Source organism: Pygocentrus nattereri, chromosome 9, assembly GCF_015220715.1.
Source record: "Pygocentrus nattereri isolate fPygNat1 chromosome 9, fPygNat1.pri, whole genome shotgun sequence".
Lineage (NCBI taxonomy): Eukaryota > Metazoa > Chordata > Actinopteri > Characiformes > Serrasalmidae > Pygocentrus > Pygocentrus nattereri.
The window spans coordinates 16,423,663-16,492,553 of record NC_051219.1 but is presented as its reverse complement, the minus strand read 5'-3'; the positions used below and the strand labels follow the sequence as shown (position 1 = coordinate 16,492,553).

The 68,891-nt window shown below is 40.7% G+C and overlaps 2 protein-coding genes across 6 annotated transcripts; both read right to left on the bottom strand.

Moving 5' to 3' along the window:
- Positions 1 to 10,481: 10,481 nt before the first annotated feature.
- LOC119264056 lies at positions 10,482 to 11,842 on the bottom strand. The gene is made up of 2 exons (XM_037541282.1): positions 11,763 to 11,842; positions 10,482 to 11,420 (listed from the first exon to the last, which is right to left on the bottom strand). The coding sequence occupies exons 1-2, from the start codon at positions 11,763 to 11,765 to the stop codon at positions 10,482 to 10,484; spliced, it is 942 nt and encodes a 313-aa protein (XP_037397179.1). The 5' UTR covers positions 11,766 to 11,842.
- Positions 11,843 to 28,165: 16,323 nt separating this feature from the next.
- LOC108425581 (complement receptor type 1-like) lies at positions 28,166 to 57,982 on the bottom strand. Of its 5 annotated transcripts, none has more exons than XM_037540962.1 (16): positions 57,901 to 57,982; positions 57,237 to 57,360; positions 55,593 to 55,781; positions 55,295 to 55,394; positions 55,025 to 55,098; positions 54,682 to 54,864; positions 51,323 to 51,499; positions 48,443 to 48,625; positions 46,515 to 46,697; positions 45,299 to 45,481; positions 42,454 to 42,636; positions 39,840 to 40,010; positions 38,732 to 38,782; positions 35,965 to 36,001; positions 35,520 to 35,593; positions 28,166 to 30,821 (listed from the first exon to the last, which is right to left on the bottom strand). In XM_037540962.1, the coding sequence occupies exons 2-15, from the start codon at positions 57,307 to 57,309 to the stop codon at positions 35,536 to 35,538; spliced, it is 1,845 nt and encodes a 614-aa protein (XP_037396859.1). In that variant the 5' UTR covers positions 57,310 to 57,360; positions 57,901 to 57,982; the 3' UTR covers positions 28,166 to 30,821; positions 35,520 to 35,535. The 5 variants fall into 5 exon arrangements, with proteins under 5 accessions (XP_037396859.1, XP_037396860.1, XP_037396861.1 ...); XM_037540963.1 differs by lacking the exon at positions 57,901 to 57,982 and adding an exon at positions 57,548 to 57,852; XM_037540964.1 differs by lacking the exon at positions 57,901 to 57,982 and adding an exon at positions 57,552 to 57,852.
- Positions 57,983 to 68,891: the final 10,909 nt, after the last annotated feature.

Below are 68,891 nucleotides of genomic sequence, written 5' to 3'. Positions count from 1 at the left end.
AGATACTTAAACTCCTCCACTTGAGGCAAGAGCTCATCCCCGACCCAGAGAGGGCTCTCCACCCTTTCCCGCGTGAGAACCATGGCCTCGGATTTGGAGGTACTGATCCTCATCCCGGCCGCTTCACACTCGGCTGCAAACCGATCCAGTGAAAGCTGAAGTTCACGGTCTGATGTCCCCAATAGGACCATATCATCTGCAAACAGCAGCGATGTGACCCTGAGGTCACCAAACCGGACACCCTCCATCCCCTGACTGCGCCTAGAAATTCTATCCATAAAAATTATGAATAGAATCGGTGACAAAGGGCAGCCCTGACGGAGTCCAACTCTCACTGGGAAAAAGTCTGACTTACTGCCGGCCATGCAAACCAAGCTCCTGCTTTGTTTGTACAGGGCCTTAATGGCTCGTAGCAAAGAGCCATGTACCCCGTACTCCCGAAGCACCTCCCACAGAATACCCCGGGGAACACATTCGAATGCCTTCTCCAAATCCACAAAGCACATGTGGACTGGTTGGGCAAACTCCCATGAACCCTCCAGAATCCTGGAGAGGGTAAAGAGTTGGTCCAGTGTTCCACGACCAGGGCGGAACCCGCACTGCTCCTCCTGAATCCGAGGTTCGACTATAAGCCGGACTCTCTTCTCCAGTACCCTTGCATAGACCTTACCAGGGAGGCTGAGGAGTGTGATTCCCCTGTAGTTGGAACACACCCTCCGGTCCCCCTTTTTAAAAAGAGGCACCACCACCCCAGTCTGCCAATCAAGTGGCACCACCCCCGATGTCCACGCAATGTTGAAAAGGCGTGTCAGCCAAGACAGCCCCACAACATCCAGAGCCTTGAGGAACTCGGGATGGATCTCATCCACCCCTGCAGCCCTGCCGCCAAGGAACTTTTTAACTACCTTAGCGACTTCGGCCTCAGTAATGGACAAGCCTATTCCCGTGTCCCCAGACTCTGCCTCCTCACTGGAGAACGTGTTGGTGGGATTGAGAAGGTCCTCAAAGTATTCCTTCCACCGCCCAATGACGTCTTCAGTCGAAGTCAGCAGCACACCATCTCCACTATATACAGTGCTAGTGGCACACTGCTTTCCCCTTCTGAGTCGCCTGACGGTTTGCCAGAATCTTTTCGGAGCCGACTTAAAGTCACTTTCCAAGGCCTCACCGAACTCTTCCCACACCCGGGTTTTTGCCTTGGCAATGACTGAAGCCGCAGATCGCTTGGCCTGTCGATACCTGCCAGCTGCCTCTGGTGTCCTACAGGCCAACCATGTCCGGTAGGACTCCTTCTTCAGCTTGACGGCATCTCTCACCTGGGGTGTCCACCACCGGGTTCGAGGATTACCGCCCCGACAGGCACCAACTACCTTGCGACCACAGCTACAGTCAGCCGCTTCAACAATGGAGGAGCGGAACATGGCCCATTCTGAGTCAATGAACACCACTCGGGTTCAGATCAGAGAGGCCATTCCTCCCAATCACACCCCTCCAGGTCTTACTGTCGTTGCCCACGTGAGCGTTGAAGTCCCCCAGTAGGACAATCGAGTCTCCAGGAGGAGCACTTTCAAGCACCCCTTCCAAGGACTCTATGAAGGCTGGGTATTCTGAACTGCTGTTCGGTGCATAAGCACAGACAACAGTCAGGACCTGTTCCCCAACCCGAAGGCGTAGGGAAGCTACCCTCTCGTCCACCGGGAAAACCCCAACATACAGGCGCCGAGTCGAGGGGCTATGAGAAAGCCCACACCTGCCCGCCGCCTCTCACCATGGGCAACTCCAGAAAAGAAAAAAGTCCAGCCCCTCTCAAGGAGATTGGACCCAGAGCCCAAGATGTGTGTTGAGGTGAGCCCGACTATATCTAGCCGGTATCTCTCAACCTCGCGCACCAACTCAGGCTCTTTCCCCGCCAGTGAGGTAACGTTCCAAGTTCCAAAAGCCAGTTTCAGCAACCGAGGATCAGAACGCCAAGGCCCACGCCTTCGGACACTGCCCGATCCACAATGCACCGCACCCCTACTACTGCCCCTCCCATCGGTGGTGGGTCGATGGGAGGGGGGAACTCATGTAGCTCCTTTGGGCTGGGCCCGGCCGGGCACCATGAGAGAATGCCCGGCCACCAGACGCTCGCTGGCGAGCCCCTCCCCCAGGCCTGGCTCTAGGGTGGGGCCCCAGTAACCCTGATCCGGGCAGGGTACACAAGTCCTGCTTTGTTGTCCTCATAGGGGTGGTTATGGATCACACTTTGTCTGGCCTGTCACCTAGGACCAGTTTGCCATGGGAGACCCTACCAGGAGATTTGCTCCAGACAACATAGCTCCTAGGGTCCTTCAAGCACACAAACCTCTCCACCACGATAAGGTGGTGATTCATGGAGAGATCTGTACAGAGAAACTACAATTAGATTATTTTATTAATTAAAAGAAAGTAGATGTATTATGGGAAACACACAAGTCAAGTTATAACAAAAGAAGGAATAACAACTTCAGTTTAATGTTAGCTAATGTCATTAAGGCTTAGCAGCATTTGCATATGAAAAGGCAACTTCCATTACTATGGGTCATAAGCTTGATCTATTCACAAATCATGCCTTACATACCTTGTTATCATCTAACTTTTTTTGTTGACCAATGCTAGGAGAACAGGATCTGACATCATTCTTTCAGCCTCTGAACTGACAATAAAAAAGTATTCCAAAGTAAATCCAGCTGAGAGATTGGCTACACCTGATGATGGAGAGCCACATGACTGTGAATGCGAACTACCAATTTCTTAAAACCCAGACAAGATTTATATAGTGAGCCATTGTTCGACAACTACAAGCAGACACAGAATCAGATTGCAACAAAGGAAGGTGTGCTGGAGCCCAGCTGAGGTGGGACAAGTGCTGATTGGGCGTGCCCACACTCCGAGCACCAAAAAGCTTCAAGAAGGGTAAAAGCTCACCTCCGGCTGCTGCTACATTTTGCACATAGACTTCTGGCTCTAGACATGTAAAAATGTCTCTCTTATTCTTACTTTTGAATAACATGGACTTGAAATACTGTAATGAAATACTGTATTAATGAAATAGTGACTTTGACTATTACAGAAGGACAGACGACCACCTTTACTTTCGATTTCTGTGACATAGCTTTCGGTCCTGGCCCATCTCACGCTAAAGGCTAACTTCCTGCCTATAAATGGCATTTCCAGTGGTTACTAGATGCAGATAAATTTATGTGCATTAGCTTTACTTACCAAGGTAGCCCTACTACTGTATGTAAAAACTGTGATGAAGTATGGTGGAACACTGGTGTTAACGGTTATACAGCTTCAGGATAGCATTACTCTCATACAGGGTCAATCTTATCCACAACCATGTCGCACAGGTTACATTCCACTTTACTTGACCTTTAAAAATGGCACACTATTAATGCAAGGCACTTACGGCTTAGGAGCACACATTTCTGGTACTGATCCTAACTTAACATCACCTGCCCAATCTACCCCTAAAATTAAACCTTCAATAAAACTGTTTCATTCAGAGATTCAGATGACGTGATAGCTGTAGAAACTGGATTTACTGATACAAATAGATGGATCGATTGGATACATTACACAGCTCACACATTACGAGCACATGACTGTTATGCATGTTCCACAGCTAAACCTGTTTAGACAACAGCACCATTTCCAGCTTTGTTAAATCACCAAAGCCGTGTTACTTGTCTTCTCACCATACTTTCTCACAGGTCGATTTCTAATGATTCAGACTGTGCTCATATGCACCGGAAATTTCCACCACTTAGGAAGATTAGACACACACCACCCATTTTTAAACCTGAAAAGGGTAATTTTATGTGTTTTACTCGACATATTGCTAATGGACGCTTTGTGGGCGACTTCCTTCATTGCGCTGAAACTTACCAAGTGACTGACTTTCCATTACTTAACTTTTCGACTATTTTAGTAGCTAGAGCAGATATTTGGTGGTATTGTTTACCCACCACCTTAAGACCAACTTTATCTAGGACTTGGACAGGCACGTGTGCCATTACTGTTCTTACAATGCCAATAGCCATAATCGCTGAACATGACAATACATCGCCCCACAGAACAAAGAGATCAACATCTGTTCCTGGTAGTTTTGACAGCACCATCTATTTTGATGCCATGGGGGTCCCGGGAGGGGTCCCTGATAAGTTCAAGACAAGAGATCAAATAGCAGCAGGGTTTGAATCATTCCTTTTCTGGTGGTCCACCAACAATAAAAATGTTGATTGGATTAATTACATCTATGACAATCAATAACGTTTTATTAATTTCAACAGAGATGCTATAGGAGGACTTTCTGAACAGCTTGACGCCACTAGTTTAATCTTCTTCTTCTTCTTCTTCTTCTTCTTTCGGCTGCTCCCTTTAGGGGTCGCCACAGCGGATCATCTGCCTCTATCTTGCCCTATCCACTGCCTCCTCTACTTTCACACCAACCATCTCCATGTACACCTTCACTACATCCATAAACCTTCACTGAGGTCTACCTCTTCTCCTTCTGCCCAGCAGCTCCATCTCCAACATTCTTTGACCAATATATCCACTATTCCTCGTCAACACATGTCCAAACCATCTCAACCTGGCCTCTCTGGCTTTATATCCAAACTGCTCCACCTTCACTGTCCCTCTGATCTGCTCATTTCTAATCTTGTCCATCCTTGTCACTCCCAACGGAAATCTCAGCATCTTCATCTCCGCCACCTCCAGCTCACCCTCCTGTCTTTTAGACAGAGCCACAGTCTCCAAACCATACATCATAGCAGGACGCACTACTGTCTTGTAAAACTTCCCTTTCACTCTTGCTGCTATCCTTCTCTCACACATCAGCCCTGAAACCCATCTCCACCCACTCCATCCTGCCTGCACCCTCTTCTTTACCTCTTTTCTACACTGTCCATTGCTCTGGATAGTTGACCCAAGATATTTGAAGTCATCCACCTTTACGACCTCTACTCCTTGCATCTTCACCTTTCCACTAGTTTAATGACATTGCAAAATAGACTTGCTCTTGACATGCTTTTGGTGGAGAAAGGAGGGGTTTGTATTATGATTGGCACCACCTGTTGCATTTATTCCAAACAATACTGCCCCTGATGGTTCAGTCACTAAGGCCTTGAAAGGTTTAACTGCTTTAGCTGACAAACTCACTGAGAATTCCAGCATAGATAATCCATTCTCCACGATGATGGAATCCTGGTTCGGGAAATGGTCCGGTTTGGCTAAATCACTACTTGACAACAGCTGTAGGACCTCTGGCAGTGTGCGGTTGCTGTTTTGTTCCATGTGCTCGAGGACTGATGGAGAGGCTGATTGAAATGGCCCTAACAAGGAAGGACTCTAGACATGTGAACCAGATGATGACTACTGATCTAGATGGTGACGAACTGTATGAAAATCTGACCCGTATGACAATCTTCCAGATCTTCTTAATGATACTTCTCACATCTAACTCCAATGCTCGATCAGGCAGAACTGATGTATTAATGACCTCTCGTTTTCACCTGCAACTAGCCCTTCTACTTGCTGCAAAGTCAATAGCGCAGAACATGACACTCCACATTGTCTATTAAACTCTGTAATCCTTTGTTTGTCTTGTCTGTTACAAGTTAATTGTATGCACAGATATCTTGTTTGTCTTTCACTTATTAGTTTTAGTTATTAGTATTTAGGTTATTTTTTTCCCTAGTACTGTTTAGTTTGTTTATCCTTTATCAATATTTCGTCTCACATTCACCTTGTTTTCACACTTGTAATCATTTAGCCTTACACAGGTTTTAATCCTTTACACGGCTTTTTCATTGCTTTGCTTACTGTCTTGTCTATCATGTATCACCTGGTCACACATTTATCTTGTGCTTATTTGTTTTTCTCACATTTACTTTGTTGCTTTTTCACTTCTTAGGTTTAGTATCACACACCATTTTTTGTTTTACACAATAATTGCAATGTACCTTTTTATATTTTTTTACGTCTTCTATTTTTTGCCTTTTTACGTTTTTTTATATTTTTGCATTTTTCATTTTTACCCTTTAACTTTACTTTTTAAGTTTTTGGCCTTGCCTTACCTTTTGCTTGGACTTCACTGCTTTGTGTTTATGGACTCACACCCACCTCTATTGCATAATTTAAATTATTTTCATATGTATGAGTCTGATTTGCTTTTCCAGTTAAGCACACGTTGCCCAATTACAAGGAGTTGTGGTTGGTCACTGTTACATGCCGAGGGCTTGAGTTAGGACCGGGAAGGGTCCCGGGGCTAGAAGGATCCTTCTTGGGCTATATGGCTATTTGGGATACCTGTTATGTATATAATGAAGTTGCGAGTCACTATGATGACCTCGTTTGACTCTATAAGCAGAGTGGACCATTTATGCTATGCCCATCACATCTGACTGTTTCTTGTCCACATTTAATGGTTTATCAGACTCCTAGTTTGACTTTATTCTATATTATTATGATATTATGGCAATGGTTTCATTGTTATTAATTTTTACTTTCAATTTTAATTTTTTAAACATTTTAATTTTTAAATTTCTTGATTTTAAGATTTTAGTTTTAAAACCACTTTTGTTTTACACTTTTGACACACATAATCAATTATGCACCCTTTTGGGACATAACATCTGTAACACCTTTTACTTTTATAACTTTTGAAGTTTTATTTGATTTAATTCTTATTTGATATTTTAACTTTAAACACATACATTAACATTGTTTATCATTCAGTTTGATATACTTAATCTCACTTTACTAACCAGGTTTAATGTTAGTATGATTTATATTCACAAGTACTTTCACAAACTTTGTATTTTGTCACTTGTAACCATTACACTTGTAATCTATGTAAATGAGCTGATAGGCATGGAATCTCATGATTAGTTTCTTATGAGATAGGAGGGAAATGGGGTTTTTGAAGAAAATGTCACTGAACCCTAATTAATAAAAGTTTTGTAACAATCATTAGCTTGGAAAATATTAAAAACAGAGTTAGAAACACTAAACTGAGACAGACAGGCCTATAAGCATTTAACTGAGGCAGGCAGACAGGGACCAGAAAAAGCAGGCCCAATAATTCCATATATGGCATAATGTTAACTCTACTCTAGACACAAAGCAGGGTATTGTAATGAAAGTAGCCTTTGTGGTAGGGAGACAGCTGCAGAGTCAGAAAGAGTGAGAAACACTACTTTTACAGTAGAAGTTAGCTGGGAATAGGAAGGCTGCCTGATAAGGGTTGGTAGGAACCAGTCTTTGAGCCAAATTAATAAGAAAGTGTCACAAACAACAGACACTGGGAGGATGGGGAGGTCTGATAAAACAAGGCAGAGAAAATTAATTAAAAAAAAAACATCTTGATTTGGGTAAGAAATAAGGGTTACCAGACTTCTCAGGAAAATGAGACACATTGAGAATTAGAACTTGGGTCCAGGGACATTAAAAAAAGAGGGGCGAAGAAAAATGCCCTGGGAGGGGTGATAAGGTTGCTCAGTTTTGGGTATAAGATGTAATGTGTTTGCATTGTCTGCACATTTTGGCTTTCGGGCACCATTTTGTCACATTGGAACTAATAAAGAGGGCCTTTTCTTCCTTTGAACTGAACCTGCGGCTGAAGTTTATTTTTTTCAACTGACATCTTTACTTTTCTTTAACTTTTGCAAGAATGCTTTTTCAATTCTTTTAATTTTTTTCTCTTTTTAAATTAGAAAACAGATTAAATTAAAAGTAAAACTTTGATTTAACTTGAATTAATTAGTAACGTTTTTTCACATCGTCTGGGACTTTGGGGCAGAGGACGGGGAGCTCTGGTCGACATTAGTCTACCAATGACGGGGAGCCCGACATTGGTCTACCAATTTTTTTCAACTCCTGTTTTAGAAACTTCCAGGGTTTTTTTTTTGCCTCTTTATTAATACTAAAAGAAATATTTAGTTTAACTGTCATGAGAACATTTGTGGTACTCGTAAGTATAACTAGTGTTGAGCAAAGCTCTTTGAGGTTGTACTTTTATTTCTTTAACAAAAAACTACAAATATTCATTGGAAATCAGTACTAAGATTATTAAGTTCAATCATTTAACTTAAAGAACACAGTTAGTGTTCAGCTCTACGGTCAAACCATGAGCAATCAATGAGCTGCCACAGTGCTAAGAAAATAATACATTAAGCCACTATGTACTGTATCACACACACACATACACACATACACACACATACACAATTTTTAAACCGCTGATCCTTCTGGGTCGCAGGGGGTGCCTATCCCAGCTGTCATCAGGCGGAAGGCAGGATATACCCTGGACAGGTCACCAGTCCATTGCAGGGCAAACAGAGAGACGTGTACTGTATCATGTGTTGTAAATGTAACAATTCTTAAAGCTCACCTGTGTTCACCAGTATGTGGACATGAACTGATTACACCAGAAAGCATTTGCAAGCAACCGTTTTAATTGACTGAACAACATATACAGAACTTACAATTCAGACAAAATGAAGGGAAAAACAATTGCGTAAAGAGACACTGAATTGCGTAAGGTGGTACTGAAATCCGTATCCGATCCGCAGCAATGCGGCACAGTCTGAACAGCCGGATCAGAATTCATGCGACTTTTACATCAGTTCATCTCGACATTCGTCATCATTTCACGCTGCTGAGACTCAGAAACATTTAGTCTGATGTTTCTTTTAAAAAAAATAGAGAGATTGCAGCCGCTCCGAGTTTGAAGAGGTTTTGAACGAAACGGAGGCTACAGCGTCAAAGAACAGTCTAAACAATCCGAGGACACGAACCGAAGAAGTGGCAGTGGCCGAATAACGTGCCCTTTTTACGGCGAACTCAAACACACTGTGGGTGTCAACCTGTCAACCACTGGAACTTCATAATCGCTCCTGCAATGCTGGTGAAGACGAAACTGAGAGCGACTAGTGTTCGCTAGTCGCCATGCCTGTTTACCTCTGGATGAGCCACGTGAAGTATTGTTCTTTTCCGCATGCGGGTTGGTTTAGATAGATAGATAGATAGATAGATAGATAGATAGATAGATAGATAGATAGATAGATAGATAGATAGATAGATAGATAGATAGATAGATAGATTCAAGATTCAAGGAGATTTTATTGTCATTCGCATCACATGGTACATGAGGTGGAACGAAATTAAGATCTCATGGTCCAGTTTACACCCAAGAGCTGTTATTAAATAGGTAAATAAATAGAAAGTACACAAGAGAGGGAGAGTAGGAGAGTAGGCAGTTAGCAGCAATATGAAGTCCAGAGTGCAAGTTTGCTATAGCAGCATGATATTGACTTAGAGCAGTGGATAAAGTGTCTAGATAAAGTGTCTCAGTGCGGTTTAAAGTGACAGTGTCTGTAACAGTACTTGTTCTTGTAAGTGTCAGTGCAGTGTGTTCAGTTGGAATTTAGGAGCCTTACAGCTTCTGGTATGAAGCTGTTTCTGAGTCTGGTTGTTTTGCACTTGATGCTCCGCAGCCTCCTGCCTGAAGGGAGCGGGACAAAAAGTGCATGTGCTGGGTGGGTGGGATCCTTCCTGATGCAGGTAGCCCTTTTCCTGCATCTGGAGGTGTAAATGTCTGTGGTGCTGGGGAGGCTGACTCCAGCAATCCTCTGTGCAGCCTTCACCACCCTCTGCAGTGCTTTCCTATCTGCAGCAGAGCAGCTTCCATGCCACACGTTGATGCTGGAGCACACGACGCTCTCCACCACACATCTGTAGAAGGAGGTGAGGACTGCCCTCCCTAGTCCAGCTCGTCTCAGCCTCCTGAGGAAGTAGAGCCGCTGATGTGCCTTCCTGACCAGAGTGGAAGTGTTGTTGCTCCAGGTGAGGTTGCTGCTCAGGTGCACACCCAAGTACCTGTAGCTGTCGACCACTTCCACCTCAGAACCTCCAATGTGCAGAGGGAGGTGGTCATGATGGCCCCTTCTGAAGTCCACAATCATCTCCTTCGTCTTCTTTACGTTGATGCAGAGGTTGTTTTCTCTGCACCAACCCTCCAGGTGTTCCACCTCCTGCCTGTAGTTGGACTCATCTCTGTTTGTGATGCATCCAACCACTGCTGTGTCGTCCGCAAACTTCACAATATGACAGCCTGGATGGATAGGTCAGCAGTCATATGTAAGCAGTGTAAACAGGAGGGGGCTCAACACACAGCCCTGAGGGGAGCCAGTGCTGAGGGTTATGGTGGGGGAGGAGATGTTGTGGATCCTCACAGACTGCGGCCTGTTGGTCAGGAAGTCTAGGACCCAGTTGCACATGGAAGAGCTCAGTCCAAGTGAGGAGAGTTTTGTTATCAGGGTCTGAGGAATCATGGTGTTGAAAGCAGATGTGAAGTCCACAAAGAGCATACGAACATAGGAATCCTTCTGCTCCAGGTGGGTGAGGGCAGTGTGGACCACAGAGGAGATGGCATCCTCTGTGGATCGATTCCTCCTCTACGCATACTGGTGTGGATCCACAGTGACGTTGATGGTGGCTTTGATGTGGGTCTGAACCAGTCTTTCAAAGCACTTTGTTACTATCGGCGTGAGGGCCACTGGCCGGTAGTCATTTAGACCCGTCACTGCAGAGCTCTTGGTGACCGGGATGATGGTGGCAGTCTTCATGCAAGAGGGGACTGCTGCCTGGATGAGGGAGGCGTTAAAGATGTCCGCCAGGACGTCCGAGAGCTGGTCGGCGCAGTCTCTTAGCACCCTTCCGGGGATGTTGTCCGGGCCAGCAGCTTTCCGGGGGTTGATCCTCCTCAGCGTCCTCCTTACTTCTGCTGGTGTCACGCTGAGGGGCTCCTCTCCTGGTGAGTGTGTGAGTTTGGTGCTGGGGGGGGTGTCAGGATTCTCAAAGCGGGCGTAGAACTTGTTGAGAGCCTCAGGCAGGGATGGGTCTTTGGAGCTTTGTGCAACGTTGGATTTGTAGTCCGTGATGCACTTGATGCCCCTCCACATACTCTGTGGATCCTGGGAGGAAAAGTGTCCCTGGATTTTCAGAGCATATGCTGCTTTTGCCCTCTTGACTCCAACAGTCAGCTCTCTTCTAGCCCTCCTGAGTTCACCTGAGTCCCCAGACCTGAAGGCAGCATCCCTGGCTTTCAGCAGAGAACGCACCTCTGCGTTCAGCCAAGGCTTCTGGTTCGGGTAGCAAGTCACAGTCTTGGTGGTAGTGACATCCTCCGTGCACTTGCTGATGTACCCGAGAACAGCAGATGTGTACTCCTCCAGGTCCAGCTCCCCCTCACACTCAGCAGCCTCCCTGAAGACCTGCCAGTCTGTGCAGCCGAAGCAGTCCTGCAGCACAGCGTCGCCGTCACTGGGCCACACAGTGATGGTCTTCTGTGTGGGTTTGGAGCGACGCAGTGGGGGGTGGTATGCAGGGGCCAGCTAGATAGATAGATAGATAGATACTTTATTGATCCCGAAGGAAAGTTAGGCATCCAGCAGCAACAACACAATACAGTAGGAAACATATTCGACATCTATCAAACACAGAACAATAGAAAATATATAAGGGTATAAAAACTTTCTGTACAAGGTAAAGAACTATCTGTAGATGGAGCAGTGCAGTAGATTTTTCTAACAGCCAATAAATAAATTCACAGAGCAAAGTGCAAGGTGCAAACGACATTGGTTATAAAAGTGACTGATGTGCCATAGAATTCTTAATATGTACATGTAAAAAATATAGTTCTGTAAAGTGAATATGTGAATATATGAATGCCCCACCATGAGTAAATGTACTTGAGTGTGAGAGGTTGGGGAAGTGAAATTGTGAATAAATAATTAAGCGGTTGAGTAGTTGAATAATGTCCATGTAGTGTGACTGGGTTAAACTCAGTCAGCAGCAGCCTCCCGTCCCCGATGGGAGGAATTGAAGAGTCTGATGGCTCTCGGAATGAATGATCTTCTGAGTCTGTCTGTTGTGCAGCTCTGTGACAGCAGTCTGCCACTGAACACACTCCTCTGCTTCATGATGATGGTGTAAAGTGGGTGACTATCATTGTTCATGATAGAAAGCAGTTTGTCCAAAGTCCTCCTATCTGCTATTGTTACCAGAGAGTCCAGCTCCACTCTCACCACTGCCCCGGCCCTCCTGACCAGCTTGTCCAGCCTTGATGCATCTCTTCTCTTCATGTTGCCTCCCCAGCAAACCACAGCGTAGAAGAGAATGCTGGCCACGATTGAGTGGTAGAACATCTGCAGAAGCTTCTTACAGATGTTAAATGACCGCAGTCTCCTCAGGAAATAGAGCCGACTCTGTCCTTTCCTGTACAGGGTGTCCGTGTTTGTTGACCAGTCCAGTTTGTTGTCCAGATGCAGACCAAGGTACTTGTAGGTCTTGACCGTCTCCACATCAACCCCCTCAATGGAGACTGGCTGCAGGGGTAGTCCAGACCTACGGAAGTCCACCACCAACTCCTTGGTGTTGGATATGTTCAGCTGCAGTTGATTCAGTCGACACCAAGCAACAAATTCCTCCACCTGTTTCCTGTACTCCTCCTCCTGACCACCCTTGACACAGCCAACGATGGCAGTGTCATCCAAGAATTTCTGCAGATGGCACATCTCAGAGTTGTACTGGAAGTCTGATGTGTAGAGAGTGAAGAGGAAGGGGAAAGCACAGTCCCCTGTGGTGCTCCAGTGCTGCTGACAACAGTCTCAGATGTACCATCAGTCAGCCTCACGTACTGTGGTCTGCAGGTGAGATAGTCTGTGATCCACTGCACAAGGTGAGGATCCACCTGCATCTTCACCAGCTTGTCTCTGAGAAGTGGGGGCTGGATGGTATTAAAAGCACTGGAGAAATCAAAAAACATGATTCTCACAGCGCTATTCCCCTTGTCCAGATGAGAGTAGGTTCGGTGGAGGAGGTAGGTGATGGCGTCCTCGACACCAATCCTCTCCCAATAGACAAACTGAAGAGGGTCCAGTGCATGCTGTACCTGGGGTCTGAGAAGAGGGAGAAGCAGTCGCTCCATGGTCTTCATAATGTGGGACGTCAACGCAACTGGCCTGTAGTCGTTGAGCTCACTGGGGTGAGGTTTCTTGGGAACAGGGACCAGGCATGAGGTTTTCCACAGCATGGGAACCCTCCCCAGCTGCAGGCTCATGTTGAAGATGTTCGACAAGGGTAACCCAAGTTCAGAGGCGCAAGCCTTAAGAAGTCTTGGGCTCACCTTGTCAGGTCCAGCTGTCTTCCTAGAGCGGAGTCTCCTCAGCACCCCTGTGACCTGGTCTGCAGAGAAGTGGGGGGGGGTGGACTGGGTGTGCTGACAGTCTGTGGGAGGGAAATCTGTGCAGCACTGAGAAGAGGGAGTGAGGTGTCCGGAGGGGCAGAGGCTGGGATTGCTGTGATGGCAGGGCAGACAGAAGCAGATGAGGATGAAACAGGACAATCAAACCGGTTATAGAAGAGATTGAGTTCGTTCGCTCTCTCCACACCTCCAGCTGTTACACTGTCACTCCTTGGCTTGCATCCTGTGATTGTCCTCATACTGTCCCAGACCTCCTTCATGTTGTTGTCGTGTAACTTCCGCTCAACCTTCTTTCTGTAGGTCTCCTTAGCCTCCTTTAAGCAGGACTTGAGTTCCCGCTGAACGTTCCTCAGCTCCTCCTGGTTCTTGTCTATAAAGGCCCTCTTCTTTTTGTTTAAGAGGTCCTTTACGTCACTTGTAATCCAGGGCTTGTTCTTACAGGAACCACAGTGTCCATGCAAAAGTTCAGATAGTCAGTTGTGCAGTCTGTTACCCCCTCAATGTCCTTGCTGTGAGAGTCATGCAGCACACTCCAGTCTGTGGATGCAAAGCAGTCCCTCAGGGTCTCCTCTGCGTGTTGTTGGTGGTTACCTCATCACACAGGGTTTGTACCGAGGCTGCATACTCCACATACTCTGTGGATCCTGGGAGGAAAAGTGTCCCTGGATTTTCAGAGCATATGCTGCTTTTGCCCTCTTGACTCCAACAGTCAGCTCTCTTCTAGCCCTCCTGAGTTCACCTGAGTCCCCAGACCTGAAGGCAGCATCCCTGGCTTTCAGCAGAGAACGCACCTCTGCGTTCAGCCAGGGCTTCTGGTTCGGGTAGCAAGTCACAGTCTTGGTGGTAGTGACATCCTCCGTGCACTTGCTGATGTACCCGAGAACAGCAGATGTGTACTCCTCCAGGTCCAGCTCCCCCTCACACTCAGCAGCCTCCCTGAAGACCTGCCAGTCTGTGCAGCCGAAGCAGTCCTGCAGCACAGCGTCGCCGTCACTGGGCCACACAGTGATGGTCTTCTGTGTGGGTTTGGAGCGACGCAGTGGGGGGTGGTATGCAGGGGCCAGCTAGATAGATAGATAGATAGATACTTTATTGATCCCGAAGGAAAGTTAGGCATCCAGCAGCAACAACACAATACAGTAGGAAACATATTCGACATCTATCAAACACAGAACAATAGAAAATATATAAGGGTATAAAAACTTTCTGTACAAGGTAAAGAACTATCTGTAGATGGAGCAGTGCAGTAGATTTTTCTAACAGCCAATAAATAAATTCACAGAGCAAAGTGCAAGGTGCAAACGACATTGGTTATAAAAGTGACTGATGTGCCATAGAATTCTTAATATGTACATGTAAAAAATATAGTTCTGTAAAGTGAATATGTGAATATATGAATGCCCCACCATGAGTAAATGTACTTGAGTGTGAGAGGTTGGGGAAGTGAAATTGTGAATAAATAATTAAGCGGTTGAGTAGTTGAATAATGTCCATGTAGTGTGACTGGGTTAAACTCAGTCAGCAGCAGCCTCCCGTCCCCGATGGGAGGAATTGAAGAGTCTGATGGCTCTCGGAATGAATGATCTTCTGAGTCTGTCTGTTGTGCAGCTCTGTGACAGCAGTCTGCCACTGAACACACTCCTCTGCTTCATGATGATGGTGTAAAGTGGGTGACTATCATTGTTCATGATAGAAAGCAGTTTGTCCAAAGTCCTCCTATCTGCTATTGTTACCAGAGAGTCCAGCTCCACTCTCACCACTGCCCCGGCCCTCCTGACCAGCTTGTCCAGCCTTGATGCATCTCTTCTCTTCATGTTGCCTCCCCAGCAAACCACAGCGTAGAAGAGAATGCTGGCCACGATTGAGTGGTAGAACATCTGCAGAAGCTTCTTACAGATGTTAAATGACCGCAGTCTCCTCAGGAAATAGAGCCGACTCTGTCCTTTCCTGTACAGGGTGTCCGTGTTTGTTGACCAGTCCAGTTTGTTGTCCAGATGCAGACCAAGGTACTTGTAGGTCTTGACCGTCTCCACATCAACCCCCTCAATGGAGACTGGCTGCAGGGGTAGTCCAGACCTACGGAAGTCCACCACCAACTCCTTGGTGTTGGATATGTTCAGCTGCAGTTGATTCAGTCGACACCAAGCAACAAATTCCTCCACCTGTTTCCTGTACTCCTCCTCCTGACCACCCTTGACACAGCCAACGATGGCAGTGTCATCCAAGAATTTCTGCAGATGGCACATCTCAGAGTTGTACTGGAAGTCTGATGTGTAGAGAGTGAAGAGGAAGGGGAAAGCACAGTCCCCTGTGGTGCTCCAGTGCTGCTGACAACAGTCTCAGATGTACCGTCAGTCAGCCTCACGTACTGTGGTCTGCAGGTGAGATAGTCTGTGATCCACTGCACAAGGTGAGGATCCACCTGCATCTTCACCAGCTTGTCTCTGAGAAGTGGGGGCTGGATGGTATTAAAAGCACTGGAGAAATCAAAAAACATGATTTTCACAGCGCTATTCCCCTTGTCCAGATGAGAGTAGGTTCGGTGGAGGAGGTAGGTGATGGCGTCCTCGACACCAATCCTCTCCCAATAGGCAAACTGAAGAGGGTCCAGTGCATGCTGTACCTGGGGTCTGAGAAGAGGGAGAAGCAGTCGCTCCATGGTCTTCATAATGTGGGACGTCAACGCAACTGGCCTGTAGTCGTTGAGCTCACTGGGGTGAGGTTTCTTGGGAACAGGGACCAGGCATGAGGTTTTCCACAGCATGGGAACCCTCCCCAGCTGCAGGCTCATGTTGAAGATGTTCGACAAGGGTAACCCAAGTTCAGAGGCGCAAGCCTTAAGAAGTCTTGTGCTCACCTTGTCAGGTCCAGCTGTCTTCCTAGAGCGGAGTCTCCTCAGCACCCCTGTGACCTGGTCTGCAGAGAAGTGGGGGGGGTGGACTGGGTGTGCTGACAGTCTGTGGGAGGGAAATCTGTGCAGCACTGAGAAGAGGGAGTGAGGTGTCCGGAGGGGCAGAGGCTGGGATTGCTGTGATGGCAGGGCAGACAGAAGCAGATGAGGATGAAACAGGACAATCAAACCGGTTATAGAAGAGATTGAGTTTGTTCGCTCTCTCCACACCTCCAGCTGTTACACTGTCACTCCTTGGCTTGCATCCTGTGATTGTCCTCATACTGTCCCAGACCTCCTTCATGTTGTTGTCGTGTAACTTCCGCTCAACCTTCTTTCTGTAGGTCTCCTTAGCCTCCTTTAAGCAGGACTTGAGTTCCTGCTGAACGTTCCTCAGCTCCTCCTGGTTCTTGTCAATAAAGGCCCTCTTCTTTTTGTTTAAGAGGTCCTTTACGTCACTTGTAATCCAGGGCTTGTTCTTACAGGAACCACAGTGTCCATGCAAAAGTTCAGATAGTCAGTTGTGCAGTCTGTTACCCCCTCAATGTCCTTGCTGTGAGAGTCATGCAGCACACTCCAGTCTGTGGATGCAAAGCAGTCCCTCAGGGTCTCCTCTGCGTGTTGTTGGTGGTTACCTCATCACACAGGGTTTGTACCGAGGCTGCAGGAAAACCAGATTGTGGTCAGATTTTCCAAGTGGGGGCAGAGGGATGGCCGTGTATGCATCACTGATGTTAGCATACAGGAGGTCAATTGTTTTTCCTGGTGGGACAGTCCACATACTGGGTGAATGAGGTCAGTGTGGAGTCCAGCGTGATGTGGTTGATGTCACCAGACAGCGCGACGAAGGCATCCGGGTGTTGTGTCTGGAGCCTAGCGATGGTCGTGTGTATGACGTCACACGCCACTTCCGCGTCCGCTCGGGGGGGCAAGTACACACAAACAACAATGGCGTGTGAAAACTCCCGCAGGATATAATATGGTCTTAAACTCACCGCAAGCAGTTCAACATCCCGACAGCAGACAGTCTCTTTAACAGTCACATGTCCAGGATTACACCATCTGTTGTTAATGAAGATAGTGAGCCCACCGCACTTGGCTTTGCCACTGCGCGCGCAGTCTCTGTCCGCCCTCACCGTGACGAATCCGGGGATGTTTACATTAGCGTTGGGGATGTTAGCGGTTAGCCAAGTCTCTGTAAAGCAGAAGAGACTGCATTCCCGGTAGATCCTCTGGTTCCTCACTAATGCTGCAAGCTCGTCCGTCTTGTTGACCAGCGAGTTCACGTTGCCCATCACCACTGCAGGAATACAAGGCTTGTATCTCCAGCGATTCTCCCGTTGTTTAGCCTTTAGCTTAGCCCCGGCTCTGCAGCCCCTGAAGCTGCGCCTCAGCTCCGTTGGAATGGGGTGCATCACGCCGGCGCGGCTCTTTGTTCTCAGCGCGAGAAGTTCCTCCCTCGAGTAAACAAAGTTTCTGCAGCCCTTATGCAGATTCTGGCAATCCATATCCATGGGTATGATGATGCCAGTAGCCCTGGTTCATCACTGACGGATTCTAGAGACATTTAAATTATACACAATGTTATACTTGCCTGCTCCTTTGGGATTTCCAGGGGGACTGGCGGCCAAGCCAGCTCCTTCTCTTGTAGTAGCTGAAGGGCCCTTGGCCTACTAAAGGGGGGGAGGGGGGTTACAGTTCCTGAAATGCCCGAAGGGTGGAGACATATTAAAATTGATGGACATATAATTAATTATTCTTAGTAGATAAGTGCACTAAAGCAATATGACATGTCTGTATCTTTTGTTACTGTAGTAGTGTGTATATGTCATGTTTGTGTTTTTAGGTATCCCTTGCCGGTAGTAATGGTACGGCCCAGCTTAATTGGGGGTGGGGCTACCGGTTTAAGAGGGCTTCCTGTTGGAGGAAATGGGGTTGTTGGTTGGTTGGTCTTGATGTGAGTCTGTGTTCCTGTGTTTGGCCTAGATAACTTCGTGGCTAGACTTGCTGGCTGCTGATAGCCAGTCTCAGTGCAGGAAGTGCTGCATATAAGTCTTTACGGACTTGAGTACTTTTTATAAGTTTGTTCTGTTTTTATACAGTTTTTTCTTGTTTTTGCTCTAAATGTTGGTGGTTTGCTCATGTATGCTGGAACCCACGATTAAATACACCTGGGAATTGGAACTCATAAGGCTGTGTTCGACTCACTCTCTGTGGTGAACCCATCTCCAGAATCTCCCACTCGTCCCCACATGCTCACAATGGGATACATAAAAACACAAACTACGACGTAGTAAGAGACGAACAAGGAAAGTAAGGAATGAAAAAAGTTCACTTTAGGTGAACCGCTACACGGAGCTGCTGGAAGAGATTTACTTAGTAATTATGGTTTCATAGAACTACTTATAAATTACCGATCAATTCAACATTAATTGCTCATCATAGCCTTACAAGGTTTCTGGTGAACTGCTAACTGATGTAGAGTATTCCAACACCTCTAACAGTAGTGAAATATACTACACAGTGTGCAGTTTCTACAATATAATGGATTATCTCCTCCATTACTATTCACAGGAGCAGCTATGCTCAGAGAAGGCTGGGGGCATCACACCACACTGTACTGACTGGTGTCCCTCATGTGTTTGTTTTGATCAGAAACCTTAAAAGGCTAGTGCACATCTTTGGCAGTGTGAACCAATTTGTACATCAGCCTGAAGTCTGCAGTGTACGGGGTAAAGAGGAACGGTACCAGTAGGAATAAGTGCCTGTGGGTGCTGTGCCTGCAGCCTGCTCCTAGCTGGTGTCACAGGCAGCATCAGTGTTAGCAGAGCAGGGGAACATATGCAGCTGTCGCGATAACGTGCGAGAATTCTCTCGGAACGTAGATCGGCCTCATGTAAACGGCTAACAGTTCAATGTCCTTACAGCAGCATTGCTCTATAATCATCCAAAATCATTGAAACAACATTGATTTCCGATATTGATTCAGCACTGAAACTGCTCGATATGTCTGATATTGAAATGCCATTGAATAAGCAACAAAGGCAGACATGAAATCAACCCTTTTTCACTCAAAAGCTAAATGCAGTAACATTGATTTCTGGTTTAATTTCAAGATGATTCAACATGGATTCAGTCATAAATCAACTCACTATAAGAATACTCCCACCCCAAATAAAAATCAAAACACAGTTTAGTTCAATTACTTTCATTTTACTTGCATCTAAAATCAAACAACGAAAATAGTATTTCATTTCATAACATTAAACCATTAATACTAAATCTATATAACAATAGGTAACACTTCACAGTAACCGTTTTAATGAAGAATGTTATATTCACAAACATTACAGTAACACTCAATTACAATTTCAGAATCTGAATCTCTGAAACATTCATTACATATATTCAAAGATATTTAGATATATTCAGGAGTCATATACCAAAAATATACCATATATATATATATATATATATATATATATATATATATAGAGAGAGAGAGAGAGAGAGAGAGAGAGAGAGATTGAATACATTGAATATCTTACTAAATAAGCAGTGGTTCATGAATAGAAAGGAGACAAAGTGATAATTATTTCTCCTATGGTGACACATTTGCTTGTTATGTATTATGTTTGGCATAACTGAAGGGCCTTGGCTCAAAGGTCCCAAAGGTCTCAGCTCATCATTAGTTACAGGTTACATGCATATCAGATTTTAGTGCAGTATTACAGGCCATTATCTGGAAAGATGGTAGGTGCCTGCTTCATGGGAAGTCCGTAATGCATTTTTATAATGCTGTTTTTTATAGCTCTTTAAGATAAACTGCATCTTCTAGATAGCTAACAGTTGTATCAAACGGCTAGACTAGGGTGTAGATTACTGCCAAAGTACTAAAAGCATATACTTGATAAGGTTCACTCAGTTAATATTTAAAGAGACTTGTTTTGCTTTGACTTTGAAGTCATTCATTCACTTGCGAGTCATTCATTAACTTGATCTCCCAGGAACTCTTCTGGAACTTGCCACACTGTACAACATGCTTCAGCTGAACATATCACCACCTTTTCTATTCATTACTCAGCCATTAAACACCATTTTGCACCATGTACAAACTTTACATTACATTGTGTGAACATAGAAATGATCTAGAATTAATACCTTACAGTAAACATAATGTGCCCATATCTTGTTTCCTTCACCTTTTTGAAATAAGGTAAGCATTGTTAAAGATGGAAAACCAGAAGTTGTACAAATACTCAAACTAGCACGTCTTGCATCAACAATCATGTCATGGTCAAAATCACTGAGGGGACATTTTCCCCCTTTCTGATGATTGATGTAAACATTACCTGAAGCTGTTAGCCTGTATCTGCATGCTTTTATTAACTACTCTGCAGCCACATGATTGGAAGATTAAATATTAGCATGAATGGGGTGTACAGGTGTTGCTTATACAGTGCTCAGTGAGTGTATTACTTCAATATCAGTAGGTGGAGCTAATTTGCTTTAGATTGAATAGAGGCATATATGTAAATTTTTTGCTTTTCATGATATCACAAAAGCAATTCATTCAAATTGGGCTGTTTTTGCCTATATGGTGTGTATGTGGTCATAATGGGTCATAAATACAAATCATACATGCCATTAATGGACATACAACAGCTTACTCAAAATATTTAAGCTATATTTAGTTCTGTACTTCATTGCAAACCTCACCTATGATGAACATTACCTATACATGACTATCAAATAACACTAACTGATTCATAGAGGTGGGTAATCCAGGTCCAAAAAGTAAAAACCCTCCCCAGGATTTTCTTCCAACTGCTTGACTTCTTTAATTTTCTCAAACCAGCAGCAAACATGTTCAGGCAGTTGGAACAAAATCCTGGGGAGGATTTTTACTTTTTGGACCTGGATTACCCACCTCTACTGATTCATAGGCTTTATGAATATCAATTGTATCCTTTTAAGTCAGCAATACAAACTGAACTAGTAAATTTGAACACAAAACACCATTGTGGTTGATGAAACGAACACCTGTAAAATGCATCTAGACCAAAAAATATAGTATAACCCAAATTTAAGCTTATTTGAAGGCAACCAACCCCCTGGCACTCAGCAAGATGCTAGCCAGTGCAAGCAGTCACATGATAGTCAGGTTGGCCATGGCTAAACTGCAGAGAGCATTAGGCAATATATAAATACGTAAATAAGAGCTAATCAACAAAAACCACCAAGAATTATGAGAAGCTCTGCCTTTTAGCTGTCTTTCAGCTATTAGAACGTCAGACACAATTCTGATCAAATTTATGCCACTCTAAAAATCTATTATGGGCAGCTTTTTAAAAAATTAAATCCACAAGAGCCAAAAGAGTCAATTGTTGAACATTTTTAAAATATATATACCCATTTTAAATTTGATGCCAGCAACATGTCTCAAAAAAGTTGCGACAGGGGCAACAAGGGACAAGTTGCCCCAGGTGGAACATCATACAACTTATTAGGTTAATTGGCAACAGATCAGTAACATGATTGGGTCTAAAAAGAGCATCCCAGAGAGGCTGAGTCTTTCAGAAGTATAGATGGGTTCACACTAGAATGACTAAAGCTACGAAAATTTTTGTAAGGGAAAGCAGCCCCCATGTAGCCCACTCCCCTGCTGTGAAGTGATTAACGCTATTGTCTTGGTAATGATAAGGAATGATTTGGAAGAACCAACCCCCATGCCCACAGAAAGCTTTTCCGAATCCCAAAGCACCTAACCCGACACAACTTGAAGGTGAACTTGACGTTACAACCCGTGTCTATGTTACCGATCCTACAGTGCGATGGAGAATCTGTAGAATCATGTTTAAAAAGTTATAATTCAAGGGTGCGTAGTAGCGACGGATAGAGCAGTGGTGATTTCTCTAAGACTGCAAGGTAAGCTCAGCTTCCCCAAAAATGTCAAACATTAAATGGTCAAATATGTACAGTGTGTTAACATTTTATTGACTACAAATGCGTCAGAAGCTGAGTGTCTTTTCACTTGTTTTTTTCATTGCTTCGAAACTCGCCGGTCATTGGATAAATGCCACGATTTTGTCCCGCCCCTGGACGCTGAGCATCTCTGGGGGTGATTGGAGCTGTGGGTGGGCAGGTCTGGATGCAGAGCTTCTGCAAGATGATTGGAGGATCAGTCGAAAGGCTGAATCCCATTTTTGATTGACAGCTATTTTGAGCTGTTAACATCAAAAGACAAACTGCAACCCATTTCTTGGGGTTTGCTTGGTGAAATTACTTCACCATTTCCATTGTTCATTGTGTAAATAAAACACACTCATAGTATTTCCTTGTTTCAATTTAACATAATTTCAACATTTCCTTGTTGGAGTTTAATTTCATTTCGTTAGTTCGTTCAGTCAGTCGTTCATACTGTTGGCTAGGTCGGAGTGAACTAGCCAGCTAGTAAGGTGCACACGATGGCAGACAATGCTAATAGTGTCGACCTGATTTTGGCAAAGTCATTTGATAGTCTTCCTTGCAAGGAGAAGGTTAGAATTAAACAGCTGGGCACATAAACACCTAAGACTGATTTGGTGCAAAAAGCAGGGAAAGGTAACAGGTCTGTTCAGCTCTCCTGGTATAACAAAGTTAGCTAGCTGACTGGAAGTGCTGTGACAAAGAACATGTACTGCTGGCCACGCACTGTCTAACTAAGGCCGTTTTCTTGAAAAGGAACAGAGGGCAGAATTTGCGTATAAATAAATTGACAAATTTTATGATATAAGCCGACAACAAATCGTTGCCACATAAAAGAGCGAAAGACCAGGTGCCTAACTGGTCTGCCTGCAGTCCAGACCTGTCACCTACTAAAAACATTTGGCACATTATGAAATAAAAAATATGACAAAGGAGACCCTGAACTGTTCAGCAGCTGAAATATTGTATCAAGCAATGGAAAAACATTTCACTTTTTACTACAGGAATTGGTCTCTTTAGTTCTCAAACGCTTAGTTAGTGCTGTTAAAAGGACAAGTAATGAAAAATAGTGGTAAACCCGCCCCTGTCCCATCTTTTTTTTTTAACATATTGCTGGCGTCAAATTTGAAATGGGCCTAGATTTTTGAGAAACAATAAAATTGATATGTTGTCTTTGTACTATTCTCTATTAAATATAGGGTTTAAATGATTTACATTCTGTTTTTATGTATGTATGCACAGCATCCCAACTTTTTTGGAAGTGAGGTTGTAGTTCAAACTGCAAAACTATTAGTTCAAAACTATTTTAAAAAGTTCAAAATTATAAAAAATATATATACATTTTCGGACGTTAAATGTTAACAGGGATTATGCTATGAACTATTTAAACCCAAGCCATTAATAGATATTCTCTACATTCAAAAAATGCACTTTTTCACCACTGAAATTGATTTGTACTCTGTGGATGGAGTCACATTTTAGCTATATCCCAACATTTTAGAGCATGAAGTGAGATTGCATCCCTGTCCCTCATGGCCACATGGTGAGCAGTTCGATCCCATTGTTTGGAAGTAAATGTGTCCCAAATCTGAAAATCAGTGTGTAATATTCAGAACTGTCACTACCGAAACACATTTTCTGAAATGCCAACTTTTTTGTTTTTTAATAAAAATCTTATGATTTTATGTGTGTACAACTGTTAAAGCTGTGTTAGTCATTATGCTCAAAATTAGCTAAAACTGCCACTATCAAAGCAGTCACTACTGAATCATTTAGTAAAGTTTTAGCAATGGGATCGAACTGCTCACCATGTGGCCATGAGGGACAGGGATGCAATCTCACTTCATGCTCTAAAATGTTGGGATATAGCTAAAATGTGACTCCATCCACAGAGTACAAATCAATTTCAGTGGTGAAATGAAAACGTGGGACTGCATTTTTTGAATGTAGAGAATCTCTATATATATTTTTTATAATTTTGAACTTTTTAAAATAGTTTTGAACTAATGGTTTTGGTATTGACAAAACTGAATGTTCCATCAGTTATTTTGATAAAATAAACACAGTTAAGTTACTGGGTCACTCAAACTTGAACTCTAACTTTCAACTAGTTTTAAATTAAGTGATACTTTATTAAAAAAAAAGAAATGGGGAAATTCCACCTCTGCATTTAACCCATCCATGAAGTGAAACAACACATTCACACTAGTGAAGACACACACACACACACACACACACACACACACACACTAGGGGGCACACTATCCATGGTCCCCAGGGAGTAACTGTGGGTAAGGTGTCCTTGCTCAAGGACATCTCAGTCATGTGCTGGCAGCCCTGGGGATCGAACTGGCAACCTTCCAGTCACAGGGCCAGTTCCCTAACCTCCAGCCCACGACTGCCCCTTATATATAGAGAGATCTATAAAAAATATCCATTGAGCATGAATAGATGATGTAGTACCCAAATATCTGGTCTGTAGTGTCCTCTGGGTCCTCACAGTGATCACAAACAGTCCATCTCTTGATCATATAATGTCAGTCAGGGCCACAACCTGCGGTTTCTGCTTCAGAATGAACTTTTTTCAGTGGGTCAGAGTGAGAGTTCAGGCTTTCAAACTAAAACCAAATATCCTCAGAGGTTTGATCAGGTTATCCTTATAAATCAGTTGAAACTTTTTTATCAGGTTAGTTAGGGGTCATATCTTTCTGATATTTTATTTTTGTCCACATATGATGTTTGTGAGTTTGTGCACTGTAAATAGTCATAATTCATTTTTATTTAACCATTTTCCTGTCTGTTTCCGTTGATTAAATCATTCAGTTCCGCCCAAACAGCTTCCTTTCTTCAGGGTGTGTTTACCTAATGCCCACCCAAGTGTGAGCAGGCAGCAAGTTACATTCAGTTACTTAGTCATGCAAACTTTTTATATAGACCATTCTACCAAATTGGTTTTAGACTACAGTTGAACATAAAAACACAATTAAGTCTTCAGAACAAGGATTATGTAATCCAAGCCATTACTTGAGATAGTAATAAGCTAATAATATTCAAAATCATAATTTATAGGATAATTTCTGTCGCGAGGTGGCTGTCCCAAAACCTAACCTGAAAATTTCAACTTGTGAAAGTAATATTTGCTTTTGTTGAGGTTGTTTTCAACGCTCAACATCAGCTAGAATTGTCACAACTGAAACATTTTGAAAAGCTTCAAAGGTGTTATTATTGTATTATTAGTACTTCACTAGGCTCACCCACAGATAACTCCACACTGGGCCCACATCATTTAAGCACTTAATGGATTTGAGTGGGCAGTACACCACTGGATTAGCCCACATATAACTTGACACAGGCTCACTGCAGGTCTCTCCACATAATGCCTACATCACTTAACCTTCTGATGGCCTCAGATGGATTTGGATGGGCAGTGCACCACTGGGCTCACCCACAGATAAACTGACACAGGTGAGACCTGCCCACTGCAGGTCACTCCAAACTGGACCCACATCATTTAGTCCAATGTGGCCCCCAGGTGGTTCCAAAGGTGTTGAGTGTTGAGGTTTAGGTGTGATCCTGTGGCATTTGTAGTAGGTTATTGGGCATAACAGTAGTACTTAAAATATTTAACAATGTATTATTCAACACACATTAAACTTTTGCGTTTCAAATGATGACTTTACGGGTACTTTAAAGGCTAGTTAAGACTTGGTCTCACTCTTATTTGGACTCTGGATTGGGTGGTCTTAACTACAGCCCTACAGGCAACTATATCCTGCACCAAGGTGCCATTAAACCTAAATCCACAAAACAAAAGCTCAAAAGAAAGAAACTAAAAGATCTAATCAAAGCTTGGACAATCCAGTTGCACTTCTAGTGTGTAACAGTTTTACCAGTTTTTGTAGTAGATTGACAGTCAAAACTGTCAAAAACAGACAAAAATGTACTTCTAATAAAGGAACCAACAAGGGGTGAAGGGAGCTCTAACTTTTAAATGCGTAAGTGCATTACTTCAGTGTTGTAAAGAGAAGAACACTTCAGAATCTGCAGGAAAAAGACATCATTTTACACACACACACACACACACACACACACACACACACACATATATATATATATATATATATATATATACACTACCGTTCAAAAGTTTGGGGTCACCCAAACAATTTTGTGTTTTCCATGAAAAGTCACACTTATTCACCACCATACGTTGTGAAATGAATAGAAAATAGAGTCAAGACATTGACAAGGTTAGAAATAATGATTTGTATTTGAAATAACATTGTTTTTACATCAAACTTTGCTTTCGTCAAAGAATTCTCCATTTGCAGCAATTACAGCATTGCACACCTTTGGCATTCTAGCTGTTAATTTGTTGAGGTAAGCTGGAGAAATTGCACCCCATGCTTCTAGAAGCAGCTCCCACAAGTTGGATTGGTTGGATGGGCACTTCTGGCGTACCATACGGTCAAGCTGCTCCCACAACAGCTCAATGGGGTTCAGATCTGGTGACTGCGCTGGCCACTCCATTACCGATAGAATACCAGCTGCCTGCTTCTGCTGTAAATAGTTCTTGCACAATTTGGAGGTGTGTTTAGGGTCATTGTCCTGTTGTAGGATGAAATTGGCTCCAATCAAGCGCTGTCCACTGGGTATGGCATGGCATTGCAAAATGGAGTGATAGCCTTCCTTATTCAGAATCCCTTTTACCCTGTACAAATCTCCCACCTTACCAGCACCAAAGCAACCCCAGACCATCACATTACCTCCACCATGCTTAACAGATGGCGTCAGGCATTCTTCCAGCATCTTTTCATTTGTTCTGCGTCTCACAAACGTTCTTCTTTGTGATCCAAACACCTCAAACTTGGATTCATCCGTCCACAACACTTTTTTCCAGTCTTCCTCTGTCCAATGTCTGTGTTCTTTTGCCCATCTTAATCTTTTTCTTTTATCGGCCAGTCTCAGATATGGCTTTTTCTTTGCCACTCTGCCCTGAAGCCCAAAATCCCGCAGCCGCCTCTTCACTGTAGATGTTGACACTGGTGTTTTGCGGGTACTATTTAATGAAGAAGCCAGTTGGGGACCTGTGAGGCGTCTGTTTCTCAAACTAGAGACTCTAATGTGCTTATCTTCTTGCTTAGTTGTGCAACGCGGCCTCCCACTTCTTTTTCTACTCTGGTTAGAGCCTGTTTGTGCTGTCCTCTGAAGGGAGTAGTACATACCGTTGTAGGAAATCTTCAATTTCTTAGCAATTTCTCGCATGGAATAGCCTTCATTTCTAAGAACAAGAATAGACTGTCGAGTTTCAGATGAAAGTTCTCTTTTTCTGGCCATTTTGAGCGTTTAATTGACCCCACAAATGTGATGCTCCAGAAACTCAATCTGCTCAAAGGAAGGTCAGTTTTGTAGCTTCTGTAATGAGCTAGACTGTTTTCAGATGTGTGAACATGATTGCACAAGGGTTTTCTAATCATCAATTAGCCTTCTGAGCCAATGAGCAAACACACTGTACCATTAGAACACTGGAGTGATAGTTGCTGGAAATGGGCCTCTATACACCTATGTAGATATTGCACCAAAAACCAGACATTTGCAGCTAGAATAGTCATTTACCACATTAGCAATGTATAAAGTGTATTTGTTTAAAGTTAGGACTAGTTTAAAGTTATCTTCATTGAAAAGTACAGTGCTTTTCCTTCAAAAATAAGGACATTTCAATGTGACCCCAAACTTTTGAACGGTAGTGTATATATATATATATATATATATATATATATATATATATATATATATATAAATTAGTGGATACAGTTGTTTTATTAACAGTTTGTCTGTCTTACTTAACATGATAATGCAATCTTACTTTTGTGTCAACACGATAAACACCCCACCATATTTAAAATCATAGTATGATCATCTCCTAAGCAAGCAGACTATTTAGAATACATGTTCTGAAAGGAGCACATTCTTTTTGGAATGTTTGCTGTATTTTATATAAAAAACAAAAATCACACTTGAGGTGTATGTCAATCTTTAATCTGCTCATTCCAAACACATTTAATTATTTTTAATAGCCATTATTCACTCAGCAGTGGCTTTTAAACTCAGAATGAAGAGAAAAACTATGAAAGTTCCAGCTTTCAAGCACAACATTTAAAACAGTGAACAAGCTAAAAATAAAACTAAGCCAACTTCTTTTAGGAAGCATAAGCAAATTTTTGTGTGTTTGACTGATCTACATTGTAAAATGTTATAGAGTTAAGCTCATTTAACTCAAGATAGTTATAAAACTCAAACAGTACTGTGCAAATGTAAGAGAACACCCTGTGTTTATTTATTTTCCAGTTAAAATGGCTATTATGTACAAAATATTCATTTTTTACCATCAAAAAAAAAAGCTGAGACAAAATAGAACAGAGCATTACAGAACATTGTTCAATTCAGTTGGTTGCATTTTTTGCTTCTCAGCATCCAAGTAATTTCAAACACATTCAATGATGTTGAGGTCTGGATTCTGCAGCGGTCAGTGCATTGCTTTGAAAGCAGCAGCAGCTTCTTTGGTTGGTTTGCAAATTGTCTTCTTTAGTCCGCAGCCTTTTCTCTGTAACAGCTTCTTCATAGCAATGCACTTTACCCTGGTGCCTGAGCTCTTTATTTTTGTTATTAAGGCTCTATAAAATGCAACTTTACAGTTGATAAAGATATTGATCTTTGAAACCAAGACGAATCTCAAATGACCAGAAATATGTGCATGAATATTAATTTATCCTGTTTCCTGAATGCTCCACCCGATATTTGGAAGCTCTTAAATTTTTCCTTTTTTCTTTGACTTTCTGCTTTTTCATGCAATTTTAGCTCATCTCTTCAGTAACATCTTCTGGAAAATGTCTATTCTGAGTGGAAATGAAATAAAACGAAGGGTGTTCTCTGACTTTAGCACAGTACTATACTTTCACAAACACATACAAAGTATGTGGGCGTAAGTTTTAACATGGCTGAAATTATAAGCATAAAAATAGTATCTTTCCATGTTAAAGGTCAACAACGCATTACAAAAAAAATTTACATCCAGCTCAATATTATTCAGTAGAACCAGACAACTAAAAGTAAAAAGTGCTTAGCAAATCTGGAAGTTTTGGCATGTAATAAATAGTTCTATTGTTCAGTACTGCCTTTTAAATGGACCTTTGGAGTAATCTTGGACAAGCACATATGAACAATTCAAAATTAACAGTCTCAACAGCCTTTCACAAGACTACACACATTTCAGTGCAAAGCTACAGATTTTGCTGCAGAATTACATTATTAACATCCCAATGAGCAATCTCCTTAGAATGAAGTAGTTTCTAGTGTAATGAGGGCAATGTACATTAACAGTTAAAACATTAAATCTAGCTGCTTTTATGCATTAGTAATGACATGCATTAGATATCCAAGTTACCTCTGATCAAACAGTGCTGCAGTGGAAAAGAGCAGGGTTTAGTTCCACATCAGAAAAACACTTCTATATAGCTGTAGGTAAAGTATGTTTCATAGTTCTGATCCATGTTTCTCATCTGTTTTTTCAACAACAGTCTCTGTGACTAATATTATTAGTATTTTTTATTAGTAGTATTTTTGGCTGGTTGGTTAGTTGAGCTGTGGTTAAATGTTCTTTAAAGCCAGACATACACTGTGATTTTAAAATTCTTGTTCCTCACACAGTATGTTTGAATAGATCTTTGTGTATGGACAAGGCCTACGATTTATATATTCACACTTTACAAAAATACTTGATCCAACTGACATGCCACATTAAACACAGCCCCTGCAGATAGCTCTGCCCTTTACCGGCAGCAAGGGTCGTTTGTTCACTAACATAATAGCGACCACTAGGCTTATGTTACATGGTATCAGGTGGTAGGCAAATGCTAATAAGCATTATTCAGTACGAGTAAATGAGCATAGTATAGGTCCAATACCCCATATCAGTAATGGCATCGATGCATCCCTAATAACAATTAAATAGTGGTGGACAAAATATACAAATGTTGAATAAAAGGAAAAGTGCCTTAAAATATTACAGAAGTAACATCAGTAACTCCATCTGATTCATGGCTGTCCACCACTGAATGATGTTAACGTACTTTACAGTAAAAGCTAAGACAATGACAAAAGTCACTGGTTTGAGCACAGCTGTGAAAGAATTAACACTGTATGGTTTGCACAATCAGAGAACAGAGCAGACACTGCATTAAGAAGCACACACATCTTATCTAATGAACAGTGATATATTCACTCAGAAGTCTTAACAAACACCAGTTTTGATCTCAATCAAATTACATTCATGGTCAGCATGGGCCTTCAAAATCAGCCACAGTAGAAAAATAACTGCACTGAATTTACCCGATTTAAATTTGTGCATCATTTCTACACAAATAAAATATACAACATAAACACAATTACTCTCAAAAGTAAAAAACATAAGAAATAAATCATATATATCAAATGATATACACATTTGAATCAAGGAAATTCAAACCATCGCTTTTTTCACTGCGTAAAAACTCGCCCAGCATTTGAATAAACCCGAAGAGCACATCCAGTCAAGCTTACATTTGGTGTATGCCATGTTATTTGAGTGACGATTCCTCCTTGGAGTACTGTATGCCCGGGGAATAGCGGTTGGATCTGAAAATATTACAGAGAATACCAAAATAAGTCAATGTTATTGCCTTTGTGGTGGGGGGTGGGGGGGTGGGGGGGGGGGGGGTTGTAATCAACATCAAAGTATTTATGTTGCTTTTGTTCCATCCTGTCCCAAAAGAGTTGTTCACATATTTGGCCACCAAATAGGTGAACACTGCAGAATTTCCATGGCTCTGTTGAATAAATCGTCTATCTAACAACTGATAAATGGTACACTAGTAGAGAAGAGCTGGTTAGCATTAGCATAGCTTTGCTCACCACAGAACATGTTTGATCCTGGACTACCAAAGCATCAACACAAATGTTGGAGGGACAGAAAGGCAAAATTAAACTGTTCTGTGGAGTTTGGAAATGTATGTTTTGGCTAAGCTAACAAGAGCTTAGTTAGCAGGCCAAATGTGTCAAACATCACAGAACCGACTTGGTTCCAGCTAACTATGATAAGATGACACTCACTTATAAGATATCAGCGAGCACAAAGTCGAGTGGCTGGTGTTAGAATAAAAGCTGAAATGCTTATCATGCTTAAACACACGTTTTCTTGACTTGTTTTTCTACTCTTTCCTTCAGCATCACCTATCAATAAGCTCCTCTAAAACACAAATGGGTGGAATGTATTTATTTAGCTGTTCAGACATGAAATAGTTTTGAAGTGTAATCAATTTTATATACTGGCATAAGTTTTAATGCGATATTGACAGTAGTCAAAGGAATACATTTTCATTGTTTTTTGGTGAAAGCGAACATCAGTTAGAGTAGTTAGCCTAGTTAGTGATTAAGCAGGGCTGGCTATCATTAATAAAATAATAACATCAATAACAAATGCAACACCTTGACTTTTATACCAATTCCAGAACAACAGAGAATGTGAGTGTTGCTCAAATCAGATATGTGTGAGATTGGCAGGTGATGAAAGTGGGTATATTTATGGACCATAACATGCATGCAATATGTAATTTAGACAGCCAATCACTAGTGTATATTCCGGAACAAGCACGCTCGTTAGGCTCACAGCTGCTGAGAACACTGACTCCTTAGGAATTAAAATGGACATAACATTTTCGATACTGTGTACTATTGCAGCAATTCAGTCTGAAGTACTGAACATTAGTCAGAGTGGGAACCCTCAAGTGTCTTCTAGGCTTAATGTTTTTTAGCTTGAGTTCAACCAATTTTTCAACAGTTCAGCATTCAGAGTGGTTGGATATGAATGGCTCCATTCTAGAGAAACCTACAGAGTCATAACTGGTCACAGGGATGGTGATAGGAACCAGACATCTGAAGCTACGTAAAGGAAACAGATCAAACCACTATGAATGATTTTCTTCCCATGTCAACAACTAAAATATGCAGAATTACATTAAAAAAATGGAACGTGTCTGGAATACATATGTTGTATTTAAACTCTACATGTAGTGTAATAACACACTTCACAATTAAGTTCGGGTTGGAAACAAAAGGGTTAAATCTGAAACACCCAATGGATATGATCAAAACTGCACAGTCCATCTCAGGAGCAGCCTTTCCCTCAATACAGGACACTTATCACTCCAGGGTCATCAAGAGGGCCCACAACATAATCAGGGACAGTACACACCCCCAGCACTGACTCTTCACACTCCTACCTTCAGGCAGACACTACAGGAATGTGAAGTCCAGAACTACAAGACTGACAAACCGTTTCTATTCACAGGCCATCAGGTTTGTGAATACCTCACTCACTACCTCTTCCCCTCTCCAACTCTGAATTGGTTTAACTTTTGGCTGACCTCACACTCAATAACTGCACCTTAAATATGCTGTACTACTGCTGTCAGAACACTACTGTTTACATGTTACTTGCACAGAACACTACGGTTTACATCTAGTACTTGCACAGAACACTGCTGTTTACATGTTACTTGCACAGAACACTACTGTATGGGAAAGAGTTGTTGAAGCAAGGCTAAGGCGAGAGGGTCAGATCAGTGAGCAGCAGTTTGGTTTCATGCCCAGAAAGAGTACCACAGATGCAATTTTTGCATTGAGAGTGTTGGTAGAGAAGTACAGAGAAGGTCAGAAGGAGCTACATTGTGTCTTTGTGGATCTAGAGAAGGCATATGATGCCAAGGTGCCAAGAGAGGAACTGTGGTACTGTATGAGGAAGTCAGGTGTAGCTGAAAAGTATGTTAGGGTGGTGCAGGACATGTATGAGGATAGTGAGACAGTGGTGAGGTGTGCAGTTGGAGTGACAAATTGTTTCAAGGTGAAGGTAGGGTTACATCAGGGATCAGCTTTGAGCCCCTTCTTGTATGCAATGGTGATGGAAAGGTTGACAGAGGAGGTCAGGCAGGAGGCTCCATGGACCAAGATGTTTGCAGATGACATTGTAATCTGTGGTGAGAGTAGAGAGCAGGTGGAAGAGAATCTGAAGAGGTGGAGGTTTGCACTGGAGAGGAGAGGAATGAAGGTCAGTAGAGACAAGACAGAATACATGTGTGTGAATGAGAGGGAGGCAGGTGGAAAGGTGAAGATGCAAGGAGTAGAGGTCGTAAAGGTGAATGACTTCAAATATCTTGGGTCAACCATCCAGAGCAATGGACAGTGTAGAAAAGAGGTGAAGAAGAGGGTGCAGGCAGGATGGAGTGGGTGGAGACGGATGTCAGGGCTGATGTGTGAGAGAAGGATAGCAGCAAGAGTGAAAGGGAAGGTTTACAAGACAGTAGTGCATCCTGCTATGATGTATGGTTTGGAGACTGTGGCTCTGTCTAAAAGACAGGAGGCTGAGCTCGAGGTGGCGTAGATGAAGATGCTGAGATTTTCGTTGGGAGTGGCAAGGATGGACAAGATTAGAAATGAGCAGATCAGAGGGACAGTGAAGGTGGAGCAGTTTGGAGATAAAGCCAGAAAGGCCAGGTTGAGATGGTTTGGACATGTGTTGAGGAGGAATAGTGGATATATTGGTCAAAGAATGTTGGAGATGGAGCTGCCGGGCAGAAGGAGAAGAGGTAGACCTCAGAGAAGGTTTATGGATGTAGTGAAGGTGGACATGGAGATGGTTGGTGTAAAAGTAGAGGAGGCAGTGGATAGGGCAAGATGGAGGCAGTTGATCCGCTGTGGCGACCCCTAAAGGGAGCAGCCAAAAGAAGAGTAAGATGCTCTGAGAAGGAGTTTGCATGTTCTCCCTGTGTCTGTGTGGGTTTCCTCCGGGTTCACCAGTTTCCTCCCACAGTCCAAAGACATGCAGTCAGGTCGATTGGACATGCTAAATTGCCCCTAGGTGTGAGTGACTGTCTGTGTCTGTCTGTCTGCCCTGCGATGGACTGGCGACCTGTCCAGGGTGTATCTTCCGCCCGATGACTGCTGGGATAGGCTCCAGCACCCCCCCGCGACCCTGACGGAGAAGCGGCTTAGAAAAAGGATGGATGGATGGATGCTCTGAGAAATTTGAGTATTGAGCTAAAATCCAGCCCTCTTTGTCAGATTTTTAATCAGATTTCTAGAGTCTTGTCATTTGACCCAAGCAGTGTTTGGCAAAATACTTTGCATTCCATTCCAATATATAAGAAAGTAATGTATTCAGAAAACATTTAGAATATATTTAGAATACACATTGATAAGACACATGGGAAAACTGCTGTAATTTTTATTCGCACTGCTACTTGTAGGCATTTTTTTTTCATGTAATCCTTTTTTAATGTTTCATGGAAAATATGGTCCAAAAATTAGTTCTTTTCTTTTCTCTGTCATGACCTGCTTCTGTTCACTGCTGCTCCCCACAATCCTGAGCAGCAGTCCAGTACCACATTAACTGATCATTACATTGATTTATCAGTCTACTCAGTCTTTAAATAAAGTCTGTTTTCTATAAGCCATGGGCTGATTTTAACATCAAACATTAACAAACAACCATTCTTTGTTTCTTTTGAATATTCTATTTTTATCTAATGGTTAAGTATTCTCAAAGTATTCTCTTAAAAATGTAAAGGGTAACTGTATTTTAAATACTGACTTGTTACAAAATGTAACATGGACTGAATACAGATACTTAATTTCTGCATTCTGAATACATATTCTTAATTCTTGTATTCTATTAGATACTAGAAGAAATACTAATGGTTCGCTACTACCATTAATGAAGTATTTTCTATATTTGGGTAAGATCTTGCTAGTAATTCTACTAATTGTAACCCTAGATATATGATCTCTATCCAAAGAAAAACAAACAAGCAAACATTTTTAATTTCTTTCAACATCATTTGAACAGGGGAGCTGTCCTTTACATTGTGTTGAACTTTGTCTATTTTGTTTACTTTATCATTTTGTTTTTACCATTTGTAAATGACAACCACTGTTTGCATTGTGTTACAATTTCATGATGAATGGACCAACAGAAATGGTCCAAAATGACTTCTGAAAATGAAAATCTAAAGTAATGAAAGTTTACTTTCTTCTCCTGTAAAGTTACTTTTTTGGAAATACAGGGTTTTGTTCTGACAGCGATGACATATTATTTCTGCTTTTGGGCCTATCATGATCCTGATCATCTGTCATGTGGTTTTATCAGGTTTGTAGCGTAACTAGCAAGAGGATTACCCAGTAGAAACAATAAGAAAGTAAGTAGGATTAGTATCTAGGCCAGCAAAGAAGTTAGTGCTACCAAAACAATTATTAAGCAGATACACGTACTGTTTTCCTTACCAGGATAGTGAGTGTGCTATAACTCGCACTCTTCAATTATAGTGGCCACTTTTCCAGAGTAAACACGTCTACAGCTGCAATCCAAAAGTCCAACACTGGTCATTTTGGAAGTAGTTAAATATCCAGGTACATTTAATCTCAGTTCACTTCCCTGATATCAATTTAACTGCAAAACTTACCCAGAACTTTTTCAGATTAAACAAACATGTGCCTACTCTGTGTTCACTTTATCTAAGAGAAGCAGTTTTTGTCCTGCGGGCATCACAGTGTGTTATGCATACATTGCAACCAATAACAGCAATTCATATCAGCTTTGTGGTGGTTATTAGAGCAAAATAAATAAATAACTGTTTCACCTACAGCAAGCTGAAAGCAGTATAACATGAATACTAACTGACGTTAAAAACAAATTATGGACATTATTTGTTTAAGGTGTAAGACTTACTGTTTCTTTTTCTTCATTAAATACACCACAGCAGCAGCTGAATGAAAAACAGAAAACATAATTAATCTATAAGCAGTTTTGTAAATATTTTATCTTGTTTCATCTTTTTACTATAAGAGAAAAGTCTCAGAAAACAAATACCTTAACCTATATATATATATATATATACACACACACACTTATAAACATGCACACAGTATCTCACAAAAGTGAGTACACCCCTCACATTTCTGCAAATACTTTTTTATATCTTTTCATGGGATGACACTATAGAAATCAAACTTGGATATAACAAAGTAGTCGGTCTACAGCTTGTATAGCAGTATAAATTTACTGTCCTCTGAAAATAACTCACAGCTATTAATGTCTAAATAGCTGGCAACACAAGTCAATACACCTCACAGTAAACATGTCCAACTTGTGCCCAATTGTGTAGTTGTTCCTGTAGTTGTCATGTGACACATTAGAGTTACAAGGTTCCAGGTGTGAATGGGAAGCAGGGCTGTTAAATTTGGTGTTTTGAGTACAATTCGCTCATACTGGCCACTGGATATCCAACATGGCACGTCATGGCAAAGAACTCTCTCATGATGTGAGAAATAGAATTGTTGCTCTACACAAAGACGGCCTAGGCTATAAGAAGATTGCTAACACCCTATAGCATGGTGGCCAAGGTCATACAGCAGTTTTTCAGGACAGGTTCCACTCGGAACAGGCTCTGCCAGGGTTGACCAAAGAAGTTGAGCCCACATGTTCAGCATCATATTGAGAGGTTGGCTTCAAAAAATAGATTCTTGAGTGCTGCCAGCATTGCTGCAGAGGTTGAAGAAGAGGGAGGTCAGCCTCTCAGTGCTCAGACCATGTGCCACAGAATGCATCAACTTCTTCTGCATAGCCGTCTTCCCAGAAGGAAGCCTCTTCTGAAGCTGACGCACAAGAAAGCCCGTAAACAGTTTGTTGAAGACAAGCAGCCCAAGAACACAGGCTTGTTTGGTTCAGAACTTGTTTGGTTCAGATGGTGTTCAGCATGTGGTGGCGCCCTGGTGAGGAGTACTAAGACAACTGTCTCTTGCCTACAGTCAAGCATGATGGTGGCAGCATCATGGTCTGGAGCTGGATTAGTGCTGCCTGCACTGGGGAGCTGCGGGTCATTAAGGGAAACATTCTGAAGCAGAGCATGAGCCCCTCCCTTTGGAAAGTGCACCACATGGCAGTTTTCCAACACAATAATGACCTGAAACACACCTCCAAGATGACGACGAAGGTAAAGGTGATGGACTGGCCAACTGAGCACCAGTGGGGCATCCTCAAGCAGAAAGAGGAGGAGTCCACTAGCTCCTTGATGTCATCCTGGAGGAGGGGAAGAGGATTCCAGTAGCAACTTGTGTAGGTGAATTCCACGCCCAAGAATCCTCTAAGGCAGTGCTAGATAATAATTTTTCAGCACAATTTGAACACAATTTGGATATGTTCACTGTGAGGTGTAAATCTATACTGCTATACAAGCTGTACACTACTTTAAGTTATATCCAAGTTTAATTTCTATGTCCCATGAAAAGATATAATAAATTATTTGCAGAAATTTCAGGGTACTCACTTTTGTGAGATACTATGTGTGTGTGTGCGTGTGTGTATATTTTATACACACACACACATACACACACACACACACACACACACACCGGCCACTTTATTATGTATACCTGTTCAATTGCTTGTTAGCACAAATAGCTAATCAGCCAATCACATGGCCACAACTCAATGCCTTTACGCATAGAGTACGCATAGAGGTGGTCAAGACAACTTGCTGAAGTGCAGACCGAGCATCAGAATGGGAGAAGAAAGGTGATTTAAGTGACTTTGAACATGGCATGGTTGTTGATGTCAGACGGGCTGGTCTGAGTATTTCATAAACTGCTGATCTACTGGGATTTTCACACACAACCATCTCAAGGGTTTACAGAGAATGGCCCGAAAAAGAGAAAATATCCAGTGAGCGGCAGTTGTGTGGACGAAAATGCCTTGTTGATGTGAGAGGTCAGAGGAGAATGGGCAGACTTGTTTGAGATGATAGAAAGGCAACAAACCAACCAAGTCAAATCAAATAAACCAATCAAATAACAAAAATCTCTGAGGAATGTTTCCAACACCTTGTTGAAAGTATGCCACAAAGAATTAAGGCAGGTCTGAAGGCAAAAGACGGTCCAACCTTTTACCTAATAAAGTGGCTAGTAAGTCTACATATAACTGAATAATCCACCAGCTGAAAGCATCCTGTGACCACTCATGCAGGACTAGAGGATGACTAACACAACAGCTGCCTGAGAACTGTCTCTGACTTTACATCTACAAGGTGGACCAACAAAATAGGTGTGTCTAATGGAGTGGATAGTGAGTGGACACGGTGTTTAAGAAGTGAATACTGTTGGCAATTTAGTGTAGCAAGTGCTGGAACAAAAAGTGGATGTGCATGATAGGTGTTTAGTCAAGTGTCAACTAACATTCAATTCAATATCTATTAGTCATCAACAGAATACTTTCCTAACACCAACCTAATCCTTGCTTTAACCACACAGCACTGCAACAGTTAAAGGGGGTATTTGGATTTCTCACTGGACCTACATTAAATGAACAATCTGAGCATTTGTAGCCAATAAACAATCAAAAATATAATAAAGTGAAACCAAAATAATGATTTCTGAGGTGGATAACGATGGTCCAGACAGTCAGTCACTTAATTAATGTAACAATTCATGCTAATACTTACCCAGCAACAAGAGGAGTACCAGTGAAATAAACAGCAAAATCCCATAGTGACCTATGAAACATGGCAATGTATAAATTAATTCATATATTTTATATTTCATTTGCTTAAAAATATGATTTTTGTCACTCAATCTGTAGCTACTAATACGAATGCAAAAATGTATTAAATAAAATCAATAAAAATACATTTGACAGGCTTAACATTGACCAATCATTATTAAACTGGAGTCTCAACTCTTGATCATCCTAAAAAATTTCAAAAGATTTGACCATATCTTGTACTTTATTTCACTTCAGGACATGAAACTGGATTAAAATAATGCAATTTAATTATCTTAATAACTTTGCAATTATAAGTGTTTCAAGTGTTTCCATGAAATACAAGTCCTTCTGGGGTAGTCGTGGGCTGGAGGTTAGGGAACTGGCCCTGTGACCGGAAGGTTGCCGGTTCAATCCCCAGAGACAACAGTCCATGACTGAGGTGTCCTTGAGCAAGACGCCTAACCCCCAACTGCTCCACTGGCACTGCGGATAGGGCTGCTCACCGCTCCGGGCGGTGTATATGGTGTTTCACTGCCCAAATGGGTTAAAATGCGGAGGTGAAATGTCCCCATTGTGGGACTAATAAGGGTCACTTAATCACTTAACATCAACTACTTGAAAACAGCCCTTTGCAAACTAGTTTTAATCTGATCATTTCAAAATTGATCTTCAAATAATCTGTGCTATGGAGGTAAACAACTATTCAAAGTTGTTTACTTTTCTGCCCACCATAGTCACTGCCTGCCCCCAAAAATCCATCCTGCAGCAGCTGTGTTTTTTCAAAAGTTCATCTCACCATCTAGCTTTATGGCTTCAGCAAATACTGCAGCACAATATGGGCCAACATGGGCCAATAATACCCAACAATCCTTCAGAACTCGGTCCTGCTCTACAACTGTCTAAAGCCACTATTTAGATTTTTTTTTTACACATGAATTCCATGCATTATACTTTGGTGTTACTTACCATAAACTCTCTGTCCTGCAACAAATCCCTGCCAAAACCTCAAACTTACAGATTAAACAGCAGAACTATTTCTGAATTTTAATTCACCCAGTATAACTTACCCACACAATGAGGAGTAGGAATAAAGTCTCCTTCATCAGAACAGACCGCTTTTGAAGCTCTGTTGTAGAAGAGTATTTTACAATGGTAAATGACTTCTTGTCCATACTCATATGACTCTTGATCTGGTTCAAGTTGTCCGGCCTGCATATGAGGTCTTAGACATTTCAACACTACAAAGAGAAGAATTGTAATGAAGCTCCTGGTTAGAATAAAACAGTGTGATTAAACACACACACATCCCCACACACACAAACAAAGGTTCTCAGATGTCTGAGAACCCACTGAAATGCAACCGAAACGGCATTGTATGCAACATCATGGATATGGTCATCGTTCTTCTTGGCTGAAATTAGATTCAAAATATCATGAAAATACTGAATTATGAACCCAATATTGTGAGCTAAATCAAACTGAATCGAATCCTGAGTCACATCTAAGAAATAGTGATGCCAAACATCACATGTTGGTATGAAGTTGAAGTGAAATCAAAAATACAGTCAGAAATAAATGGGTAATGTAGACAGATTACACAATCAATACTGTAAAAATAGTCCCTAAATAATACATCAAAGAAAAATCTATTAAAAGTATTCAGACAACACACATTAATAACATTAGCTCTTGCAACAATGGGGTTCAATTTTGGCCCATTCCTCTCAGCAAACCATTTTTAATTCCCTGACCTTTCCCATCTTCTCCCCTTTCTAGGCCAATGAGGTTAAATACTCCTGTAATATATTCTGGTACATCTCTCCATTTATATTTACATTGTTGACGTGTAATGACCCAGTAGTATCTGCAAAGAAGCAGGCCTACATCATGATGCTCCCACCTTTGTATGTTACTGTGAGGATGTTAGCTGAATTTTTGATTCAGAGTACATTGTTCCAAAACTGTTCTGATTTAAGTGCAGTTTTAAGACGTGCTTCTTGGTGCTTCCGTCTTAACAGAGGAAACATGCAGTTCATTGCTTATAGTTTTGTGTGTAACTGTCGCTCCTGCTGCTTTCAATTCATCCTGCCACTCTTCCCTCTTTTTCATTAGTCTGAGAGAAATCTTGGCACACCTGAGGCTGATAAGTTGTGAGTTTTTGAACTTTACACTTGCCTCTTATCAACCAATTGTACTGACAGGGATGTTCAAGGTCATTGCTAAGGATCTGTAGTAGAGGCCGTTTACTGTTTAATGGCTGTTTACTGGTGTGTAAAAAAGCATAAATGTAAAATATAAAAAATATGTAGGATTTGTACAATAGGTTGCTTTTGTGAGAATGACTACTTAAAGAGATTATAACAAGAGGTCTGCGTGGGACTGTTGTTTCAGACCCTCTCTTGCAGAAAAACCCCCACCCCCAATGGAAGTGATTTGTCCTGCTCCCACTTGAGAATGACGTTATTCATGTTAGTTATTTTACTGTTATTTTATATATATATATATATATATATATATATATATATATATATATATATATATATATATATATATATATATATATATATATATGTATTCACACACACACACACACAAACACACATATATATACCATTTACTTCGAGGCCCCCTCGTGCACAAGCAGCGTTCAGGCCCCACAGGAGAGACACCCACAGAGAGAAAAAAGGGGTACCCCGTATTTTTATTTCCTTTTATTTCAATATTTCTGACCAGGTCAATTTGAGTTTACCGATACAGTTGGAGTGTAAGTGTACCGACATTAGTGCTGTGTATTAAAAGAGTATTACTGGGAAACCTTTGAACACTAAATGATGTATTTCATGTTTTTTTACTCTTTTGTTATGTGACCAAAAGAGATATCAGATTTGAGTGACCAAATTGAGTGAACTCTATTTTTTTTCTTTCTCTAAGCTGGTTTTAATAAATACCCCAGCCCAAGACACAGTAATTCTCTCTGTTTATTTTTATTAATCAATAGAAGCTGGGGTTTGTTTTGTTGTAAGTTATTAATAGTCACATGTCTAGAGTGTTACTCTAAGTACACCTGTCATATTTGGTAAGCTAAATTATAACTGAGGTGAAATATTTTTCAGAAGGGTTCCTGCACTAGCCTGTATTTATAACTATGCCTGTTTTATTTAAGCAGTTTCTGACAGCTCATAATTAAATTAAAAGAGAGCACGAACTCATATAGCATAGCCTAGAATTAAGGGGGTGCTATATATGTGTGTGTGTGTGTGTGTGTGTGTGTGTGTGTGTGTGTGTGTGTGTGTATCTATCTATCTATCTATCTATGTATATATGTATATATATATATATACACACACATATATGTATCATTATATCATTTAGTGATCGTTCATTTAGGCTATTCATTAATTTGTGGGATTTCTCTTCGTGCCTGCTTCTGCCTGCTCTCGTCTAAAGGGGTCAGATTTCTTGCCTGCTCCTGCAAGTGACACTGAAAATTAGTCCCACTCCACAAGATACTGACGTGGGTCCCATGGGAACAGTGCTGGCTAATAGTATTACCTCAAAGAACTTTTGGAAGCTCCTTCAACATAACCATGATTGCTACTTGTTGAGGGAAATCCTGCCAACCACTGGCAATGACTTTTATACACTGTTAGAAATAAAGATCCAAAAAATAAAGTCACCTACCCTGACACCGAGGAGCAGAAGGTTGAAAGGTTTCATCACCAGAACACGTTCTTTTTGAAGCTCCAATAAGTTTAAAGCCTTTCATACATGAGTATGTCACAGTTTGTCCATATGTATAAACATCCTGGAGTGGCTCATTAATTTGTCCATTCTCTATACCAGGAGGAGCTGGGCATGTGATCACTGAAAAGACAAGAAATGCAGTTATTTCAGTGCAACCAATATTAACTACTGTGAGGGTCCAGAGCATTTCATCAATAAGTCTCTCTCACCAACTCTTCTCAAGAAGAAATTTCTTCTTAATAGACACTTAGGCAGTTTTATTATGAAGATTTTGACATTCACTAATGTGTCTTATATTTTGGGATTTGTTCTTAGGTAAGAACAGAATCTACACAAGTCATGAATCTGATGCTTACTTTTTCTTAGAAACTTTCTCAAGAAAAATTTGAAGAAAAATCTTAGGAAGATATTGATGAATGAAGCCCAATGTTCTTATGCGATTACAGTCATGAAATATGAGTACTGGATTCAAATAATGTAAAATAACATATCGGTTGGTATAGTGTAGTGGGTAACACCTCTACCTTCTACACTGTAGACTGGGGTTCAATCCCTGCCTGGGTAAGCACCCTACACTATACCAATAAGAGTCCTTGGGCAAGACTGCTAACATTTCCTTCGCCTCTCTGTATTAAATTCTAAGTCACTCTGGATAAGAGTGTCTGCTAAATGCCATAAATGTAATAAAATTTCCATTCAGTACAAAATGTTCACATCCAATTAGAGACAATATCACACTAGACAGACCAGTATACAGTACAGTGCAAAAGTCAGAGACCACCCTTCATTTATTTAATTTCCAGTCAAAACAGCCATTAAGTACGAGTTATTAATTTTCCAGAAGATATTTCTGAGGAGATTAGATATAATCCATTTGTATGGGGAAGGGGATGGTCTAAAGAAAAGAAGTGAAAAAATTGTTTTCAAAACGAGAATTAAAAACAACTGTGCGAGGCCTGGTAGACCAGCTAAACTGTCACTATCAGAGTAACAGAGCTTTCATCTGTGAGAAATGGGTGAAAATCAAGCTCCACTCTTATTTTAGATCTGTAGAAATCCACTAGGTTTCTGTCCTCCCTTCCACTATGAGATGACAACTCAATACTATGAGCCTGAAAGAACGAGCAGCTGTCCAGGACCAGTTATACAATAAAAAAATTGAAATCAAAATATAAAACAAACCAACACAAAGAAACTACTGGTGTTCTCAGAACAATGGACTGACCACCCCAGAGTCCAGACCTTATCATCACTGAATGTGTTTGGGATTGCTTGGATGGTGAGAAGCAGGAAATGCAGCCAACTTCTACGACTGAACAAAGGGGTGGACACACTAAATACTCCAGAGTTTGATATTATATGTAGTTGTTCATGTCCCTGTGTGATTTTCTATTAAACATACGATTTCTGATTTTTGCCTGACACTCAAAAGCATAAACTTGTACTCAGAGGCCATTTTGACATCTTGAAATGTCTTTCTTTGGCTGTTGTGTCTCTGTGAGACTTTGTGTTTCTTCTCTTCATGTGTTTGGCACTTGGAGAAAAACTGTTCCTTGAGAAAGTTACTGTGACATGAGATAAGGACTTTGTTTATGTCCATCTGTCCTATCCTACCAACTATCCTACCAGCCTGTGGCAGTGGACCTGGAAATGTGTTAAAGGGTTAATTAAATAAAGTTAGATTATGTCCTGAAATTAAATTTATATATATCTTTCAAACTTGTATATATAGTGTATATATAGTGGTTTCAAAATGATTTGGACACATTATCCATTGGTAAACATTAATGAAGTTGTTTCAATTATTTTATAAACTGTTTAACACAACAATATTTGTTTTAGAGAAAAACACATTCAGTACAAAATCAAACTGGTGGTAGACTCTCTGTGTGGAGAAAGCCTGGAGGCAGATTCCAACCAGACTGCACTAAAAATACTGTAAAGCACAGAAGTGGAAACGTCAAAGTCTGGAATTTAGTCTCAAAATGGTTTAGAAACCAGACCTCAAAATCAATAAATGTGTTTGGGATTATAGGAGTTGCAAGAAAGAAAAAATACAATCAACTTCTAAGACTGAACTTTGGAGATGCAGAAAAACATCCCTGCTGATTTCTTTGAAGAAGTGAAAGCCAGTCTCCTGAAAAGAATGGAAGCTGTAATAAAGGTAAAGGGTGGAAACACTAAATGCTGAAAAAATGAAACAATATTTATTTGTTAAGGCCTCTGTGTATTTATCTGTGGAAGATATGTTTTTTGCTTTCCTTCGACATTAATTTTTTACTGTATTTAGTGGCCTTTGCTGGCTGGAAACAAATGAAGTGGGTGTCCGGTTTCTTTTGCACACTAATTTATAGCTCGTGGTTTACAGGATGTGGAAAAAAAGGAAACACTGGAAATTACGTCGTGTTTTGAAGATGCTAAAGCCGAATAAGGAGAATACGCATTTCAGCTCTGAACACTTTCAGTGACGCACAGTACAGGATTGCCAATCCTTGTCATATCAGTCTTAAAGGCATGATAACAGAAACAGCCTACTGAATTCTAAAGAATAAAGAGTGGTTGGAAAACGGTCATGTAAAATGAATAATGGCTGTGTACTGGTGCACAAAAGAGCATAAATGTAACAAGTAGAGCTCAAGGGAAACATACAAGATATGTAGGATATATAGAATAGGTTGCCTTTGTGAGAATGACCACTTAAAGAGATTGTAATCAAGATATCAGGGCCATGTTATACATTAAAGCAATAAAGATCCAAAAATACTGTTGAAATGTCACCTACCCTGACACCGAGGAGCAGAAGGTTGAAAGGTTTCATCACCAGAACACGTTCTTTCTGAAGCTCCAATAAGTTTAAAGCCTTCATTACATGAGTATGTCACAGTTTGTCCATATGTATAAACACCCCTGAGTGGCTCATTAATTCGTCCATTCTCTATACCAGGAGGAGCTGGGCATGTGATCACTGAAAAGACAAGAAATGCAGTTATTTCAGGTTTGAAACACTGCACACTGACTGCACTCAATGGTCACAGTCCTCACTAAATAGTAGAAAGAGAGGGGTAGTGGGGCTGTTACAGGCTGAAAGAGACTTTAGAGTAATTATTTATAACTGATGTCGCAATGTGAGAAAATGCAACCAATGTTAACTACTGCGAGGGTCCAGAACATTTCAGCAATAAGCCTCTCTCATCAACTGTTCTCAAGAAGAAATTTCTTCTTAATAGACACTTATGCCTTTTTCACTAAGAATCTGACATTCACCAGTATGTTGTCCATTTTGGGATTTGTTCTTAGGTAAGAACAGAATCTACACAGACAAATCATGAATCTGACATCGACTTTTTCTTAGGACCTTTCTCAAGAACAAATTGAAGAGAAACTTAGGAAGATATTCATGAATGAAGCCCAATGTTCTTATGCGATTATATATGATAGAAATATACTATATATTTTGAGCTTTCCTTCGACAATAAAAAGAACATTTATTTTTTTACTGTATTTAGTGGCCTTTGCTGACTGGAAACAAATGAAGTGAGTGTCCGGTTTCTTTTGCACACTAATTTATAGCTCGTGGTTTACAGGATGTGGAAAAAATGGAAACACTGGAAATTACGTCGTGTTTTGAAGATGCTAAAGCCGAATAAGGAGAATACGCATTTCAGCTCTGAACACTTTCAGTGATGCACAGTACAGTATTGCCAATCCTTGTCATATCAATCTTAAAGGCACGACAACAGAAACAGCCTACTGAATTCTAAAGAATAAAGAGTGGTTGGAAAACGGTCATGTAAAATGAATAATGGCTGTTTACTGGTGCACAAAAGAGCATAAATGTAGCAAGTACAGCTCAAGGGAAACATACAAGATATGTAGGGTATGTAGAATAGGTTGCCTTTGTGAGAATGACCACTTAAAGAGACTGTAGTCAAGATATCAGGGCCATGTTATACATTAAAGCAATAAAGATCCAAAAATCCTGTTGAAATGTCACCTACCCTGACACCAAGGAGGAGAAGGTTGAAAGGTTTCATCACCAGAACACGTTCTTTCTGAAGCTCCAATAAGTTTAAAGCCTTTCATACATGAGTATGTCACAGCTTGTCCATATGTATAAACATCCCTGAGTGGCTCATTAATTCGTCCATTCTCTATACCAGGAGGAGCTGGGCATGTGATCACTGAAAAGACAAGAAATGCAGTTATTTCAGGTTTGAAACACTGCACACTGACTGCACTCAATGGTCACAGTCCTCACTAAATGCAACCAATGTTAACTACTGTGAGGGTCCAGAGCATTTCATCAATAAGCCTCTCTCACCAACTCTTCTCAAGAAGAAATGTCTTCTTAACAGACACGTAGGCAGTTTTATTATGAAGATTTTGACATTCACTAATGTGTCTTCTGTTTTGGGATTTGTTCTTAGGTTAGAACAGAATCCACACAAACTCAGGAGCACAAAGCTATGAACAGTACTGATGTTTAAGAACACGTCACGAATCTGATTTAGACCTTTTCTTAGAATCTTTGGATCTTAGGATTTATATGTATAAGGTGGGCTTCCTTCAATTCTAATTCCATATGGAATGTGTGGTTCCTCACAGAAGATTTCTGGGTAAAGAGCAGAATGAACATGCAGGGCATGAATGCTTTGAGAATCAGACTCATGAGAATGTGCATGTTGTTCACATGATAAGTTGCTCAAGAACTACTTCATATTCATTTTAGCTGTTTTACTGTTTATATATATAATTTAGCAATCATTCTACTTCATTTAGGCTATTCAGTAATTTGCAGGATTTTCCCTTCATGCGTACTTCCATCCACTCCCGACTGAAAGGGTCTGATTTCCCACCCAGTCTTGTGAGTAACACTGAAAATTTGTCTTGCGCTGCAAGATACTGTGGTGGGTCCCATGGGAATCGGCGGTAGTGCAGACCTCTACTCTGTAGCTTTTTCCTTTCGAGTGCTGTTTAATAGTATTACCTCTAAGAACTCCTTTAACTTCACCATAATTCCTACACTCTCGGAAAAAAAGGTACGGCACTGTCAATGGGGCAGTACCCTTCTTGTCACTGGCGTGGTACCCTCAGGGGTACATCTCAGTACCTTTAGTCAGGGAACATAACTGTACCATAATCCACTGAAATTATATTTTCTAAATTGCACTGACCCCACACACCCCGTCTCATCTCCAGGCTTTTTATTTTATTGTTCTGTTTTTTAACATTAGTTTATAAAAAAAGATACAAACATCTACCTTTCCACTAGGAAAAACGTATTTAAGGTACACAATTGGACCTTAAAACCACTGTTGTACCTTTGAGGGAATGTTTACACTGTTTGTACCTTGGTGAACGAATCACGTACCTGCATGGTATCTTTATTTCTAACAGTGCACTTGTTGAGTCTTCCCAACCATTTGCAAGGTCTTTCATAATGATACCAAATGCAACTTGCACTAGATTTATTTTTGCATCATTAATATGTTGAGCTTGATTTTATTTTTACTTTTTTTAACAAACGAAAGATGTGTGTAAATCTGATAGTGGATATATGCACTGAAAGTATGTTAAATAACAAAAAGTGTCTGAATACTTGCCTCTCCTCACTCTACCTATTCTTTCAAAACCTTTAATCAGTGCTATTATAGTATCTCCATTGCTGTGCCTCACAGTATTTGCTATGGAAGTTTATCTGCTTACTTGGTATTTGATTACAATCTCACTCTTATTCACAACACTGTTCTTATTAGTAGCAGAAGCATGAAGGACTTTAGAAATGCTGAATACACCTCACACTGAAATCATGTGTAATCATAAAAACTCACATATCTGAGAACAAAAACTTCAGGAGACAGTCTAAAACTCCATGTTAAACATTAAAGCAAGAAAGATCCAAAAATACTGTTGAAATGTCACCTACCCTGACACTGAGGAGGAGAACGTTGAAAGGTTTCATCACCAGAACACGTTCTTTCTGAAGCTCCAATAAGTTTAAAGCCTTCATTACACGAGTATGTCACAGTTTGTCCATATGTATAAACACCCCTGAGTGGCTCATTAATTCGTCCATTCTCTGTACCAGGAGGAGCTGGGCATGTGATCACTGAAAAGACAAGAAATATTTCAGGTTTGAAACACTGCACACTGACTGCACTCAATGGTCACAGTCCTCACTAAATAGTAGAAAGAGAGGGGTAGTGGGGCTATTACAGGCTGAAAGAGACTTTAAGTAATTATCAATAACTGATGTCCCAATATGAGAACCAATATTAACTATTGTGAGGGTCCAGAGCATTTCATCAATAAGTCTCTCTCACCAACTCTTCTCAAGAAGAAATTTCTTCTTTTTAGACACGTATTCAGTTTTATTGTGAAGATTTTGACATTCACTAATGTGTCTTCTATTTTGGGATTTGTTCTTAGGTAAGAACAGAATCTACACAAGTCATGAATCTGACGTCGACTTTTTCTTAGGACCTCTCTCAAGAACAAATTTTAGAAAAGAAATCTTAGGAAGATATTAATGAATGAAGCGATAGCGACATACGATAGAAAAGGAGGAAGCCAGCTTTCACACTATTCTTTCTTAGTCATGAAATATAAATACTGGGTTCAAATAACAAAAAAAAAAAAAAAAAGTTCCATTCAGTGTAAAATGTTCACATCCAATTAGAGACATGACTATCCTAGACAGACCAGTATACAGTACTGTGCAAAAGTCAAAGACCACCCTTCATTTATTTAATTTCCAGTCAAAACAGCCATTAAGTACGAGTTATTAATTTTCCAGAAGATATTTCTGAGGAGATTAGATATAATCCATTTGTATGAGGAAGGGGACGGTCTAAAGAAAAGAAGTGAAAAATATTGTCTCCAAAACTAGAAAAAAAAAAAAAACTAAAATATATAAAGACAATGGGACTCCTAACAACTGTGCGAGGCCTGTTAGACCAGCTAAACTGTCACTATCAGAGTAACAGAGCTTTCATCTGTGAGAAATGGGTGAAAATCAAGCTCCACTCTTATTTTAGATCTGTAGAAATCCACTAGGTTTCTGTCCTCCCTTCCACTATGAGATGACAACTCAATACTATGAGCCTGAAAGAACGAGCAGCTGTCCAGGACCAGTTATACAATAAAAAAATTGAAATCAAAATATGAAACAAACCAACACAAAGAAACTACTGGTGTTCTCAGAACAATGGACTGACCACCCCAGAGTCCAGACCTTATCATCACTGAATGTGTTTGGGATTGCTTGGATGGTGAGAAGCAGGAAATGCAGCCAACTTCTACGACTGAACAAAGGGGTGGACACACTAAATACTCCAGAGTTTGATATTATATGTAGTTGTTCATGTCCCTGTGTGATTTTCTATTAAACATACGATTTCTGATTTTTGCCTGACACTCAAAAGCATAAACTTGTACTCAGAGGCCATTTTGACATCTTGAAATGTCTTTCTTTGGCTGTTGTGTCTCTGTGAGACTTTGTGTTTCTTCTCTTCATGTGTTTGGCACTTGGAGAAAAACTGTTCCTTGAGAAAGTTACTGTGACATGAGATAAGGACTTTGTTTATGTCCATCTGTCCTATCCTACCAACTATCCTACCAGCCTGTGGCAGTGGACCTGGAAATGTGTTAAAGGGTTAATTAAATAAAGTTAGATTATGTCCTGAAATTAAATTTATATATATCTTTCAAACTTGTATATATAGTGTATATATAGTGGTTTCAAAATGATTTGGACACATTATCCATTGGTAAACATTAATGAAGTTGTTTCAATTATTTTATAAACTGTTTAACACAACAATATTTGTTTTAGAGAAAAACACATTCAGTACAAAATCAAACTGGTGGTAGACTCTCTGTGTGGAGAAAGCCTGGAGGCAGATTCCAACCAGACTGCACTAAAAATACTGTAAAGCACAGAAGTGGAAACGTCAAAGTCTGGAATTTAGTCTCAAAATGGTTTAGAAACCAGACCTCAAAATCAATAAATGTGTTTGGGATTATAGGAGTTAATAGGAGAAAAAATACAATCAACTTCTAAGACTGAACTTTGGAGATGGAGAAAAATATCCCCGCTGATTTCTTTAGTGAAAGCCAGTCTCCTGAAAAGAATGGAAGCTGTGAAAAGAATGGAACACTAAATCCTGAAAGAAATACACTATGTCTTGTTGTTTTCTGGGTATTTTCTGGATATTTTTCTGTGAAATATATGTTTTTTGCTTTCCTTCTACAATTAAAATGAGCACACTGCTGTATAGTTTATGGTGCGCAGGATGTGTTTTGACAAAAACTTTTTTTAATTTAGTTTTAGCTTCTAAACTTAACCTTATGCGGCAAACAATAAATGGAAACACTATAAATGGCGTCTAGTTCTGAAGATGCTAAAGTTGAAAGAAGCAGTTTTAGCTCTGAAAAATGTTCCAACAATGCACAGTACAGGACTGCCAATCTTTGTCATTTATTATATCAGTCTTAAAGGCACGGTAACAGAAACAGCCTATTTAATTCTAAAGGATGAGGATTGATTGAACGGTCATGTAAAATGAATAATGGCTGTTTACTGGTGCATAAAAAAGCAAAAATGAATAGACCTCAAGGGAATCGTAAGAAATATATAGGATATGTAGAAGAGGTTCCCTTTTGTGAGAATGACCGCTTAAAGAGATTATAATCACGAGAGCAGGGCCATGCACACAAATCATTTAAGATAGATAATATCAGATTAATAGAGGTGTAGAAACAGTAAATGGTTTCTTGTGCATTTAGAAACAATGATTATTCTTACCGGTGCAATTTACAAGAGGTGGGACCCAGCCACTTACTTCACAGACCATGGTACCCGACCCATTCATTTTGTAGCCAAGTTGACACTCATATCGGAGGCTGGATTTGTATTTATAGGGTGGCATTGTTCCTTCAACTCTCTTTCCATTTGGAATGTTGGGTTTCTCACAGGCGACGACTGGATAAAGAGCAGAGTGAACATGCAGGGCATGAACGCAGAATATTTAAATTTTCAGGGTTGCTGGACAATTACATTCAATGCATTTTTTACATCTTTCAAAGACCTCGTCAAACATACACACACTCAGTTTTGGCATGTTTTCATTTCGGTTACAAATATTAGAAAGCCAAACATGGATACATGCAAATTTAAGAGGGACATAATAAATTATCACTGAAAGGTGTATAACCACTTGCCAACAATTGTCATTATTATATACATAATTATACACTAAACACTATACATGCCGGTAAAAATGGAAACAGATTGGGAAACTTTTAAGCAACATAATCAGAATAAAATAATCATTTTTCACTCAGTAACTCCATCTTCAGATGAACTATGACACTGTTGGCTCTCTTTGTGTTAAATATTGTGACTCCGCATTGAGCTGTTAGTGAGCAATGACGGGCGGAACAGGAGAAGTGAGAACAACATTGTGTGAAAAAAGTTAGTTCTAACGATAGCCCCGTAACATAGCTGATTCTGGCATCTTTCAGCAGTCCCTCGTCTTCTGCTGTGGAGTCGTTTACAGTCTAAGTGAATGTTAGTCCAGGTTGTTATTGAAGGAATGATAATATGATGGCTCTAGAAACAAAGGATCTCCTGAGTCTGTCGGTTGAGCAGCTCTGTGACAGCAACTTGCCACTAAACATGCTCCTCTTGTCCATGACAATGATGTGCAGTGAGTGGCCATCATCACCCTAATGGAGAGCAGTCTGTGCAGTGTCCTTCCCTCAGCCATCATAACCAAGTCCAGCTCCACACCTTACACTAACCTCACTCGCCTAACTCAACTTGTCCAGTTGTGATTCGTCTCCCTTTTTTATGCTTCCTCACCAGCATACCACAGCTTAAAAAAAGCTTTCTACAGATGTTAAATGACCCCAATCTCCTCAGGAAATAGAGCTGCCTTTGCCCCTTTCTGCACAGGATGTCTGTGTTAGCTGAAAAGTCAGTTTTTCAGTTGTTAAGTATAGTCCTTGTTGCCCTTTTTATTCATTTTATTTTTTCCCATCTCACGGTTTTCAAAAAGCACAAAATATTGCAGGATCATAAATATACATACATAAATAACAACAGAATACAATGATTTGCAAATCCTTTTCAATCTATATTCAATTGAATACACTACAAAGACAAGATATTTAATGTTCAAACGGATAAACTTTATTGTTTTTTGCAAATATTCACTCATTTTGAATTTGATGGCTGCAACATGTTCCAAAGAAGTTGGGACAGGGGCAACAAAAGACTGGGAAAGTTGAGGAATGCTCAAAAAACACCTGTTTGGAACATTCCACAGGTGAACAGTTTAATTGGAAACAGGTGAGTGTCATGATTGGGTATGAAAGTCTCAGTCATTCACAAGCAAGGACAGGGCGAGGTTCACCACTTGGTGAACAACTGCATGAGCAAATAGTCCAACAGTTTAAGAACAACGTTTCTCAATGTGCAATTGCAAGGAATTTAGGGATTTCATCATCTACAGTCCATAATATCATCAAAAGATTCAGAGAATCTGGAGAAATCTCTGCAAGTAAGCGGCAAGGCAGAAAACCAACATTGAATGCCCGTGACCTTCGATCCCTCAGGCAGCACTGCATTAAAAACCGACGTCATTCTGTAATGGATATTACCACATGGGCTCAGGAACACTTCAGAAAACCACCGTCAGTGAACACAGTTCGTCGCTCCATCTACAAGTGCAAGTTAAATCTCTGCCATACAAAGCGAAAGCCATATATCAACAGCACCCAGAAATGCCGCTGGCTTCTCTGGGCCTGAGCTCATCTGAGATGGACTGACGCAAAGTGGAAAAGTGTCCTGTGGTCTGACGAGTCCACATTTCAAACTGTTTTTGGAAATCATGGACGTCGTGTCCTCTGGGCCAAAGAGGAAAAGTACTGTCCGGATTGTTATAAGCACAAAGTTCAAAAGCCAGCATCTCTGATGGTGTGGGGGTGTGTTAGTGCCCATGGCATGGGTAACTTGCACATCTGTGAAGGCACCATTAATGCTGAAAGGTACATACAGGTTTTGGAGCAACATATGCTGCCATCCAAACAACGTCTTTTTCAGGGACATCCCTGCTTATTTCAGCAAGACAATGCCAAGCCACATTCTGCACTTGTTACAACAGCGTGGCGTCATAGTAAGAGTGCGGGTACTAGACTGGCCTGCCTGCAGTCCAGACCTGTCTCCTATTGAAAATGTGTGGCACATTATGAAGCGCAAAATACAACAATGGAGAGCCCGACTGCTGAGCAACTGAAGTTGTACATCAAGCAAGAATGGGAAAGAATTCCACCTACAAAGCTTCAACAATTGGTGTCCTCAGTTCCCAAACGCTTATTGAGTGGTGCTAAAAGGAAAGGTGATGTAACACAGTGGTAAACATGCCCCTGTCCCAACTTCTTTGAACGTGTTGCAGGCATCAAATTTAAAATGAGTGAATATTTGCAAAAAACAATAAAGTTTATCCATTTGAACATTAAATATCATGTCTTTGTAGTGTATTCAATTGAATATACATTGAAAAGGATTTGCAAATCATCGTATTCTGTTTTTATTTATGTTTTACACAAAGTTCCAACTTCATTGGAATTGGGGTTGTATATAGGAATAGCTCGCTTTGGCTTTTGGGATCCATCTCAAGGTTTTTGTATAGTGTTCATTCTATACGTTTTTCTCCAATAGGACATGCATGGCGGAATGGTGAGAAACTGCCACAACTGATGTTACATATGACAGTTCTCATATTGTCACTCATTGACAGTGCAGGAACACCTTAACAAGAATAGCAACAGCCAAGCAACACCTTCACAACCACCTGGGATTCCATAGCAACGGCCTAGTAACACCTTTACAACCACCTGGGATGCCATAATAATGGCCTAACAACACCTTAGCAACCATCTAAAATAACAATGCCCTAACAACACATTAGCACCTGGGATACCATAGTGTATATAAGATATTTTGAGGCTAACATTTTTTAATTCTATTTTCCACTGGAAACTATCAGTTTTATTCATTATATATATACACACATATGAATACCGTATACTTTCTCAAATACAAATCTCAAAATAAGGCCAACACAATCACTTCGATATACTGAATCCAGCATAACTCACCTAAACACTGAGGAGGAGAAGGATCAAAAGTTCCATTGATTGAGCATGATATTGTTGCCTGTCCAATAAGAGTGAACCCTCTTTTACAACGGTATGTGACTGCTTGTCCATATTCATACATCTCGTAGGACACATCCTCAAGTTCTCCATTTACTATTGAGGGAGGTTCAAGACATTTCACCACTAAAGAGAAAAAAATGTAAAGATGTAAAACATGTTAATGTTTAAAAGATTTTAAACAATTATTTATAATTTCCTCCAAACTAAGCACATATACTTCTATGTTCACATTACTCAACCTGAAATTCAAACAAACAAACAAATAAATAAATATTTCAAGAACCTTCACAGGTAGGGTTTCTCCCACTCCATCCAGAATTCTCGCAATATCTGTATTGTTGTCCAACAAGGTAATAGCTGGAAGCAGACAATATTCATTTAGGTTTTTTTTTTTGTTTGCTTGCTTTTTTCCCCTAAAGGCACAAGCACATTCATTTAATCTTGCATTTAAAAATTACAGCATGTACTTTTTTCATGTACATACATACGTTTGCATAAGCACATACAAACAAACCAAAATGAAAGGCTGAAAAGCCAGAATAATTTCACTGACCCCATGTTACATTCTGCAACAGCTGTCGCGCCAAACTCAATTCCTTGTTCAAGTAAAAATTTCCCATTGGGGATATCAGGTAGACTTCCACAGGACCTTTCTAGTAAGTACGTAAGGCAGGCAGGAAAAAAGGAAGGAAGTAAACAAAGAAAACAAGGAAACAATGAAGGAAGCAAACAAAGGAATGAAGGATATATATATATATATATATATATATATATATATATGTGTGTGTGTGTGTGTGTGTGTGTGTGTGTGTGTGTGTGTGTGTATAGACAGAAAATTTCAACATGATTACTTTGGCATTGAAGTTTCAGTTCTGTCCATTGGCCGTCGATACACATAATAGATTTGCTGGCTCTAAAATGGACAGCTTTATAACCGTATGAACATCTGAATGTTGCAGTGGATCCATTTAAGTAAGGCGGTTTGTCTGGTTCAGAAGTCAAAACTCTATTTTCTCCAATGTTGGGTCTTTCACACTCAGCTGAGGAGACAAAAACAGATTACAGGTTTCAGAGGTGAATGCATTATTGGTACATAACACAAATATAATACATACCCAATCTTGTCCTATGCTAGGCCTGTCACAATTATTATATAATAGACTAATGACAATTGTTAACATAATAGGCCGATCACAATTACCTGAATAATGTGAAAACGTTTAACTTTTTGCTACAGCAGTGTCTCCTCAATTCTCAAATGCTTACCGAGTGTTGGGTAAAGAAGGGGTGATGAAACACAGTGGTAAACCTGCCCCCATGCCAATTTTCTGAAACATGCTGCTTGCATCAAATTCAAAATGGGCTTATATTTTTCAAAAAAACAATAAAAACTCACAGTTCAACTTTTGATATTAGTTTAAATGATTTGAACATCACTGCCTTCAGATTCATTTACATTTTGTGCAGAATCTCAAACTCTTTTGAAAACCGGGAGGTAATATAAAAATACTGTATGTTTGTGACAATAGTCCTGCACTTGAGCAGGCTTAAACATGTGCCAACCAACTCCACCCACGTCAGTCTACAACTTTTTAATTTGCAAGCAAGCATCACTTAACTTTGCTTTCAAATCATATATTAAACTTAGTAGTTTAACCAGCCTGAAATAGTCCTCTCTGCAAAACTAACCTCAAGATAAAATGTTAACAGTGAGAGAAAGATAACCACAGCCTTAATTTAGTATATCCAACAACGTACACCAGATGTGGTGTGGTGATCACATTACTTTTCCATGCATAATATGTATCAAAATGAAAAACGAAACCTGTATTACATTGTTTTCACATCACTTCACCTCTTTACTAAAAAAAGCGTATGAGGATTTGGATTTTAAAAAATGAAATGCTGAATTAAAGAATTAAATACAAACTACCTTAGAATGTAATACAGGCACCGCTACAATGCTTTCCACTGTGCAGTACTTAAAGGAATGTTAAATCAGTGTCAAGGCACAGATTCTGCACGTCACCCATGGAAACGTAATGTCACGTGTGCACTGTATTTGACAGTTTTCACTGTTCAAACTACTGCATGGTGGAAAGTAGTACAGCTGTGCTTTCAATACATCTGAAAGTGGATTGTATTCAAAGTTATTATTCCATGCTGAGAGTGAACCGAAAATCCATCTGTATCAACAAAAAGTGCAAATCATTTTTTAATATTTTTTGTGTCCTGATGGAGCACTGAGAAGACCGCAAGACGTTGACACATTCTTATACATGTTACCAGGTTTCGATAAAGACTTCTTACACTTCTCTTAAGATGGTGTGCATGGGAATTTCTTTTTTTGCACATGCCTTGTGGATACAGATGGATTTTCTGGTTAGTGCCACTGCCAGCATGGAATTGTAATTCGGATCATCTCATAGCAAAGTTTACAGCACTACCAGCTTAAGCGCTTCCTGAAAATAGAGAACACTTAAAACAGATCTTACCTCTGATGTTGACAACCTTCAGGACAAACAGGAGAAACGGGAAAAGGATGACATTGTAGCCCAGCGTCTCCATCTCTGGTTTTAACCGTAAACGTTAACCAACATTGGTGCTTGACCTTCTGACCTAGGTTTAGTTTAAACACCATGGCATTAAAACTACGAGCAATAAAACCACACATTTGGTACAGCTACCGTTAATTATTTATATGTTAAATCTTTAATATGAATTTGAACTGTTTTTACTATTAATAATGAGTATAATTTCGATATAAATATGTTAGTAGTAGTTGTAATAGTACGAGCAGTAATACTTGCAGGTCTGTCGTTTTCAGGTAACTAAATCTTTCTAAACGTGATTGAAGCTGGATGTGTCCTCTATTCAGTGGCTTAGACCAGCCTGGTTGAACTGACTCAAACTGAAAGACGGCGCTGCTTCTTGTTCGCCTGTTTCTTGTTTGAATTTCGCCGTTCCACCTTAAGTGGCGCAGCAGTTACTGTCACTGCCCGAAATTTGAGTAGGAAGCTGACTTCAGCCTCTTAATACAAAGACAGTCTTCGAGAATAACTTCATAAAAGAAGCATACGGGGCGTCCTTCGAAGGAAAGATTACTACAAGACACCAACGCTGTACTATGAATAAATGAAAAACACAGTTATTTTATACCGTTTTCCGCTCTGTTTTGGTTTCGCTGACAGGAACACCAACGGAAGCCTGGAGCTCCTTGGCTCCGCCCTCTTGATGAAACCGAGACGGAACTTCAGAACTCGGCACTGAATCAAATTCTACTGAACTCCGGATCTTTTCAGTGAGTCAGCTGGTCGGCTGGTCGTGCTCACCGATAAGAACCGACTCTCTCGGCTCTTAAACGAGTCTTTGTTCAGGTCACGTCATTCAGTGGAGCGTTTATCAGCTCAAGTGAAGTTAGCCATGATATGTTTTGATGTAATGACTTTCTTTTTTAATTTAATGTGTTTATTGTAATCTTAACTTACTTAACGTACAATGTAATCCAACCTTCTAATTAACAAAAGTTTGTTGCAAAAAATGTTGATAAAAATAGTGCACATGCATTGAAGTTACGATATTTTATTTTTTAACCCTTGATGTAATATAAAAGCAAACCTAAAATTTCAGATGTACCCTGCACTCCCCAGTCCAAAATGTTCATATATGAAAAATATGCTGCACAAACAGTCCATGTTGAAGTCACTGTTTATCCAATTATATCGATTGTGAGCACAGACCAAGTTTAAGTCTAATCTATCAAAGCACAGCAAGACTAATGATTCAAAGCACATTTTCCTTATTGTCATTTCTTTAAGCCTTCGATGTATGCCAGGCAACCTCATAAAGATATACAACATAATAAACACGCAATATTTTTCCTTTTCTTTGTTTCTTCAGAGTGAAGGGGTGGAGCCTGGGGCCTAGAATTTGGTGCCAAATCCCTGCCTACATCTCTTGTGTTTTCACAACATGGCCCCAAAGCGGCCAACAGTTGGCCAGCGAAGTGGTTCACTTTACTCTAAAAGGCAGCAGTAACTTTTACACTGCACAGCTACTGCAGATTCGAGTAGTAGCCCAAAAAGGAGCACTTCTGAAATTATGGGTGCGGCATCTCACACTTGCATTGTGGTATCCTTTTGAGGAAGTGAAACATTTCTGATCCGCACAGTCCTATTATTATCTCAAACACATTACAAGCAGGCACATGCACAGGCATTTTTGGGCGCAGGTGCTCATGCCAAACAAAAGGGCACCTATTCCCAAAATTATTCATAAAACTAAAAAAAAAAAAAAAACACAGTAGGATATTTAACTTATATATTTATTTTTGTTAACACAATCAACACACATCTAATCAAATAACTCAAATTATCAACTTGCATAAGTAAATGAAAATCAGGCAAAAAAGGCTATATTGTGTGCACTTTTTAGTAACCAAACAATCCATATTGTTAATCATTAAAAATATTCTAACTTAAAACTTATCAAGACTCTGCTCTGAATAAATGAAATAAAAATGAAGCATTCAATATACTCTATATAATACAACTATGTGCTAAGGTGGCAGACTGTCATGTAGCTCAACTTAAGACCTACCTTTGACTTCAAATCAGAAGCCCACTTTGGGTAGTTAGTGTTAACAATGGGCCTATTATTATGCCAATAAAATCAAATAGACAGCTAAATAACATTTCCCTATTTACTCATCATGTTTTGTATGCTGTTCTATATCATTGAGCATTATTTTTAACCTTCTACATATATTAGTTTGTAATGTTAATTACCTAGCAAAATGATCCCTTATTTGTAAACCTCAACTGTTGAAGTATAAATGCTTGCATGAAAATAATTCCTTAACTAAAGGTGATTTTCCTACACAGAGTGTTGGCCAGGATGCTGTAATTATAAAATAAAGTATGTCTGTATCTCAACACTTTACTGTGAGAGCTACTTGACATTGTCCTGCAAAATGTTTGTGGTCATGCTTTTTTTTTGGGGGGCTTTCACATCAAAATAAATAAGATTTTAAATTAAACAAAACTAGTGAACTTGTCTAATTTGTAAAACAGTAAAACTGTCTTTAAATTCTCTGTCTGTCTGTCTGTCTGTCTGTCTGCTGCAGTTCGTCCCCCTCCTCCTTCATTAAACATGACAGACGTCAGTAAACAGCTGGACAAGGCTTTGAAGTCGCGTATTTCATGACTCATGAGTACAAAACGTGTAGGCTATGCGTTATGCCTGGATGCTCATTGTATGAAAAGGCAAGCGCTTTCCGTGGGTGTGACGCCTAAATGTTTTCAGTGGCACTATAATGTTAAGTGGTTAATTTTGCACCAAACAACGTCAGGGACTGCACAAACACTGTCATTACCTGTCTGTCTGGTGCTGCGGGTTAGAGGAGACGTGTATAGCAGTGGTTTGGCCTGGCGCTCAGCACTGCATGAGCTAACCGGAGGAGGAGGAGGGTAGAGGCAAGGTGGGAGCTAGTGCGTGCCGCGGATCAGATTGGGGCAGAATTCTCACAAGAACTCAAATAAATGTCTGTCAGATATCAAAACACTTTTGGGGGGGAATTGATGACAGAGAGGGTCATTTTTATTTTTAAATATTGATGATCGATGAAAGTTGATTGGACATGCTAAATTGCCCATGGGTGTGAGTGTGTGAGTGACTGTCTGTGTCTGTCTGTCTGCCCTGCGAAGGACTGGCGACCTGTCCAGGGTGTATCCTGCTTAGAAAATGGATGGATGGATGGAATATTGATGAATGAAGAAAAAAATTGGGCTCTAGCAGAAAGGGCACTTTTCTCATGTAGGGCAAAAGGGCAGGTGCTTGAGCACCACTAGGGGTCTATCTGTGCACATGCCTGATTACAAGTGTATTAGAAAAGTTTAGATGTTGGTCTATAAAATCCTTCTGGACGTCCTCACCAACCTTGGAATCACTGGCTATGCGTGGAAGTGGTTCAAGTCCTATCTGGAGCATCACTCTTGTCAGGTAACATGGAGAGGGTTCACATCCTCTCCATGCAGGCTCTCCATCTGGTGTCTCACAAGACTCGGTGCTGTGTCCTCTTCTCCTTTCTCTTTACACTAGCTCTCTTGGTGATGTAATATCTTCTCATGGCTTCTCTTATCATTGCTATGCTGATGACACTCAACTAATGCTTTCTTTCTCACCCTCTGACACACAGGTTTCCAGACGCATCACGGCATGTCTGCCTGACATCTCTTCACGGATGGCAGCTCACCACCTGAAGCTCAGTCCTAGCAAGACTGAGCTGATATTCATCCCTGCAACTACAGGTCCTCATCATGATCTTGCCATCTCATTTGAGAACTCTCTGATTGCTCCGTCTGTAGAGGCAAGAAGTCTTGGTGTGATTCTAGATGGCCAGTTATCGTTCTCGACTCACATCACAGACCTAACTCGGTCATGCAGATTTCTCCTGTACAGCGTCAGTAGGACCTGACCCTTCCTCACGTGAGAGGTCGCCCAGGTGCTGGTGCAGTTTCTTGTCATCTCAAGGCTTGACTACTGCAACTCGCTCTTGGCTGGTCTTCCCATGCAGGCCATCAAGCCTCTGCAACTCATCCAGAATGCAGCAGCACGGCTCATCTTCAATCTCCACAAGTTCACCCACTGCTGCGCTCCCTTTACTGGCTTCCTGTAGCTGCATGCATCACATGCATACATGCATCACTTCTTACCTACAAAGCCAAAAATGGACCACCCCCTACCTACTTAATGGCAATGGTGAAATCTCAAACTGTACCATGAGCTGTTCGAGTACAGCTCAGCTTGACCTGCCATCCTTCAAGGCACGTGGAAGACAAGCATCGAGAATGTTCTCCGTACTGGCACCCAAGTGGTAGAACGAACTCCCACTGGCTGTCAGTACAGCAGAGTCTCTCGCTGTCTTCAAACGCAGACTGAAGACACATCTCTTTACACAGCACATAAATGAGCATTGAATCAAGTATTGATTTCAATATATCATACTGCACTTATATATTGTAGTTTATTGTATTGCAGTTTGTATTGTAGTTTATTGTATTGCAGTGTATTGTATTGTGTTGTATTGTATTTTATTGTAGTGTATTGTATTGTATTGTGTTGTATTGTAGTGTATTGTATTGTATTGTAGTGTAGTGTATTGTATTGTATTGTATTGTGTTGTAGTGTATTGTATTGCACAGAGTTCTGTGTTCAGCTCCGTTCCTTTTCTCTGGGTATCAACAGCGACTTTTCATTTCTAGCAGTATCTGAGCTCAGGACCGTCTTTCTCTCTAACCCATTGGTAACTAGCAAATATACTTTCTCTAGATAGACAAAGCACTTCTTGGAAGTCGCTCTGGATAAGATCATCTGATAAATGCTGTAAATGTAAATGTGTATGGACCAAGCCATTTTGCTGTGATATGTGTTTGCTTAGGTCAGTAACCAAACCAAAAAACAGCACATTTCATGTTGAAAGATAGAGATACCATTAGTTACAATCACATGCAAAAGTTCAAACACCAGTCAAACTACATGTGAGAATAGGTTAAAACATCCTCCACTGGAAACACACTTTTTTCACAATTTTTCTGTACAGTATCTATTTATTTGCAGTTACATGCATGCATAGGTTCATGCGTACTTCTTCTTCTTCTTCTTTCGGCTGCTCCCTTTAGGGGTCACCACAGCGGATCATCTGCCTCCATCTTGCCCTATCCACTGCCTCCTCTACTTTTACACCAACCATCTCCATGTCCACCTTCACTACATCCATAAACCTTCTCTGAGGTCTACCTCTTCTCCTTCTACCCGGCAGCTCCATCTCCAACATTCTTTGACCAATATATCCACTATTCCTCCTCAACACATGTCCAAACCACCTCAACCTGGCCTCTCTGGCTTTATCTCCAAACTGCTCCACCTTCACTTTCAAATGCTAAACAAGTCAGTTTCCATTTGTTAGCTATTTTAAGGCCATTTCAACACTAACCACCAAAAATGGTATAACAGTAATAGCACCTCTTAATGACAGCATGTTAATAGCGTGTGGCTGTATAGTAATTAAAGTCATAGCATGACTCAAATTCACATCTTTGATTTATTGTACAATAAGTGTGCATGCACCCTTGATGAGGTGAGAAAGAGGGTGCAGGCAGGATGGAGTGGGTGGAGACGGATGTCAGGGCTGATGTGAGACAGAAGGATAGCAGCAAGAGTGAAAGGGAAGGTTTACAAGACAGTAATGCGTCCTGCTATGATGTATGGTTTGGAGACTGTGGCTCTGTCTAAAAGACAGGAGGCTGAGCTGAAGGTGGCGGAGATGAAGATGCTGAGATTTTCGTTGGGAGTGACAAGGATGGACAAGATTATAAATGAGCAGATCAGAGGGACAGTGAAGGTGGAGCAGTTTGGAGATAAAGCCAGAGAGGCCAAGTTGAGATGGTTTGGACATGTGTTGAGGAGGAATAGTGGATATATTGGTCAAAGAATGTTGGAGATGGAGCTGCCGGGTAGAAGGAGAAGAGGTAGACCTCAGAGAAGGTTTATGGATGTAGTGAAGGTGGACATGGAGATGGTTGGTGTAAAAGTAGAGGAGGCAATGGATAGGGCAAGATGGATGATCCGCTGTGGCGACCCCTAAAGGGAACAGCCAAAAGAAGAAGAAGAAGAAGAAGATCAGGAATGTTAGCATTAAATCTATTCAATTGTACTGGGGTGATGTATGTTCTCATAATCAAATTGTATTGTATTAGCTTTAGCTGGCTATTGGTGGATCTGAGCATCTATACATATATTCTTCCAGGTCTCTAACGAAATATCAACTTGTAGATCTTCTTTCCAAGAGTCAAGTTTGGAATCTGAAGATTCTCAGGAGTTTTATAAAACAATGATACCAGTCCTTTAGACAGGGGAGATTTTGAAATTGTTTCCTCCAGCAGGGACAGTTTGGGTTCTGAAAGCTTTGAGCCTAAAGTTAATTTTAAAAAGTGCTTTTTTGGAATGCCAAACTTGGTTGAGATCTCTGAGAAGGACATTAGCACATTATCTTTATACAGGTCTTGTTTTTTTTGCACCCCGTTTTCATACCAAATCTAAAATCCTAAATCCGACCTAGCGGGTTTAAAATGTTCATTTCCCCAGATTGGCGTGAATCCAGAGAGAGCAAAGTTTTTGCGTTTTTAAGAGTTTCAATGTCCATTGAGTAGAGGTAAGTCGACCCATTTTTCTACAAATCGGCTATAAACTATAAATAGATTTTCCCTCTTCAGTGATTTTTAGTCAAAGATTTTTGGCTTTCAGCAGTAAATTGTAAGCATTTAGCAATATACAGTGGTGCTTGAAAGTTTGTGAACCCTTTAGAATTTTCTATATTTCTGCATGAATATGACCTAAAACATCATCAGATTTTCACGCAAGACCTAAAAGCAGATAAAGAGAACCCAGTTAAACAAATGACTCAAAAATATTATACTTGGTCATTTGTTTACTGAGGAAATTGATCCAATATTACATATTTGTGAGTGGCAAAAGTATGTGAACCTTTGCTTTCAGTATCTGGTGTGACCCCCCCTGTGCAGCAATAACTGCAACTAAACGTTTCCGGTCACTGTTGATCAGTCCTGCACACCGGCTTGGAGGAATTTTAGCCCATTCCTCCGTACAGAACAAATCTTCAACTCTAGGATGTGGGTGGGTTTCCTCACATTAACTGCTCGCTTCAGGTCCTTCCACAACATTTTGATGAGATTAAGGTCAGGACTTTGACTTGGCCATTCCAAAACATTAACTTTATTCTTCTTTAACCTTCTTTGGTAGAACAACTTCTGTGCTTAGGGTCGTTGTCTTGCTGCACGACCCACCATCTGTTGAGCTTCAGTTCATGATCAGATGTCCTGACATTTTCCTTTAGAATTCTCTGATATAATTCAGAATTCATTGTTCCATCAATGATGGCAAGCCATCCTGGCCCAGATGCAGTAAAACAAGCCCAAACCATAATACTACCACCACCACCACCACCACCACCATGTTTCACAGATGGGATAAGGTTCTTATGCAGGAATGCAGTGTTTTCCTTTTTCCAAACATAACGCTTTTCATATAAAACCAAAAAGTTCTATTTTGGTGTCATCCGTCCACAAAACATTATTCCAATAGCCTTCTGGCTTGTCCATGTGATCTTTAGCAAACTGCAGATGAGCAGCAATGTTCTTTTTGGAGAGCAGTGGCTTTCTCCTTGCAACCCTGTCATGCACACCATTGTTGTTCAGTGTTCTCCTGATGGTGGACTCATGAACATTAGCATTAGCCAACGTGAGAGAGGCCTTCAGTTGCCAAGAAGTTACCCTGGGGTCCTTTGTGACCTCACCGACTATTATACGCCTTGCTCTTGGAGTGATCTTTGTCACAAAACAATGGTCTTGAATTTCCTCTATTTGTACACCATCTGTCTGACTGTGGTTTGGTGGAGTCCAAACTCTTTAGAGATGGTTTTGTAACCTTTTCCAACCTGATGAGCATCAACAACTCTTTTTCTGAGGTCCTCTGAAATCTCCTTTGTTCGGGCCATGATACACTTCCATAAACATGTGTTGTGAAGAGCAGACTTTGATAGATCCCTGTTCTTTAAATAAAACAGGGTGCCCACTCACATCTGATTGTCATCCCATTGATTCAAAACACCTGACTCTAATTTCATCTTCAAATTAACTGCTAATCTTACAGGTTCACACACTTTTGCCACTCACAAATATGTAATATTGGATAATTTTCCTCAATAAACAAATGACCAATATAATATTTTTGTGTCATTTGTTTAACTGGGTTCTCTGTGTCTACGTTTAGGACTTGTGTGAAAATCTGATGATGTTTTAGGTCATATTTATGCAGAAATATAGAAAATTCTAAAGGGTTCACAAACTTTCAAGCACCACTGTATGTTCATAAAACACATTTTCTGTTCATTTGGGGAGCTTTTACCAAAAAAAATGTAAATAAAATATTAATTTGCATTTATTTCATGTAGTTACTGAATAATTTGCCTTATGCTTTGGTCATGTAAATTCAAATAGACAAACCAAAATATACCCTGGAGAATAAGATATTAAAAGGGGTATGATATGTTATATGTGATACTCTGTGTCAGGGGTGTGCGTGTTTGTGTATGGGTGGGGGGTCAACTGTAGCATGAAGTGTGTGGGTGGTGACCTCCCCCACGGCGTGGCTGTATGTTATGTGCCTTTGTTCCTGCTTGGTTTAATAAAATGGCTGTTCTCATAGCAGAATCATGGCTTCAGCTGAATCTTCCTTTGACCACTGCTAATGACATACATGTGTAATTCCAACCCCACGAGTAACTTACAACTAACAATCTGTGAACTCTTTAACCTTCTGTACAGAGTTTTCAACTTGATTTCCTTTGATTGCTACTCTTAATTTTTAATTGCTAACATTTATATTTGCACAATTAGGCTTTTATGTGCTTTATGGATCCACTAAAGTTCCTGACTTTCCTTATATCTCTATATGTCTATTACTTTCAGTTATAAATCTCGTGATGGCACCCGGGTTTGTTACCTCTGCTCTATTCAGTATCCTTTCAGGAACTTCCAGCAAGTATTTACAGTACAATGTCTGCTGTAAGTTACTCTCTCTTGAGTTTGAAGCACATAGAACAATCTGTGGTACAGTTTCTAGACTCCAATGTTTTCCATCATACAACCTCAGTCTGTCATTTAGTTTTAGCTCCTTTAGTTTTTTGGATGCTCTGTCATACAATCTTTTCTGTGCTTCTCATTTTATTTTTCCACAACTACACCAATCAGGCCTAACATTATGACCATCTCCTTGTGTCTATGCTCATTGTGCATTTTAACAGCTCCAACTACTATATAGGTGCACTAGACTGTAGTCCATCTGTTTCTCTGCATACTTTGTTAGCCCCCCTTTTACCCTGTTCTTCAGTGGTCAGGACCCTATGGACCCTCACAGAGCAGATACTATTTGGGTGCATTTTCTTCTTCTCACAAGTCCCATCACATTTAGTGGTGTTGAGTTCTGGACTCTGGGATGGCCAGTCCATTGTTCGCCATCAGCTTCTTTGTATGATTTGCAAACGTGCTTTTCTCAGTAACAACTGTTTGACAGCTGCACATGCATTTAGTCCCATAGCATTGACTTTTCTTCTCACAGTGGAAGGATGAACAGAAACTCCTGTGGATTTCTCACATCAGAAGCAAGAGTGGAGTTGGATTTTCTGCTATCTTCCAAAGATGAAAGCGTTATTTATATGATGTTCTGGTGGTGTACCACATGTTTCATGGTTGTCCCACTGAACTCCAGTTTTGGAAACTCTCGTCCTTTTTATTGTTTTGTGTCTGTGTAATGGCATGTCTGTGTAGATCACTTTGAAAATACTTCCATCTACAGGACAAGCAACAGAACTCCAACTTTCCATATGACACTGTAAAAGGTTGTTTTACGTTCAACAGTGCACAAAAAGGGATTAAGAGTAAATACAGCTTAATCATACCCTTAAGGCTAAATGTATGTCTTTATTGACTATAAAATAAGGACGTATTGGCTCTAGTATAGCACACTTGGCTGCAGATGAAAGAGACACAATCACATTAAGGCACAGAAATCAAAATATGTCCCATAACGGAACCTATGACTATTGGCTCTATAAGGGACAGGCAACTATTTAGATGGACAGCTGCATAAACTGTGAAACTAAAGGAAAATCCTTCCCACAGTCAGATGTGTCTGTCTGCTGGCTTTGGCCTGTGTGCACATGTGCACTAGACCAGTGGTGACCATCATAACAGTGAGGAGAGTCCAGCGAACGATGTCATACCACAGCGGCACTCCTGACCACGACCTGAGAGAAACAGATATTTGAAGTAGTTTTTATAGTTTCCCAAAATGTATTGTTCCACACTGTCTTCATCACAGTATATTATATTTGACAAACTACTGGATATTTTGCAGAGGAATTCATGCCAAATTAAAAAAAAATCTTTACTACAATGGTTTCACATTGCTTGACTGCTTTATTAAAAAACAATAAATTCAATCAGAATTGAATACAGTCCACCTTAAAATACAGTAAAGGCATGGCTATATTGCTTTCCACTATCCAGTACTTAAAACAACTTTAAATCAATGTAATAGACTTAATTTGTTATTCTCGTCCTCCACCAGTATTGCCTTAAGGAGCCCTGATGATGACTTGAAGACCTACGGTGTGCTGAGGAAAGGGTTATGGCAATTCATTGTATGCACTTCAGTTGCTCTTATGGCTTCATATGATCAGCTACCTGGGAACCTAGTTCTCAAGGCCCTGCAGAATGATGCCCATCAGATCAAAATGCTGTCGTTGCAACCCAGCAGCTTTGGAGTCCCCTCAATGCGGGCCAGAGATCTGGGAGGACCATAGCAGCCTGACACCGTCGGCAGAACCTGTGAGGATGCCACATACCTCCTCAGTTCGGGAGCCCTCAAAGAGGAGGCAACAGGCTCCTAGATATTTCAAAGACTTTGTGTGGTGGAACTGTTAAGCAGTGGTGTTGCTGATCTGATCTACAAGGGGGGCCCTTTTGGCTCCCATGATGCTTGGCTTATGCTTAACTTATGCTTAGGCTGTATATAATTTTTAAAGGGGGATAAGTAAAATTGCGTTTTAAGTATGTGATGATTTTTTAGAGTTTATTTGAATTATAAACATTAACATAACCTCCAGTGGAATTCTGTAGCTGGCCACAGCTTTACCTCCAGCTGTTGTGTTGTGTTAATTCTAAATTAGTCTTCATGGACACAATCTTAGAGTTGTCCAAGCTTCTTCTGTGCACCCTCCATGCTGCAATATCACAGCTGTCTCAAAGCTATTTACTTTAAAAGAGAATAAAAGTTAAATACTTTCAAGCTTAAAGTATCTTAGCATAAAAAATATGATCGCGTTTCAAGTCTCATTGCTAAATACCAATTTCTTGCTTCATGCTTCATGAACTTCATGGTTCACATTTGTGTAGGTAAGTGTAACGAATCTATCCTTAAATCACCTGCATCCTAATCAGTAACGTCATGTGAATCCATGGACATAATGAGAACAAATGGTCCTCCAATTCACAATTGCAGGTGTGCGTGAG

Excerpts from the sequence above, each read along its gene's own strand:
- LOC108425581 (XM_037540962.1), bottom strand. The coding sequence starts at position 57,309 with ATGGAGACGCTGGGCTACAATGTCATCCTTTTCCCGTTTCTCCTGTTT. Across the intron at positions 51,500-54,681 it reads TTCTCCTCCTCAGTGTTTAG|TCGTCGCCTGTGAGAAACCC; the intron begins GTGAGTTATGCT and ends CTCTTTATCCAG. Across the intron at positions 38,783-39,839 it reads TCCTACTCCTCATTGTGTGG|GTCACTATGGGATTTTGCTG; the intron begins GTAAGTTATACT and ends CATGTTTCATAG.